A 72,089-nucleotide genomic window follows, 5' to 3' on the forward strand; every position below is an offset into this window, starting at 1 on the left:
CCAAGTCACATTGTGGCCACCAGGTCCACGCTTTTACCCTACAATAACACAACTATGTCACATTGTGGCCACCACCTCTACACTGTTACCCTACAATAACACAACCAAGTCAAATTGTGGCCACCAGGTCCACACTGTTACCGTACAATAACACAACTATGTCACATTGTGGCCACCACCTCTACACTGTTACCCTACAATAACACAACCAAGTCACATTGTGGCCACCAGGTCCACACTGTTACCCTACAATAACACACACCTGTAGCGGAGGAATGCACAGTGGAAGTCTTTATTGAAAAAAATTGACTAAAAGGAAACACACCAAACTAAACGAACTGAAAGGGTCCTAGAAAACTATGTGCAAGTAAAATTAAACTGGTTGGCTTTAGGTAGTATTTCAACCTTAGGCCAAAACTAAATTATGGTAAATATTATTTACATTGAAAATCAACTAAATGAACTGAAGGGACCCAGAAAACTGAACTAGAAATGTCTTCACAAAATGCAGTAAATTTCAGGCCTGTTTGAAATATGCTCAACTAATGTTTAATTGTCTTAATACTAAATTTCTAAATGCTGAATGTCTAACAATTGGGCTCAAGAAACTAAGACAATCACGATACTGTCAACACAAGTTTTCACCTTGAGATTTTAAGACCCAACTAACTCAACTGACCACATGTGTTTGTCCCCTGTCCTATCCCATGTGGATCCCGTGCATTTTTTATATGCATGCCTTTTGGTGCGCTTTGGGTGTCACGCTATGATATGTACATGAACAGTTTCAAACATGGATGCATTTTGGCTTAATCCCTTCTGAACATATCCCCCTCCATGATAACATACTGTTTATCATGAGACAACATTTTTAACTAACAAAACTATTTACATTTCAGATTATTTACAACCTGAGAATGTTCCTGAAATTCTGTCATGATTCTTTATTCACCATTCCATTCTAATGGACAGATTTTGGTGATTGGTCTGGTGAATTTCTTCCTTCCCACCTGGACATCCACCACCCTGACATGACCATCTGCACCAGGATGAGTTCCAACAATCCTTCCAAGTGGCCAACATCCTCGCTGAGTTTCAGGCGACACTACAATTACAACATCACCAACTTGATAATCTCTGCTGGACTCGCACCATTTTCGGCGAGATTTAATGTTGGCAACCACTCACGCATCCATCTTCTCAAAAGTGTCTGAGAAGTTCTTGAATGCGGCGCCAACGCTTCCTTTGGGTTGTATGGAGAACAATCAATGTCAGGAGCCAAACTTCCTCCAAGCAATCCATGAAGGAAATGACTTGGCGGAGGGGAACATTGTCATCTGGATGAGAGCTCTGATAAGTCAGAGGTCTTGAATTGAGAAGATCCTCCGCACCAATAAATGCAGTCATAAGCTCCTCATCTGAAAGGTCTCCTTTTGCTAAAATTCCACATATGGCTCGCTTTGCTTGATTTGATAAGGGATTCAGTACACTCCACCAAAATGAGGAGCTGAAGGTGGATTGAATTTCCAATTGATACCTCTGTTAGCCAAGGAACCCTTCACCTTATCAGAGTCCAGATTGCTTTGAACCAATGCTTTTAGTTCTTTGCAGCTTTAACAAAGTTGGTGCCATTGTCTGAAAGTACCTCTTTAGGTATTCCTCGTCGACTTGTCATCTCGAAAAGAATGCGTTAAGAAAAGAATCTGCATCCAAGCCAAAAGCAATTTCTAGGTGGACTGCCCTTGTTGTGAGGCAAGTAAATAAACATAAATATCTTTTTGTACGACGCTTGCCTCTCCCTTGAATGGTAATGAAGGGACCAGCAAAGTCTACAGCTACTTGTTCAAAAGCTTTGGACGATCTTACTCGAACCTTGGGAAGATTTGCCATTATCTGAGTAGACGGCTTGGTGTACCTCCGCTTACACCAGGCACATTCACGCTCCCACTCGCGGATCTCCTCACGAAAGCAGAGATTACCCAAAATCTAGCTGCCAAAGTTGCCAAAGTGCCATTGGTGCCCAAATGACAATTCTTTTCATGGTGGTGTTTGACAATCAACTTTGTTGTCCAGTGTCTCCTTGGAAGGATGATGGGACATCGTGCTTCATAAGGCATATCATCAGAAAACTGCAGTCTCCCACTTGATCTAATCAGACCATTTTCATCAAGAAATGGTTTGAGACTGATTAACTTGCTTTTGCTGATACAGACCTTCCCTTTGACAAAGCTGCATACTCATCAGGAAATGATTGTTTCTGACAATCTAACAAAATCAGAGTCTCTGCATCCTGTAATTCCTCAACATCTAATTCTCCAAATGTTCTTTTGGAGCTGGTCAAACGAACATTGTTGAGGAATCTACATGTCCAAGCCATTATGCGCAAAGTCTCTTCCAGTCTGAAAAATTGGAAGAGTCTAATCTCCAATTTGATCTGTCAATCTCTGTCAAAAGCGTAAACAGAGACAGGCAAACTGGGTAGTTTGCATTCAGAAGTTTCAGTGTTGTGAAACCTTTCTGGTTGTTCAGGCCATTCATCTTCACAATGGCTAATGAAATCTGGTCCATTTTGCCAAGTTTTGCTGTTCAAAAATTGAAGTATTGAACCTCTAGAGATAACATCTGCTGGGTTGATACTTGTTGGAATATATTTCCACTGGGAAGGCATTGTGTTCTCATGAATAAAACCAACCCGATTAGCAACAAATTGCTTAAAGCATCTGCTTTGGTTTCTTATCCAACTCAGGACGTTCTGGCTATCTGACCAGAAGGCCATAGATGAAAGCTCACATTTCAAAGCATCAGCCACTGCCAAAGCCAACTTAACTCCAAGAACAGCTGCTAGTAGTTCCATTCGTGGTATGCTAAGAGCTTTTAAAGGTGCTACTCGACCTTTGAAGCAACAAGATGACCACAAATGTTTTTATGCTTGTATCAACACTATACACCACAGCCATATGCTTTCTCTGAGGCATCGACAAAACATGAAATTTTACATCATCAATGTTGTTTCTTGTCAAGATGCACCTTTTGAATGATAAAGATGTCAAGTCTTTCATTTCATCGCATTCACTGACAACATCTGCTGTCAATGTCTTGGTCAAGGCTTTGATCCCAATCAACACCCAGTAGCCACATATCTTGCAACAGCATTTTTGCTCGACAGTAAAAGGAGCAAGAAGGCCTAAAGGGTCAAACAGCCGAGCTGTCTCTCTAAGGAAACTTCTCTTTGTAAAAGATTGCACTTCTGTAGTGCTACTTTGAGCAAATCTGAAAAGATCCCGCTCAGGATCCCAAATAAGACCCAGTGTCTTGAGTTGAGGCAGCTTGGACATGCAAATATTGACTTCTTTGAGTCTATCTTCAATAGGAATGTTTTCCATGACAATCAAGGAATTGATACCCATTTTCTTTGCGTGCATGCCTGCCAAATTCCAAAGTTCCATGAGTTCGTGATACAGTTTGACCGCTTTGCTATCTGTCCCAACTGAATCCAAACTATCATCCATGTAATGCTTGAGGCATTAACAGTCTCTGTTGCAAGAGGAAACTCAGTTACATGATGTTTTGCATGTCTCTGTGTTACATACTGAGCTAGGAATGGTGAACAGTTCATTCGAAAATGACCCTAGAAAACTCGTTATACCTCGGGTGGTCTACTTTAATCTTTTAGCCAAAGAAACCTACAGAATTTTCGATCTTCTTCCGAAATTTCAATCTGCAAATACATTTTCGGCAATGTCGCAGACAATTGCTACTGCATGTCTACTAAATCTAAGCAAAATGGCTAACAAATCGTTTTGTAGTTTTGGCCCAGCTGTGTATAACATCATTCAATGAGACACCTTTCTCTTTTGCAGAAGCATCAAAGACTATTCTAACTTTTGTTGTATCCCTATCAAGCTTTACAACAGGGAAATGAGGTAAATACCATTGTGTTTCAGCTTTCTCTTTTTCAGACACCTTCCTGATGTACCCTTTAGCTTCATACTGCTCTATCACATCTGAATAAGCCTCTGCAATAGCCTCATCTTTACTCAATTTCTTCTCAGTGTGAATCAAGCGGTTCTGTGCCATGTTAAAATTGTTATGAAGAGTGTGAACATTGTCACGCCATGGTATACTCACCTGATACAGGCCATTGCTGTAACAAAGACTGTTTTCTACAGATTTTACAACCTTTTCATCCTCAATGCTGATATTTTTACCTGGATGTGGAAGTGAGTCAACCTCCCAAAATGTATGCATAAGTTCTTCTAAAGAACTCTCTTGTTTATCTTCATTTCTTTGGACAAAGAAGGAGTTCGATGTTGATCCAGCTAACTGATTTATGCTGCCAATGCAACACCAACCCAGTGGCGATGTCTGGCTATAGGGTTCACCTGGACGCCCGCTGACGCTTTTTGGAACAATGCAGGACTGCATAATCAACGCTTCTATCAAAATATCTACCTTTGGACGTGAAGGGAGTTTTGGAAATGGTATGTCGCTCAAGTGAGGGTAATGTGTTTTGTACTGCTGCCAATCAATCACTTCTAATGAACCAGTGACCTTGGAAGCTGTCAAGCCTGTCATCATCATGTCAACAGAGCCATCAACACTCTCCAAACCAAACTCAACTAAACAACTATCAAAGGTTTGTTTCCGGTTGTTTAACACATTAACACATACCTTTTCCTGAGTTCCATGAAGACCTAATTCTGCAGCTATGTCATCGTTGATGTATGTCTGCGTGCATTCTTGCATCATCTAACAATGCATTTACAGTTATTCTTCTGTTACCATTCTTCAGTACAACTGGAATTGTTCTCAATGCACAGAAATGCCGATTTACATTGCTGGTTGACATGGTGACAGTATCCTGTTTTTGATCACTCTCCTTTTTAAGCAAAGTACTGTCGTTGTTTTCCAATATTTGATCAGATGACTTTCTATTGAAAGCATGCAACAAATGATGATGGTTAGCTTTACATCCATCAATACCACAAGTCTCATTCATACTGCATGCTTTCCCTACATGATTTGGCCCCAAACAACTCGAAAACAGAGTCTTAGTTGTTTGGCCTTAGCCCAACGACTGGCAACATCTAAATTTTTTAATTTCATACAGTTTTGTGCAGTATGATTTGTGCCCTGGCATATGTGACAACGAAAGGTGACAACATTTGGATCAGCACCAAAGAATGAATCAGATTTTGACCAACCCTTATTCTCAGATCGTGACTTGTCAGATAATCCATGTTTTGTTTCACTGGCAATTGTGAAAAACTCAAATTCCTGCAACACCCATTCCCTGAGGGTTTCAACAGACTCTTGTCTTTGTTGTTCAAAATGAACCGTTGGTACTGCACTCCAGCATCGACTCAGTCATCTTTTGCTTTAAAATTACATACAAACAGCCGTCACTGAGTTCCTCCACCTTGTCATTTTCCCTAAGGTTAACAACCACAACATCTAACATGTCTGCAAATCTCTCAAAGTCTTTAATCTTACCTGGACGTATTGGTCTGAAATTTGCAATTTCCTCCAGCTGCAAAGATATCTGCCTACGCTATTCCCCATACTTTCTGTCAAGTTTTTCCAGGGCAATATTATAAGCAGAAGAACTATGACCTAATTTTGAGATGAGTTGTGCTGCTTCACCTGACAAATACTGTTTTAATTGGAGGAGTTTGTACTCATTTGTGACAGGTGCACTGTCTACACATGCTATAAATGCAGCACGCCAACTGTCATACATCTGAACCTTACCTGAGAAAGTCGGGATAGAAACCCGCTTTAATTGACGCCATAAGTCCTGCCCAATCTGTGGACTCTTGTTGCCAATACCTACTTCTTGGTCTAATTGAACAGGAGCAGAGGTATTCTCGTGAGTTACATTTGTATGTTTTACATTTGCAGTATCTACATTGTTTAATACAGACTGACTGCCTTGCTTCACTTGCTTTGAAACTGCTTTATCCTTGAACAAGTTTGCAACACCTGAATAGCCACTTTGTGACGACGCAGTAGAACTAAAAGTGTTGTTTAAAACACTTAGCGCTTTAGTGACCACTTCATCAATCGTCTCAATTGTGTCTATTTCTTTGTTTGTTTTCTTACAGTTTTCAAGATCTCCAGCTGAGTGGTAGACAAGTGCTAGGTCACAGATAATTTTTACGACTTTACTTTGTAATGAACAAACCTGATCTATTGCTCCTCTAATAGTCTTGCGACTGGGATACTCTTGTTCCAACAAATCTGACAGTTTGTTTGTTGCCTTCGTTAAAGCCGCTTTTAGCAGCCCTCTTTTCTTTTTAAGGTCGGCTATCTTTGAATCAGATTCAAGTTTACTAACTGGCACTTCTTCTTTGACTAAAGACATTGCTATATTGTTTCACAACCTAATGTACAATGTGATCTAAACACCTAAATATATGGGCTAAAATGAGTTTCAAACCACGCTCTGCTACCAAAATGTAAGCGGAGGAATGCACAGTGGAAGTCTTTATTGAAAAATTGACTAAAAGGAAACACACCAAACTAAACGAACTGAAAGGGTCCTAGAAAACTATGTGCAAGTAAAATTAAACTGGTTGGCTTTAGGTAGTATTTCAACCTTAGGCCAAAACTAAATTATGGTAAATATTATTTACATTGAAAATCAACTAAATGAACTGAAGGGACCCAGAAAACTGAACTAGAAATGTCTTCACAAAATGCAGTAAATTTCAGGCCTGTTTGAAATATGCTCAACTAATGTTTAATTGTCTTAATACTAAATTTCTAAATGCTGAATGTCTAACAATTGGGCTCAAGAAACTAAGACAATCACGATACTGTCAACACAAGTTTTCACCTTGAGATTTTAAGACCCAACTAACTAACTGACCACATGTGTTTGTCCCCTGTCCTATCCCATGTGGATCCCGTGCATTTTTTTATATGCATGCCTTTTGGTGCGTTTAGGTGTCACGTTATGATATGTACATGAACAGTTTCAAACATGGATGCATTTTGGCGAATCCCTTCTGAACACACCCATGTCACATTGTGGCCACAAGATCTACACCGTTACCCTACAATAACACACACCAAGTCATGTTGTGGCCACCAGATCTACACTGTTACCCTACAATAACACACACCCTAGTAACATTGTGGCCACCAGATCTACACCGTTACCCTACAATAACACACACCAAGTCATGTTGTGGCCACCAGATCTACACTGTTACCCTACAATAACACACACCCTAGTAACATTGTGGCCACCAGATCTACACCGTTACCCTACAATAACACACACCAAGTCATGTTGTGGCCACCAGATCTACACTGTTACCCTACAATAACACACACCCTAGTAACATTGTGGCCACCAGATCTACACTGTTACCCTACAATAACACACACCCTAGTAACATTGTGGCCACCAGATCTACACTGTTACCCTACAATAACACACACCCTAGTAACATTGTGGCCACCAGATCTACACTGTTACCCTACAATAACACACACCCTAGTAACATTGTGGCCACCAGATCTACACTGTTACCCTACAATAACACAGCTATGTCACATTGTGGCCACCAGATCTACACTGTTACCCTACAATAACACACACCCATGTCACATTGTGGCCACCAGATCTACACTGTTACCCTACAATAACACACAACCAAGTCATGTTGTGGCCACCAGATCTTCACTGTTACCCTACAATAACACACACCCATGTCACATTGTGGCCACCAGATCTACACTGTTACCCTACAATAACACAACTATGTCACATTGTGGCCACCAGATCTACACTGTTACCCTACAATAACACAACCAAGTCATGTTGTGGCCACCAGGTCTACACTGTTACCCTACAATAACACACACCCATGTCACATTGTGGCCACCAGATCTACACTGTTACCCTACAATAACACAACCAAGTCATGTTGTGGCAACCAGGTCCACACTGTTACCCTACAATAACACAACTATGTCACATTGTGGCCACCAGATCTACACTGTTACCCTACAATAACACAACCAAAGTCATGTTGTGGCCACCAGATCCACACTGTTACCCTACAATAACACAACTATGTCACATTGTGGCCACCAGACCTACACTGTTACCCTACAATAACACAACCAAGTCATGTTCTGGCCACCAGATCCACACTGTTACCCTACAATAACACAACTATGTCACATTGTGGCCACCAGATCTACACTGTTACCCTTACAATAACACAACCAAGTCACATTGTGGCCACCAGGTTCACACTGTTACCCTACAATAACACAACTATGTCACATTGTGGCCACCAGATCTACACTGTTACCCTACAATAACACAACCAAGTCATGTTGTGGCCACCAGGTCCACACTGTTACCCTACAATAACACAACCAAGTCACATTGTGGCCACCAGATCTACACTGTTACCCTACAATAACACACACCCATGTCACATTGTGGCCACCAGATCTACACTGTTACCCTACAATAACACAACCAAGTGATGTTGTGGCCACCAGGCCTACACTGTTACCCTACAATAACACAGCTATGTCACATTGTGGCCACCAGATCTACACTGTTACCCTACAATAACACAACCAAGTCACATTGTGGCCACCAGATCTACACTGTTACCCTACAATAACACACAACCAAGTCATGTTGTGGCCACCAGATCTACACTGTTACCCTACAATAACACACACCCTAGTAACATTGTGGCCACCAGATCTACACTGTTACCCTACAATAACACACACCCATGTCACATTGTGGCCACCAGATCTACACTGTTACCCTACAATAACACAACCAAGTCATGTTGTGGTAACCAGGTCCACACTGTTACCCTACAATAACACAACTATGTCACATTGTGGCCACCAGATCTACACTGTTACCCTACAATAACACACAACCAAGTCACATTGTGGCCACCAGATCTACACTGTTACCCTACAATAACACACACCCATGTCACATTGTGGCCACCAGATCTACACTGTTACCCTACAATAACACACAACCAAGTCATGTTGTGGCCACCAGATCTTCACTGTTACCCTACAATAACACACACCCATGTCACATTGTGGCCACCAGATCTACACTGTTACCCTACAATAACACAACTATGTCACATTGTGGCCACCAGATCTACACTGTTACCCTACAATAACACAACCAAGTCATGTTGTGGCCACCAGGTCTACACTGTTACCCTACAATAACACACACCCATGTCACATTGTGGCCACCAGATCTACACTGTTACCCTACAATAACACAACCAAGTCATGTTGTGGCAACCAGGTCCACACTGTTACCCTACAATAACACAACTATGTCACATTGTGGCCACCAGATCTACACTGTTACCCTACAATAACACAACCAAGTCATGTTGTGGCCACCAGATCCACACTGTTACCCTACAATAACACAACTATGTCACATTGTGGCCACCAGACCTACACTGTTACCCTACAATAACACAACCAAGTCATGTTGTGGCCACCAGATCCACACTGTTACCCTACAATAACACAACTATGTCACATTGTGGCCACCAGATCTACACTGTTACCCTTACAATAACACAACCAAGTCACATTGTGGCCACCAGGTTCACACTGTTACCCTACAATAACACAACTATGTCACATTGTGGCCACCAGATCTACACTGTTGCCCTACAATAACACAACCAAGTCATGTTGTGGCCACCAGGTCCACACTGTTACCCTACAATAACACAACCAAGTCACATTGTGGCCACCAGATCTACACTGTTACCCTACAATAACACAACCAAGTCATGTTGTGGCCACCAGATCTACACTGTTACCCTACAATAACACACACCCATGTCACATTGTGGCTACCAGATCTACATTGTTACCCTACAATAACACACACCCATGTCACATTGTGGCAACCAGATCTACACTGATAACCCTACTATAACACAACCAAGCCACATTGTGGCCACCAGGTCCACACTGTTACCCTACAATAACACACACCCATGTCACATTGTGGCCACCAGATCTACACTGTTACCCTACAATAACACAACCAAGTGATGTTGTGGCCACCAGGCCTACACTGTTACCCTACAATAACACAGCTATGTCACATTGTGGCCACCAGATCTACACTGTTACCCTACAATAACACAACCAAGTCACATTGTGGCCACCAGATCTACACTGTTACCCTACAATAACACACAACCAAGTCATGTTGTGGCCACCAGATCTACACTGTTACCCTACAATAACACATACCCATGTCACATTGTGGCCACCAGATCTACACTGTTACCCTACAATAACACAACTATGTCACATTGTGGCCACAAGATCTACACCGTTACCCTACAATAGCACAACCAAGTCATGTTGTGGCCACCAGATCTACACTGTTACCCTACAATAACACACACCCTAGTAACATTGTGGCCACCAGATCAACACTGTTACCCTACAATAACACACACCCATGTCACATTGTGGTAACCAGATCCACTATGGGTACACTACAATAACACAACTATGTCACATTGTGGCCACCAGATCTACACTGTTACCCTACAATAACACACACCCATGTCACATTGTGGCCACCAGATCTACACTGTTACCCTACAATAACACACAACCAAGTCATGTTGTGGCCACCAGATCTTCACTGTTACCCTACAATAACACACACTCATGTCACATTGTGGCCACCAGATCTACACTGTTACCCTACAATAACACAACTATGTCACATTGTGGCCACCAGATCTACACTGTTACCCTACAATAACACAACCAAGTCATGTTGTGGCCACCAGGTCTACACTGTTACCCTACAATAACACACACCCATCCATGTCACATTGTGGCCACCAGATCTACACTGTTACCCTACAATAACACACACCCATGTCACATCACATTGGCCACCAGATCTACACTGTTACCCTACAATAACACAACTATGTCACATTGTGGCCACCAGATCTACACTGATAACCCTACTATAACACAACCAAGCCACATTGTGGCCACCAGGTCCACACTGTTACCCTACAATAACACACACCCATGTCACATTGTGGCCACCAGATCTACACTGTTACCCTACAATAACACAACCAAGTGATATTGTGGCCACCAGGCCTACACTGTTACCCTACAATAACACAGCTATGTCACATTGTGGCCACCAGATCTACACTGTTACCCTACAATAACACAACCAAGTCACATTGTGGCCACCAGGTCCACACTGTTACCCTACAATAACACACACCCATGTCACATTGTGGCCACCAGATCTACACTGTTACCCTACAATAACACAACTATGTCACATTGTGGCCACCAGATCTACACTGATAACCCTACTATAACACAACCAAGCCACATTGTGGCCACCAGGTCCACACTGTTACCCTACAATAACACACACCCATGTCACATTGTGGCCACCAGATCTACACTGTTACCCTACAATAACACAACCAAGTGATATTGTGGCCACCAGGCCTACACTGTTACCCTACAATAACACAGCTATCTCACATTGTGGCCACCAGATCTACACTGTTACCCTACAATAACACAACCAAGTCACATTGTGGCCACCAGGTCCACACTGTTACCCTACAATAACACACACCCATGTCACATTGTGGCCACCAGATCTACACTGTTACCCTACAATAACACAACTATGTCACATTGTGGCCACAAGATCTACACCGTTACTACCCTACAATAGCACAACCAAGTCATGTTGTGGCCACCAGATCTACACTGTTACCCTACAATAACACACACCCTAGTAACATTGTGGCCACCAGATCAACACTGTTACCCTACAATAACACACACCCATGTCACATTGTGGTAACCAGATCCACTATGGGTACACTACAATAACACAACTATGTCACATTGTGGCCACCACATCTACACTGTTACCCTACAATAACACACACCCATGTCACATTGTGGCCACCAGATCTACACTGTTACCCTACAATAACACACAACCAAGTCATGTTGTGGCCACCAGATCTTCACTGTTACCCTACAATAACACACACTCATGTCACATTGTGGCCACCAGATCTACACTGTTACCCTACAATAACACAACTATGTCACATTGTGGCCACCAGATCTACACTGTTACCCTACAATAACACAACCAAGTCATGTTGTGGCCACCAGGTCTACACTGTTACCCTACAATAACACACACCCATGTCACATTGTGGCCACCAGATCTACACTGTTACCCTACAATAACACACACCCATGTCACATTGTGGCCACCAGATCTACACTGTTACCCTACAATAACACAACTATGTCACATTGTGGCCACCAGATCTACACTGATAACCCTACTATAACACAACCAAGCCACATTGTGGCCACCAGGTCCACACTGTTACCCTACAATAACACACACCCATGTCACATTGTGGCCACCAGATCTACACTGTTACCCTACAATAACACAACCAAGTGATATTGTGGCCACCAGGCCTACACTGTTACCCTACAATAACACAGCTATGTCACATTGTGGCCACCAGATCTACACTGTTACCCTACAATAACACAACCCAAGTCACATTGTGGCCACCAGGTCCACACTGTTACCCTACAATAACACACACCCATGTCACATTGTGGCAACCAGATCTACACTGATAACCCTACTATAACACAACCAAGCCACATTGTGGCCACCAGGTCCACACTGTTACCCTACAATAACACACACCCATGTCACATTGTGGCCACCAGATCTACACTGTTACCCTACAATAACACAACCAAGTGATGTTGTAGCCACCAGGCCTACACTGTTACCCTACAATAACACAGCTATGTCACACTGTGGCCACCAGATCTACACTGTTACCCTACAATAACACACACCCATGTCACATTGTGGCCACCAGATCTACACTGTTACCCTACAATAACACACAACCAAGTCATGTTGTGGCCACCAGATCTACACTGTTACCCTACAATAACACATACCCATGTCACATTGTGGCCACAAGATCTACACTGTTACCCTACAATAGCACAACCAAGTCATGTTGTGGCCACCAGATCTACACTGTTACCCTACAATAACACACACCCTAGTAACATTGTGGCCACCAGATCTACACTGTTACCCTACAATAACACACACCCATGTCACATTGTGGTAACCAGATCCACTATGGGTACACTACAATAACACAACTATGTCACATTGTGGCCACCAGATCTACACTGTTACCCTACAATAACACACACCCATGTCATGTTGTGGCCACCAGATCTACACTGTTACCCTACAATAACACACAACCAAGTCATGTTGTGGCCACCAGATCTTCACTGTTACCCTACAATAACACACACCCATCTCACATTGTGGCCACCAGATCTACACTGTTACCCTACAATAACACAACTATGTCACATTGTGGCCACCAGATCTACACTGTTACCCTACAATAACACAACCAAGTCATGTTGTGGCCACCAGGTCTACACTGTTACCCTACAATAACACACACCCATGTCACATTGTGGCCACCAGATCTACACTGTTACCCTACAATAACACACACCCATGTCACATTGTGGCCACCAGATCTACACTGTTACCCTACAATAGCACAACTATGTCACATTGTGGCCACCAGATCTACACTGTTACCCTACAATAACACAACCAAGTCATGTTGTGGCCACCAGGTCTACACTGTTACCCTACAATAACACACACCCATGTCACATTGTGGCCACCAGATCTACACTGTTACCCTACAATAACACACACCCATGTCACATTGTGGCCACCAGATCTACACTGTTACCCTACAATAACACACACCCATGTCACATTGTGGCCACCAGATCTACACTGTTACCCTACAATAGCACAACTATGTCACATTGTGGCCACCAGATCTACACTGTTACCCTACAATAACACAACCAAGTCATGTTGTGGCCACCAGGTCTACACTGTTACCCTACAATAACACACACCCATGTCACATTGTGGCCACCAGATCTACACTGTTACCCTACAATAACACAACCAAGTCATGTTCTGGCAACCAGGTCCACACTGTTACCCTACAATAACACAACTATGTCACATTGTGGCCACCAGATCTACACTGTTACCCTACAATAACACACACCCATGTCACATTGTGGCCACCAGATCTACACTGTTACCCTACAATAACACAACCAAGTCATGTTGTGGCCACCAGGTCTACACTGTTACCCTACAATAGCACACACCCATCTCACATTGTGGTCACCAGATCTACACTGTTACCCTACAATAACACAACCAAGTCATGTTGTGGCCACCAGGTCTACACTGTTACCCTACAATAACACAAATATGTCACATTGTGGCCACCAGATATACACTGTTACCCTACAATAACTCAATTATGTCACATTGTGGCCACCAGATCTACACTGTTACCCTACAATAACACACACCCATGTCACATTGTGGCCACCCGATCTACACTGTTACCCTACAATAACACAACCAAGTCATGTTGTGGCCACCAGTTCCACACTGTTACCCTACAATAACACAACTATGTCACATTGTGGCCACCAGATCTACACTGTTACCCTACAATAACACAACCAAGTCATGTTGTGGCCACCAGATCCACACTGTTACCCTACAATAACACAACTATGTCACATTGTGGCCACCAGATCTACACTGTTACCCTACAATAACACACAGCCATGTCACATTGTGGCCACCAGATCTACACTGTTACCCTACAATAACACAACCAAGTCACATTGTGGCCACCAGATCTACACTGTTACCCTACAAAAACACACCCTAGTAACATTGTGGCCACCAGATCTACACTGTTACCCTACAATAACACACACCCATGTCACATTGTGGTAACCAGATCCACTATGGGTACACTACAATAACACAACTATGTCACATTGTGGCCACCAGATCTACACTGTTACCCTACAATAACACACACCCATGTCACATTGTGGCCACCAGATCTACACTGTTACCCTACAGTAACACACAACCAAGTCATGTTGTGGCCACCAGATCTACACTGTTACCCTACAATAACACAACCAAGTCACATTGTGGCCACCAGATCTACACTGTTACCCTACAATAACACACACCCATGTCACATTGTGGTAACCAGATACACTATGGGTACCCTACAATAACACACAACCAAGTCACATTGTGGCCACCATATCTACACTGTTACCCTACAATAACACAACCAAGTAAACAATACACCGTTGACCAAGTCACATGTTCACCTTGTAAACAATACACTGTCAATCAAGTCACATGTTCACCTTGTAAACAATGCACTGTCGATCAAGTCAGGGCAAACAATGATTCATCACAAACAAAAATCCAAACATACTTGGTGAAAGCTGGTGACACAAACCGAAAAAATTATTGGTCATAAAAAGTTTTATTATTCATTACAAATGTTTTGTTGTGATGTCCTTCTGTGCCTGCCTGTAACAGCTCAGCATTTATCAACATGAAATGTTGTGTGTGTAAACCTGCATATGACACATAACATATAATACAACACAGTTTGACAGTAGTGGTTGGTTGGTTGGTTCAAGAGGTTCCTGTGTGATAATAGCTCATATACATTACTCTGTGTTGTACTGTAAGACAACTTCGCAGCTACCCTTGTCCTAGCATCATGTTGCCACAACAGTGTGGCAGTAACTCACATACTACAGTGTGGGTTTGACAATGCGGCAATGCCTCACAATTACGACAATGCGGCAATGCCTCACAATTACGACAATTTGGCAATGCCTCACATAGGTATGAAGGGCTTCCTGGTCTTCATGTAGGCACGACTATGAAGGGTTGATAGGGCATCAGTTTGCTCTTGTCGTGACACGCCTGAAGCCACTGTGGCTTCACAAAGACCAGGTTTGGGTTGTCACTGAGGGCCTGAAACAGAGAGAACACCTGTCACTGAAGGCCTGAAACAGAGAGAATGCCTTTGGCTGAGGGCCTGAAACAGAGAGAACACCTGCCACTGAGGGACTGAAACAGAGAGAACACCTGCCACTGAGGGACTGAAACAGAGAGAACACATGTCACTGAGGGACTGAACAGAGAGAACACCTGTCACTGAGGGACTGAAACAGAGAGAACACATGTCACTGAGGGCCTGAAACAGAGAGAAAAAAATGTCACTGAGGGACTGAAACAGAGAGAACACATGTCACTGAGGGCCTGAAACAGAGAGAACACTTGTCACTGAGGGACTGAAACTGAGAGAACACATGTCACTGAGGGATTGAAACAGAGAGAACACATGTCACTGAGGGACTGAAACAGAGAGAACACATGTCACTGGGGAACTAAAACAGAGAGAACACCTGTCACTGAGGGCCTGAAACAGAGAGAACACCTGTCACTGAGGGCCTGAAACAGAGAGAACACATGTCACTGAGGGACTGAAACAGAGAGAACACATGTCACTGGGGAACTAAAACAGAGAGAACACCTGTCACTGAGGGCCTGAAACAGAGAGAACACATGTCACTGAGGGCCTGAAACAGAACACTTGTATCAAATACCCACCAATTAGTTGTAATAAATGCTGATAGTGCAATACATAGTGTGACCATCCTGACTCCTCACCTCATCAAAGTTGTCATCCCACGTGGATGCGGTGACCACATACTTCACCGTGTCTGACATGTATTCCTCCAGACATCTGCAAACAAGGTTAGCTTAGGGTTAGAACAAGGATGTATGTAAACAAGGAGTACAAATAAGGTCATACTCGGTAAAACTGACTGCTGAAGTACAAGGCGACATGACTGACTATGCAAAACTGACTTTCAATATCCTGCTCCCCATCCTATGTCCCTTCCGCTCCCCATCCTATGCCCATCCCGCTCCCTATCCTATGCCCATCCCGCTCCCTATCCTATGCCTATCCCGCTCCCCATACTATGTCCCTCTCCCTATCCTATGTCCATCCCGCTCCCCATCCTATGCCCATCCCGCTCCCTATCCTATGCCCATCCCGCCCCCCATCCTATGTCCATCCTGCATTCTATACTGTGTGCACCTTCCGCTTCCCCATCCTGTGTCCCTTTCTGCTCCCCATCCTATGCCCCTCCCGGCCCCCACCCTATGCCCCTTCCGCCTCCCCATCCTAGGTCTGTCCCTGCCGCCCCCATCCTATGCCGATCCCACTCCCCATCCTATGCCCCTTCCGCTTCCTAAACCTATGCCCATCCCGCCTCCCCATCCTATGCCCATCCCGCTCCCTATCCTATGCCCATCCTGCTCCCTATCCTATGCCCATCCCGCTCCCCATCCTATGCCCATCCCGCTCCCTATCCTATGTCCATCCCGCTCCCCATACTATGTCCCTCCCGCTCGCCATCCTGTACACCTTCCGCTCCCCATCCTCTGTCCCTGCTGCTCCCCATCCTGTGCCCCTCCCGCTTCCCACCCTATGCCCCTTATGCTCCCCATCTTATGTCCTGCCCCTGCCGCCCCCATCCTATGCCAATTCCACTCCCCATCCTATGCCCCTTCCGCACCCCATCCAATGCCTATACCCTCCTCCCTCTCCCCATCCTATGCCCCATCCATGTTCAGATTTCGCTTCCCCCATCCTATGCCCGCCCCCGGCTTCCCCACGCTTATGTCCCTCCTCCCGGGCCCCCATCCTCCTATGCCACTTCTGTCACCATCCTATGTCCCTACAACTCCCCATCCCACTCACCCACCCTATGCCCATCTTGTTCCCTCTTCCTATGCCAATCCCGCTTCCCCATCCTATGCCCCCTTCCGCCCTCTAAACTTATACCTCCTCCCCGCTTCCCCCATCCTATGCCCCTTCTGCTCCCCATCCTATGCCCATCCCGGGCCCTCATCCTATGCCCTTTTTCTGCTCCCATCCTATGCCCCATCCACACCTAATCGATATGCCACTCCAACGCCTCTTTGTATGTCCCTCCCACTCCCCTGGAACCTATGCCCCACCCACTCTCTATCCTATGACGCCCCACTCTCCCATCCTATGCCCCCTCCTGTTCCCCCATTCTATACCCTCCCCATCCCCATCCTATGCTGATTCCCGGCTTCCCCATCCTATGCCCTTCTGCTGCTCCCCATCCTATGCCCCATCCACACCTCATCATGATGCCACCCAACGCCTTTTGTATGTCCCTCTCCCACTCAACCTATGCCCCCCACCCACTCCCCATCCTATGCCCTCCCTGCTCTCCATCCTAAGCCCTCCCTCCTGCTCCCCATCCTATACCCGTCCCCGGATCCCCATCCTATGCCCCTCCTGCTCCCCATTCTATACCCCTCCCGCTCCCCATCCTATGCCCCCTCCTGCTCCCACTTCTATACCCCTGCTCCCCATTCTATACCCCCTCCCACTCCTCATCCTATGCCCTCTCTCACTCTCCATCCTATGCCCCACCCACCCCTCATCCTATGACGCTCTAATTCCCCCATCCTATGCCCCTCCCAATCCCCATCCTATGCTGATTCCGCCCCCATCCTATGCCCCTTCCTCTACCCATCCTATGCCCCTTCTGCTCCCCATCCTATGACCCATCCACACCTCATCGTATGCCACTCCAATGCCCTTTGTATGTCCCTCCCACTCCCGAACCTATGCCCCACCAACTCCCCATCCTATGCCCCTCCTGCTCCCCATTCTATACCCCTCCTGCTCCCCATTCTATACCCCTCCCACTCCTCATCCTATGCCCCTCCCACTCCTCATCCTATGCCCCTGTCACTCTCCATCCTATGCCCCACCAACCCCCATCCTCACCCATCGTATGCAGCAATGTATCGGACGAGGAGCCGTCTCTCAGGGCCAGGGATCTCTCCATACAGGAAGAAGTGTTTGTCAGCGAAAAAGTCTGGTAGGTCAGGCAGTCCTGAGTCAGCACTGTCATCGTCTCTAGTACTGGCTGGGGGAGTGTCATCGTCTTCATCAGTGGAGCCACAGTACGGGTCAACATCTTTTTTCCCAGGTGACTTGGCAGTGGCAGCTTCATGCTTGGCTACCTTCTCCTTGGCCCTGCAACACAGACATACTCTAACTCAGACAACACTGTCTGTACACACACCATACATTCAGACATGACTATCTGTACACACCACACATTCAGACATGACTATCTGTACACACCACACATTCAGACATGACTATCTGTACACACACCAAACATTCAGACAAGACTATCTGTACACACCACTCATTCAGACAAGACTATCTGTACACACCACACATTCAGACGTAACTGTCTGTACACACACCACACATTCAGACATGACTCTGTACACACACCACACATGACTGTCTGTACACAAACCACACATTCAGACATGACTGTCTGTACACACACCAAACATGACTGTCTGTACACACACCACACATGACTGTATGTACACACACCACACATGACTGTACACAAACCACACATTCAGACATGACTGTCTGTACACAAACCACACATGACTGTCTGTACACACACCACACATGACTGTCTGTACACACACCACACATGACTGTCTGTACACACACCACACATTCAGACAAGACTGTCTGTACACACACCACACATGACTGTCTGTACACAAACCACACATGACTGTCTCTACACACACCACACATGACTGTCTGCACACACACCACACATGACTGTCTGTACACACACCACACATGACTGTCTGTACACACACCACACATTCAGACATGACTGTCTGTACACACACCACACATTTACCCATGACTGTCTGTACACACACCACACATGACTGTCAGTACACACACCACATGACTCTCTGTACACACACCACACATTCACATATGACTGTCTGTACACACCACACATGACTGTCTGTACACACACCACACATTCAGACATGACTGTCTGTACACACACCACACATGACTGTCTGTACACACACCACACATGACTGTCTGCACACACACCACACATGACTGTCTGTACACACACCACACATTCAGACAAAACTGTCTGTACACACACCACACATGACTGTACACAAACCACACATTCACACATGACTGTCTGTACACACACCACACATGACTGTCTGTACACACACCACACATTCAGACATGACTGTCTGTACACACACCACAGATGACTGTCTGTACACACACCACACATGACTCTGTACACACACCACACATTCAGACATGACTGTCTGTACACACACCACACACGACTGTCTGTACACACCACACATTCAGACATGACTGTCTGTACACACACCACACATTCAGACATGACTGTCTGTACACACACCACACATTCAGACTCCAGGTTCTAACAAATTCAGACTCTACCGTATGACATACCTCCTTATTTCATCGTCTGTGTCCTCACCCGAGTCTGTGTCTCCTCCGTAAAGGTCATCTGCAAATATATCAACATTGTTTCATAATGTCGGTACTTACACACTCCTACGTCTCTATGCTGAACACAAACACATACCTACATAGAACACAGACACATACCTACGTCTCTACACTGAACATAGACACATACCTACGTCTCTACACTGAACACATACATACCTACGTCTCTACACTGAACATAGACACATACCTACGTCTCTACACTCAACACATACATACCTACGTCTCTACACTGAACACATACATACCTCATCCCTACACTCAACACATACATACTTCCTCTCTACACTGAACATAGACACATACCTACGTCTCTACACTGAACACATACATACCTACGTCTCTACACTCAACACATACATACCTACGTCTCTACACTGAACACATACATACCTACGTCTCTACGCTCAACACAGACATACCTACGTCTCTACACTGAACATAGACACATACCTACGTCTCTACACTGAACACATACCTACCTACGTCTCAACACAGACACATACATACCTACGTCTCTACACTGAACATAGACACATACCTACGTCTCTACACTCAACACATACATACCTATGTCTCTACACTCAACACATACATACCTACGTCTCTACACTGAACATAGACACATACCTACGTCTCTACACTCAACTCAATACATACCTACGTCTCTACACTGAACACATACATACCTCATCTCTACACTGGACACATACATACCTACGTCTCTACACTCAACACATACATACCTACGTCTCTACACTCAACACATACCTACCTACGTCTCTACACTGAACATAGACACATACCTACGTCTCTACACTCAACTCCATACATAACTACGTCTCTACACTCAACACATACATACCTCATCTCTACACTGGACATATACATACCTACGTCTCTACACTCAACACATACATACCTCATCTCTACACTCAACACATACATACCTACGTCTCTAGACACATACCTACGTCTCTACACTCAACACACACATACCTACGTCTCTACACTCAACACAGACATACCTACATCTCAACACAACACAGACATACCTACGTCTCAACACAGACACATACATACCTACGTCTCTACACTCAACACAGACATACCTACGTCTCAACACAGACAGACATACCTACGTCTCTACACTCAACACAGACACATACATACTGATAATAAGGAAAAGCCAAATGTCATGTTAATCTCAAACTTTATTCAGCTGTCTCAAAAAAGGTCTTACACTGACAAGCTCCGCTATCTAACTGACCCCCGCGGGCAGTCACATGTCCCCTCGTCGACGGTTTCCCCACGAGAAGCACGTGGTTTTCGCGGAGCAAGGTGTGTTTTTCAACACGTTACACCCGTAAACGCATCTGGCGCGTTTTGGCGCGCAAACCCTCCTGAACATACCCCCCTCTTTGGCAGGACACTGACAACAACTAAAAATAAGCAACGTGTGATGAAAACATGTAAACATTCGGCTTACACTTACCAATTGTCGAAATAAACACTATATCGATTATAACATTCCACAAGAATTGTCCTTGTTATGTCTCTTGAAATCACATTCCTGCAGGAATTCATACAATACAATTCAAACAGTTCAATAGCAATATCTTCTTCAGTAATAGTCCACACTGAAATGTTCAAAGTTCACTGATACCTGAAACAAATTCACATCCTTCGCCGAATACTCAGTTCAGAACATACATGAAACAAAAGAATCACAACTCACTCTTCCCGCAGAATCCTTCCGTGGAAAACACCGGAAATAATAGCAACAATTCACTCACTACTCCTTCCCCGCAGAATATTCCAATGGGCACATCTTGTTCACCGGTCTGGTGAGAATACTCTGTCCTACTTGTACGTCCACCACTCTGACGTGTCTGTCACTTCCGGGATGAATCTTGACGATTGTTCCTAGGGGCCAATGTCCTCTTGCTGTATCAGAAGATATCAACATCACGCGTCGCCGCCGACACGTAGATCCTTGCACTGGGTGGTCCACTTCTTTCTTGTATTGAGGCTGGGCAACCACTCACGCATCCATCGCCTCCAGAAATGACGTACTAGCTCCTGAAGTCTTCTCCATCTCTTCCTTGGGTGATAATCCGTCTCGCCTGTCGACTCTGGTGCAAACATCCCTCCTTTCTGTCCATGGAGGAAATGATTCGTGTGAGGGGTTGACATCGAGAGGATGAGCACTTTGATACGCTTAGTGGACGCGAAGTTTATCAGTGCTTCTGCACCTGTGAAAACGGTGCCAAGTTCCTCATCTGTAACATCACTGGTGCTTAAAATAGCAAATATGGCACGCTTAGCTGACTTGATCATAGTTTCAACACTCCACCAAAGTGTGGCGATAAGGTGGATTAAAGTGCCATTTGATTCCCTTTGTTGGCCAAAGACCAAGTGGTGGTTCCTTTATCCAATGCTTCAAACAGTTGCTTCAGTTCCCTGACAGCTCCGACAAAGTTCGGCCCCATTGTCAGAAATGACGCCAGATGGTAGCCCTCTTCTGTTCACCATCCTAAAGAATGCATTCAGAAATGCATCTGTATCCATACTGTTTGCCATTTCTAGATGGACAGCTCTTGTTGATAAACAAGTAAAAGACACAGGTACCGCTTTGTTACGTGTTTTTCCTCTGCCATGGACGGTGAGGAACGGACCTGCAAAATTAACTGCTATTTTGCTGAAGGCACGGCGATACTTGAAGCCTGAACTTGGGCAAAGGCTTCATAACTTGTTGAATTGGTTTTGCTTTCATTATATGACAGCGGGAGCACTCTTTCCCATTCACGTGATAACTTCTCTAGCAGAGACTATCCAGTATTTTGAAGACAATGCTGCCAAAGTCTGATTTGTCCCTGATACATGATGGCCAGCCTCATGATACGATTTCACAATAAGTTTTGTTATCCAACTTCTCCGAGGTAGAATAATCGAAAATCGTGGCGCATAAGGCAAACATTCTGCATCTGTCAACCGACCACTTAACCTCATCACTCCATGTTCATCTAACTGTGGGTGTAGTGGTGAGATCTTTGAAGAACCTAGTATAGGTTTCTTGGACATCAGGGACGAATATTCTTTTGAAAATTCTTCACTTTGGGTTTGAACAATGATTCTGTTTGCAGCATCTTCCAGCTCTTCCAGAGATAATTCTCCTGAGACTCTACTATCAACTGGCGCACAACAGTTAGTTATGAACCTGAAACCCAGGCATTCACACGAGTAAGTCTTTTCCAGTTGGAAAATCTTGCAGGATCAAGCCTCCAGTTTGGATCAGGATCCACAACTGCAACCATGGTAACTGCCTGTGTTTTCCTTTCTCTGTCATCAATATCAGATACCAAGCTTTTGTCTGTTGGCCATTCAGTTTCACCTTTCGTTAGAAAAGTAGGCCCCTGACCACCACAACTGACTGTTTTTTAACTGTAAAGCTGTGGCACCTCTTGTTAAGAGATCTGCAGGATTGTCGATGGAGGGAACATATCTCCATTGTGATGGATTTGTGGCACAATGTATCTCTCCGACTCTGTTTGCCACAAAAGGTTTGAATGTTCTGCTGTTGTTTCTAAGCCAACACAAAACATTCACGCTTATCTGACCAAAATGTTACTGTTGCAATATCTACTTTTAGAACACTGCATATTTCTGAAACCAGTCTAACACCAACAATTGCAGCCATCAATTCAAGACGAGGTATGCTTATAGACTGCAGTGGAGCTACTCGACTCTTTGCAGATACCAGCCTACTTGAAGTTTTGTCGTTCAGGTAAGTATGAACAGCATAAACAGCAGCCAGATGCATCCTGGGAAGCATCCACAAAACAGTGTAGATGCATTGTTTCTACACAACTGCTCAGACGGAGACATCTTGGTATTTCAAGGGTTTGTATTTCTGTCCACTGTTCTAACCATTGTCTTATTTTGTTTTGCAGATACTGTGGGAGACATTCGTCCCAATCCTGTCCAGTCAACCATATTTCCTGAAGGAGGATCTTAGCATTTATAATAAAGGGGCTTATAAGACCAAGGGGATCGAAAAGTCTCGAAACATGACTCAGGAAATCCCTCTTTGATTTTGCTTCCTGTGGATTGATTAGTGTACTGAACGTGAACATATCACTCTCAGCGACCCACATTAATCCAAGTGTTTTTACCGATGGTAAATGCCCTTTGCTGAGATCGATTTCTGCAATTCTGTCTTCCACAGGAATGTTATCAAGAATTCTCAACGAGTTTGACAGCCATTTTCTCAAGATGCATAGCAGCACCTGACCACAGTTCATTCAACTGCTTGTACAGCTCTAAGCCCTCATCCTCATTCTCAACCGAGTCCATACTGTCGTCCATATATGTGGATTCTAAGACAGTCTCAGCAGCTCGAGGAAGATCTGCCTGATGCAGTTTAGCATGCTGTTGGGATACAAATTGGGCTAAGAAGGGAGAGGAAGTATTGCCAAATACTACTCGATTAAACTGATACACTTCTGGAGTAATGGTTGAATTCATAGACCTCCATAAGAACCTATGAAAGGGTCTATCGCTTGGAGCAAGTTCTATCTGCAGAAACATCTCTGCTATATCGCAGATAATTCCAACTGGATACCTGCGGAACCTCAACAACACATCAAAAAGCTCACTGTGAAGCTTGGGACCAGGATCAATCGTATCATTCAGTGAAATATTCTTGTATCTCGCTGATGCATCAAACACTATCCTGACTTTTGTTGTAGCCTTATCAGGGCTATTACAATTGGAAAGGGTGGCAAATACCATTGGCATTCATCTGGTTCATTCTGTGATACTTTGGAAATATACCCCTTTTTCTCATATTCAGAGATTACATTGTCATATGCCTGTGCAACGTGGTTGTCTTTCTTCAACCTCTTTTCAGTGCTAATGAGTCTTCGGAGGGCCATGTCATAATTATTTGGAAGACGTGGAACCTCTTGTTTCCACAGTATTCCTACCTGATAACGGCCTTTCTCAAATACAAGTGATTCATGTGCTTTTTCTAGCAATTGTTTCTCATTGGTGCTCAGCGTCTGTCGAGGACTATTTACCTCCTCAACCTCCCAAAAGTTCCTCACCAATGAAGATAACTCGGCATCAGGACCATGTGTATAATATGCATATGAGCAATGAGTCTGTGAAGCTAACTGTCCTATATTGCCAATACAAGTCCACCCCAGAGGTGTCCTTTCTGGCTGCATAGGATCACCTAGCTGACCTGTGATGTCTTCATACGACTGATGAAGCTGTAGGTAATCAATTCCTATTAAGAGATCTACTTTGGGATTCCGTCCAATAACTGGGAAACTGATGTTCTGCAAATGATACCACTTATCCTTATGCTTTTCCCAGTCAATCACCTGCATATCACCTGTTACACGTGTCGTCGTAAGTGCTGACATGTCAAGACTGATGTCGCCACTTACACTTTCAATTTGAAAACTGACTGACTTTGACTGAAATGTTTCTGTATTGCCATTCAATACATTTACAGAAACTGTTTGCGTTGGTCCCTGGAGTCCCAATTCTGAAGCTACATCGTCATTCAGATAGGACCTACTACTAGCATCATCTAGTAACGCATTCACACAAATCCTTCTTTTACCATTTGTGAGAATAACTGGCACAGTTCTGAGAGCTACCGATGGCTTCTTAGGCTCTGGTTTTGGAAATGTAGTGTGGGCTCTTTCAGAACAACTATCATTCTGAGTCTGAGGCCTCACCTTAGATTCCTTATCTACTTCTACAATATAGTGACCGTCTGAAATTCTTATGTCTGGCTTCGACAAAAGAGCTGTATTTGTTGTCGGCGTTTTGTTTGAATTTGCTGAATCATGCAAAAGTCTGTTGTGTGTTTTAATACAACCACCGATACCACACTGTGTGATTATCTTACACTTGGAACCAATGTGAGTGTAGCCAAGACACCGAAAACAGGCACTATGCTTTTTGGCAGTGTCCCATCTATCACAGACACTCATGTTCTTGAATTCACGACACCTCCATAACTCATGGTTATCCCCACAGACTTTACATGAAGTATTTCTTTGAGAAGGGGTGCTTTGATGCAACTGGTTAGTGACAAATGTACAGGAACTTTTACCTTTGTAATCTGATGCTTTACCTTTTGTGCTAGTCCATGTACAGTTTCAGAAGCTATGGTCTGATACTCAGACTCTTGTAGTATCCATTCTCTCAGAGATTCTACACTTTCCTGGCGCTCACCATCGTGAAGCCATCTTTGATATTATGCGATATCATTGTTTCGGTCATTTTCTTTAGCAGAATGTTGTATAGCAATCCATTGCCCAATTCCTCAAACCTATCAGCCTCTCTTAGGTTAGCAACTGCTATATCTAACACGCCTGCAAATTTCTCAAGGTCCTTAGCACAGCCTTGACCGAATAGGTTTGAAATTACTCAGTGTTTCTAACTGTAAGGAAACCTGCCGTTTTTCCTCCATACTTTCGTTCCAAGCGTTCTAATGCCATGTCATACATACAGAGCTATGCCCTAACCCTTCAATTACTTTCAAAGCACTGCCTGATAAGTATTGCCGTAACTGCAGAAGTTTATACTCCGCGGTAGCTGGTGAACGATCGACACGTCGTAACAAATGCAGCTTTCCAGCTTTCATACATTTTGACGTCACCAGAGAACAGCGGAATTGATACCCGTTTAAGCTGCTTCCACATATCATTTCCTATAGCTCTACTAGGTGACTGTGGAATAAAACAACTTTGCACTTCACTACAAGTTGGTTGTCCAGGCAATTTGTTTGGCTGGTGTTCATGAGTGGACTCTACAGAAACATTACTCTTGACATCGTCTTTCGTCCTGTCATTAAACAACCTGTCAATTGTGTACATTGACCGCGATTTGGCATCTGACCTTTGATCTAGGTACATCTGTGCTGTGTTTATAGCTTCAGCAGTTTCAGTTTCAATACAACTTATTTCATTTTCAATTTGTTCTACTTTCTTAGCCTGTTTATTTCTAACATAAGCCCGTGAAAGCTTTACCATGACATCTATTGCCTTGTTCTGAAGAGAATTTATTTTGTCTATGCCTTCCCGAACCGTTCTCCGAGATGGTAAATCCTCAGTTTCTATCAAATTATTTAACTTATTCTTAGCTTTTGTAAATGCTGACTTAGCATTTGCTTTCTGTTGCTTAAGTGTCAAAATGTTCTCTATCAAAGACCATTCTTTGTCTACAACATTTGACTTCTGTTCAGAGACCTCAGTCCCTTTTAAACTATCACTTGGTTTTTCAGTCATACTGTTTGAAATGCTAACAGACACAATGTTACATACCTACGTCTCTACACTCTACACATGCATACCTACGTCTCTACACTCAACACATACATACCTACCTCTCTACGCTCAACACAGACATACCTACGTCTCTACACTCAACACATACATACCTACGCCTCTAACACATACATACCTAGACTCTACCCAACACAGATATACCTACACTCAACACATACATACCTACGTCTCTACACTGAACATAGACATACCTACGTCTCTACACTCAACACATACATACCTACGTCTCTATACTCAACACATACATACCTACGTCTCTACACATGCATACCTACGTCTCTACACTCAACACATACATACCTACGTCTCTACACTCAACACAGACATACCTACGTCTCTACGCTCAACACATACATACCTACGTCTCTATACTCAACACATACATACCTACGTCTCTACACTCAACACATACATACCTACATCTCAACACAGACACATACATACCCCACGCCTCTACACTCAACACATACATACCTACATCTCATAAATACACACACTCACACATACATACCTACATCTCAACACAGACACATACCTACGACCATCTTGCTTGAGTTTTTCTTGAGAGGAGGGTTTGGTGTCGTTATCTTCTTGCTGGCACTGACTGAAACACGGATATCAAGTCTTCTTCACCTTCAGGCCTACCAAAGAAAACTTTCCCACTGTGCAGAAAAACACTGAAAAGTCCACATTAATCGTGGAAATAGCAACATAAACATAATACCTCGCTACTGAAACAGTAAAAACGGCAACTTTAAATTGCTAAAACTGGATAAAAAAAGAAGAGCCTGCAACTTTGATTTCGCGAAGGCACACAAGGAGGACATTTTCCAGCTTGGATAAAAGATACATTCCCTTTTTAAAGTATTTGTGTTGTGTTATTTGGCATTTATTATCATGATACTTGTGTGCACACTTGTTTAGTTTACTTTCCATTCGTATGAAATGATCGACAGCAATTATTTCGACATATTCAATACTTTTTATTTCCATGTACAGTAAAGGTCAAAGTTCACTGTCATGAAAATGTTGCAGTTTCATAGTCTTTCGTTGCCGTTTTAACTGTTTCAGTAGCGAGGTTATATGTTTATGTTGCTATTTCCATGATTAATGTGGACTTCTCTGCGTTTTTCTGCACAGTGGGAAAGTTTTCTTCGGTTGGCCTGACCTTGTGAAGCCAAGTTGAGAGGTGGTAGAGTCTACTCGACTGACACCCCCACCACTGTTATCCCCTCAACAGCACCTAACTCTCACCTTGTGAGGTGGTAGAGTCCACTCGACTGACACCCCCACCACTGTTATCCCCTTAACAGCACCTAACTCTCACCTTGTGAGGCGGTAGAGTCCACTGGACTGACACCCCCACCACTGGTATACCACTCGACTGACACCCCCACCACTGGTACACCCTCAACAGCACCTAGCTCTCACCTTGTGAGACCGGCTTGTGCGTCGGTAGGGCACTGGTCTCCTCCTCGTCAGAACTCTCGTCTGGGGTACCCGCATCTCCAACTCTGTATCTGTAAAACACAATACAACACTGCAACCTTCGCCAACACAGTGGGCAGGGTTTTCTCCAACATGTGGAAATGTATATTTCCCCTGACACATGCTGTATTTCCCCTGACACATTTTGTATTTCCACTAACACGTTTTGTATTTCCCTGACATGCCATATCCCCAGACACATGCCATATCCCCTGACACATGCCGTATCCCCTGACACATGCCGTATCCCTGACACATGCTGTATCCCCTGACACATGCCATATCCCCTGACACATGTCGTATCCCCTGTAACATGCCGTATCCCCTGACACATGCTGTATCCCCTGACACATGCCACATTCCCTGACACATGCCGCATCCCGACAAATGCTGTATCCCCTGACACATGCCATATCCCCTGACACATGTCTTATCCCCTGACACATGCTGTATCCCCTGACACATGCCACATTCCCAGACACATGTCACATCCCCTGACAAATGCTGTGACACATGCCATATCCCCTGACACATGCCATATCCCCTGACACATGCCGTATCCCCTGACACATGCCGTATCCCTGACACATGCTGTATCCCCTGACACATGCCATATATCCCAACACATGTACACATGCCATATCCCCTGACATCCCAACACATGCCGTATCCCCTGACAAATGCTGTATCCCCTGACACATGCCATATCCCCTGTCACATGTCATATCCCCTGACACATGCTGTATCCCCTGTCACATGCTGTATTTCATCCCCTGGCACATGACACATGCTGTATCCCCTGACACATGCAGTATCCCCTGACACATGCTGTATTATCCTGACACATGCTGTATCCCCTGACACATGCTGTATTTCTGACATACTGCATTCCTCTCCCCTGACACATGCTGTATTTCCCTGACACATGCTGTATTTCCTGACACATGCTGTACTTCCCTGACACATGCTGTATTCCCTGACACATGCTGTACTTCCCTGACAAATGATGTATCCTGACACATGCTGCTATTTCCCCTGTATTCCCTGACATACTGTATTTGACCTCACACATGCTACACCTGATGCTGTACACACTCTTCCCATACTGACACATGCTGTATTTCCCTGAGAAATATCGTATTACCTGACACATGATGTATTCCCTGACTCATGGTGTCTGGACTTACTTCCTCCATGGCAGGAGCTTCTTCTGCTTGTAGCTGTCCACAATCCACTGCTTGGTGACAATCCGGCCACGCCCCTCCACTTGCTGGTACTTGGGGGTGTTGTCAAACGCACATCTATGTGAAAGACATAGTTAGAAATGGAGAGACAAGACAAAACAGCTGGGAGAGACATGTACACAGCTGGGAGAGACATGGGGAGACATATATATACAGCTGGGAGGGACATGGAGAGACATGTGTAAACAGCTAGGAGAGACATGCAGAGACATGTACACAGCTGGGAGAGACATGGAGAGACATATGTATACACGTGGGAGAGACATGGAGAGACATATCTAAAGAGCTAGGAGAGACATGGAGAGACATATATACAGCTGGGAGAGACATGGAGAGACATATATATACAGCTGGGAGGGACATGGAGAGACATGTGTAAACAGCTAGGAGAGACATGCAGAGACATGTACACAGCTGGGAGAGACATGGAGAGACATATGTATACACGTGGGAGAGACATGGAGAGACATATCTAAAGAGCTAGGAGAGACATGGAGAGACATATATACAGCTGGGAGAGACATGGAGAGACATATATATACAGCTGGGAGGGACATGGAGAGACGTGTAAACAGCTAGGAGAGACATGCAGAGACATGTACACAGCTGGGAGAGACATGGAGAAACTACATAGCTGCATGCGACTCACATTAGGTGTGTACAGCCCCGCCCCCAGTCTGGACGATACTTGGCCCCCATCTCCAGAGCCTTGTCTCTCAGTTCTGTGCGGTAGGGGTTCTGGTAGCCACTCATTACAAACACAACCTTGTCCATCAACTTGTGGAACGCCTTGGCCGGTGATGTCTTTGGAGGCTCCGCTAGAAAAACAAGATGACGTGTACGACTCTACACAAACACAACCTTGTCCATCAACTTGTGGAACGCCTTGGCCGGTGATGTATTTGTAGGCTCCGCTAGAAAAACAAAATGACGTGTACGACTCTACACAAACACAACCTTGTCCATCAACTTGTGGAACGCCTTGGCGGTCATGTCTTGTATTTGGAGGCTATGCTTGACAAACAAAATGGCGCCTAATCATGTCTTTGGAGGCTCCGCTAGACTCTACACAAAAACACAACCTTGTCCATCAACTTGTGGAACGCCTTGGCGGTCATGTCTTTGGAGGCTATGCTTGACAAACAAAATGTCCATCGTGGCCGGTCATGTCGACTCTACACAAACACATTCGCTCACATACGCCCACCATAACCTACACACATCCCACCTAATCAGATACACCAATCGTTTGGTTTTGTGTATCGTGGCCGGACATGACAATTAGTTGCACAAATTCTCTTGAAGGGTGGGGCATTTCACACTAACATTTAGTTCTCTTGAGGGGTGGAAGATGTTACACATGCATTTAGTTTTCTTGAGGGGTGGGGCATGTCACACCTACATTTAGTTAAGGGGTGGGGCATGTCACATACATTTAGTTCTCTTGAGGGGTGGGGCATGTCACACATACATTTAGTTCTCTTGAGGGGTGGGGCATGTCACACATACATTTAGTTCTCTTGAGGGGTGGGGGATGTCACACCTACATTTAGTTCTCTTGAGGGGAGGGGTATGTCACACCTACATTTAGTTCTCTTGAGGGGAGGGGTGGAGAATGTCACACCTACATTTAGTTCTCTTGAGGGGTGGGGCATGTCACACCTACATTTAGTTCTCTTCTCTTGAGGGGTGGGGCATGTCACATACATTTAGTTCTCTTTTGAGGGGTGGGGCATGTCACACCTACATTTAGTTCTCTTGAGGGGAGGGGCATGTCACACATACATTTAGGGGTTGTCACACCTTGAGTTCTCTTGGGGTGGGGCATGTCACATACATTTAGTTCTCTTGAGGGGAGGGGCATGTCACACATACACATTTTGAGTTCTCTTGAGGGGTGGGGCATGTCACACATACATTTAGTTCTCTTGAGGGGAGGGGCATGTCACACCTACATTTAGTTCTCTTGAGGGGTGGGGCATGTCACACCTACATTTAGTTCTCTTGAGGGGTGGGGCATGTCACACACCTACATTTAGTTCTCTTGAGGGGTGGGGAATGTCACACACCTACATTTAGTTCTCTTGAGGGGTGGGGTGTGTCACACCTACATTTAGTTCTCTTTGAGGGGTGGGGCATGTCACATACATTTAGTTCTCTTGAGGGGTGGGGCATGTCACACCTACATTTAGTTCTCTTGAGGGTGGGGTGTGTCACACATACATTTAGTTCTCTTGAGGGGTGGGGCATGTCACACCTACATTTAGTTCTCTTGAGGGGAGGGGTGTCACATACACACATACATTTAGTTCTCTTGAGGGGTGGGGTGGGGGCATGTCACATACATTTAGTTCTCTTGAGGGGAGGGCATGTCACACCTACATTTAGTTCTCTTGAGGGGAGGGGCATGTCACACCTACATTTAGTTCTCTTGAGGGGTGGGGCATGTCACACCTACATTTAGTTCTCTTGAGGGGTGGGGCATGTCACACCTACATTTAGTTCTCTTGAGGGGAGGGGTGGATGTCACACCTACATTTAGTTCTCTTGAGGGGTGGGGTATGTCACACCTACATTTTAGTTCTCTTGAGGGGTGGGGCATGTCACACACATTTAGTTCTCTTGAGGGGTGGGGCATGTCACACCTACATTTAGTTCTCTCTTGAGGGGGCATGTCAGGGGCATGTCACACATACATTTAGTTCTCTTGAGGGGTGGGGCATGTCACATACATTTAGTTCTCTTGAGGGGAGGGGGTGTCACACATACATTTAGTTCTCTTGAGGGGTGGGGCATGTCACATACATTTAGTTCTCTCTTGAGGGGTGGGGCATGTCACATACATTTAGTTCTCTTGAGGGGTGGGGTATGTCACACCTACATTTAGTTCTCTTGAGGGGAGGGGTATGTCACACCTACATTTAGTTCTCTTGAGGGGTGGGGAATGTCACACCTACATTTAGTTCTCTTGAGGGGTGGGGCATGTCACACCTACATTTAGTTCTCTTGAGGGGAGGGGCATGTCACACCTACATTTAGTTCTCTTTGAGGGGTGGGGCATGTCACATACATTTAGTTCTCTTGAGGGGTGGGGCATGTCACACATACATTTAGTTCTCTTGAGGGGTGGGGTATGTCACACCATACATTTAGTTCTCTTGAGGGGTGGGGCATGTCACACCTACATTTAGTTCTCTTGAGGGGTGGGGCATGTCACACCTACATTTAGTTCTCTTGAGGGGGGGGGGGAGGTGTCACACCTACATTTAGTTCTCTTGAGGGGGGGGGTGATGTCACACCTACATTTAGTTCTCTTGAGGGGTGGGGCATGTCACACCTACATTTAGTTCTCTTGAGGGGTGGGGCATGTCACACCTACATTTAGTTCTCTTGAGGGGTGGGGCATGAATGTCACACATACATTTAGTTCTCTTGAGGGGAGGGGCATGTCACACATACATTTAGTTCTCTTGAGGGGTGGGGCATGTCACACATACATTTAGTTCTCTTGAGGGGTGGGGCATGTCACACCTACATTTAGTTCTCTTGAGGGGTGGGGCATGTCACATACATTTAGTTCTCTTGAGGGGTGGGGCATGTCACACCTACATTTAGTTCTCTTGAGGGGTGGGGCATGTCACACATACATTTAGTTCTCTTGAGGGGTGGGGCATGTCACACATACATTTAGTTCTCTTGAGGGGTGGGGCATGTCACATACATTTAGTTCTCTTGAGGGGTGGGGCATGTCACACCTACATTTAGTTCTCTTGAGGGGTGGGGCATGTCACATACATTTAGTTCTCTTGAGGGGTGGGGCATGTCACACCTACATTTAGTTCTCTTGAGGGGAGGGGTATGTCACACATACATTTAGTTCTCTTGAGGGGGGGGGGGCATGTCACACATACATTTAGTTCTCTTGAGGGGGGTGGGGTATGTCACACCTACATTTAGTTCTCTTGAGGGGTGGGGGCATGTCACACACACCTACATTTAGTTCTCTTGAGGGTGGGGGAATGTCACACATACATTTAGTTCTCTTGAGGGGGGGGGCATGTCACACATACATTTAGTTCTCTTGAGGGGAGGGGTATGTCACACCTACATTTAGTTCTCTTGAGGGAGTGGGGCATGTCACACCTACATTTAGTTCTCTTGAGGGGGGTGTCACACCTACATTTAGGGGGGATGTCACACCTACATTTAGTTCTCTTGAGGGGTGGGGGCATGTCACACCTACATTTAGTTCTCTTGAGGGGGGGTGGGCATGTCACACCTACATTTAGTTCTCTTGAGGGGGGGGGGGTATGTCACACCTACATTTAGTTCTCTTGGAGGGTGGGGGGGAGGGGTGTCACACCTACATTTAGTTCTCTTGAGGGGTGGGAGAATGTCACACATACATTTAGTTCTCTTGAGGGGTGGGGTATGTCACACCTACATTTAGTTCTCATGAGGGGGGGTATGTCACACCTACATTTAGTTCTCTTGAGGGGGGGTGGGGTATGTCAGGGGTGGGGCACCTACATTTAGTTCTCTTGAGGGGTGGGGTATGTCACACCTACATTTAGTCCTACATTTAGTTCTCTTGAGGGGTGGGGTATGTCACACCTACATTTAGTTCTCTTGAGGGGTGGGGTATGTCACACCTACATTTAGTTCTCTTGAGGGGTGGGGTATGTCACACCTACATTTAGTTCTCTTGAGGGGTGGGGTATGTCACACCTACATTTAGTTCTCTTGAGGGGTGGGGTATGTCACACCTACATTTAGTTCTCTTGAGGGGTGGGGTATGTCACACCTACATTTAGTTCTCATGAGGGGAGGGGTGGAGAATGTCACACCTACATTTAGTTCTCTTGAGGGGTGGGGTATGTCACACCTACATTTAGTTCTCTTGAGGGGAGGGGTATGTCACACCTACATTTAGTTCTCTTGAGGGGTGGGGTATGTCACACCTACATTTAGTTCTCTTGTGGGGTGGAGAATGTCACACCTACATTTAGTTCTCTTGAGGGGTGGGGTGTGTCACACCTACATTTAGTTCTCATGAGGGGAGGGGTATGTCACACATACATTTAGTTCTCATGAGGGGAGGGGTATGTCACACATACATTTAGTTCTCATGAGGGGAGGGGTATGTCACACATACATTTAGTTCTCATGAGGGGAGGGGTATGTCACACATACATTTAGTTCTCATGAGGGGAGGGGGGTGTCACACCTACATTTAGTTCTCTTGAGGGGTGGGGCTGCTTCATCTCGTGAGGAGGAGGAAATTGTGGAGGTGAGACTGCTGGACTGTTTCCTGAGTGGCGTCTTCACTGGCATCACGGGCACTTCCTCATCACTGCTGACATCATGCTTCCGCTTTGCCTGGGAACAAACATTGATACCTACTAATAAGCAAGGTTTGAGAATGAACAACTGATGTTGGAAACCTAGTGGATAGTGGAGCACAGGAGGAAGGTATTACCGGACTAGGCTTAGCTTGTGGTGGGGTGTCTGTTTTCTTCTCTTCTCTCTTGCCCTCACTACTCGATGACCTTGACCCTTCCGCCATCTTAGATGCGACTCTCACTGCTGCAGCACCTGGAGAGAGTTTGTGAATAAATGTCTGTACACTATGTACCTATAACGTAGATACCATTTTTAGGGGTATGTATTCACCTTTATTACCCACGAGGTCAACGTATGGGTAGTTGCATACTAATCTCGTACGTCACACGAGTGTCGTATCGCGTTGACCTGTGTCGTAACGACTTGACCTGAAATTCTAACGATTTGATTGGATAACCGATGACCTCTCAATTAGGTCACATTCTGACGTAACTATTTTTTCATTCATAACAAACACGTGAATTCATTCATTCTACAACTTAAATGCATTGTGGGAATGTAAACATTGCGAACGTTGCCGTGTCGCTGTTTAATTGTGAGTCGAACTGAGACATTATATCCATCGAAAAACATAAACGCAATGTTTCCACCAGTGATGCTAGCGAGAATGAAGCAGCTGCAAACCAAGAAACGAGGTGCTACGGAGTAGTTTACTGTAGGAGGCTGTACGAGGCGATGACAACTGACATGCATCGTGACGTCGGCTACCAACGCAGTGACGTCATTACAGTGTGACGTCATGCAAATATTGCACTACAGTACAAAACTCTTCCGCAACCTCTTTATGAAACCGGTTTCGGTTTGAAACCAAAAACATAACAAAAATACGCTATTTTGTCAATTTAATGCATGTAAGACGTGGGTAATAAATAAAATACCACACTCGGTCTCATTACATACGAATTATACGAAGCTCGTGACTTTCCTATGTTATCTGACCTCGTTTCGTATAATTCGTAGGTAATGAGACCTCGTGTAGTATTCTCTATACATGTCCACTAGCTTTTCACACCAAGTCTAAAAGTTGTTCACTCTATGTACCAGGTGTTCACTCTATGTACTAGGTGTTCACTCTATGTACCTGGTGTTCACTTTAAGCACCAGGTGTGCACTCTATGTACTAGGTGTTCATTCTATGTACAGGTTTTCACTTTAAGCACCAGGTGTTCACACTTTGTACCAGGTGTTCATTCTATGTGCCAGGCATTCACTCTATGTACCTGGTGTTCACTCTATGTACCAGGTGTTCACTTTATGTACCAGGCGTTCACTCTATGTATCTTGTGTTCACTCTATGTGCCAGGTGTTCACTTCATATACCAGGTGTTCACTCTATGTACCAGGTGTTCACTCTATGTACCAGGTGTTCACTCTATTTACCTGATGTTCACTCTATGTACCTGATGTTCACTCTGTGTACCTGGTGTTCACTCCATGTACCAGGTCTTCACTCTATGTACCAGGTGTTCACTCTATGTACGAAGTGTTTACTCTATGTACCTCACGTTCACTCTAAGCACCAGGTGTTCACTATATGTACTAGGTGTTCACTCTATGTACTAGGTGTTCACTCTATGTACTAGGTGTTCACTCTATGTATCAGGTGTTCACTCTATGTACCTGGTGTTCACTCTATGTACCAGGTGTTCACTCTATGTACGAAGTGTTTACTCTATGTACCTCACGTTCACTCTAAGCACCAGGTGTTCACTATATGTACTAGGTGTTCACTCTATGTATCAGGTGTTCACTCTATGTACCTGGTGTTCACTCTTTGTACCAGGTGTTCACTCTATGTACCAAGTGTTCACTCTATGTACCTGGTGTTCACTCTATGTTCACTCTATGTACCAGGTGTTCACTCTATGTACCAGGTGTTCACTCTATGTACCTGGTGTTCACTCTATGTACCAAGTGTTCACTCTATGTACCAAGTGTTTACTCTATGTACCTCACGTTCACTCTAAGCACCAGGTGTTCACTATATGTACCAGGTGTTTACTATATGTACCAGGTGTTCACTCTATGTACCTGGTGTTCCATCTATGTGCCAGGTGTTCACTCTATGTACCAAGTGTTCACTCTATGTACGAAGTGTTTACTCTATGTGCCTCACATTCACTCTAAGCACCAGGTGTTCACTATATGTACCAGGTGTTCACTATATGTACCAGGTGTTCACTCTATGTACCTGGTGTTCCATCTATGTGCCAGGTGTTCACTCTATGTACCAGGTGTTCACTTTATGTACCTGGTGTTCTTAATATATCTCAGAGGTATTCACTCTATGTACCCAGGCATTCACTCTATGTGCCAGGTGTTCACTATGTACCAGGTGTTCACTCTAAGCACCAGGTGTTCACTCTATGTACTTGGTGTTCACTATGTTCCAGGAGTTCAGTTTATGTACCAGGTGTTCACTCTATGTACTTGGTGTTTATTCCATGTAACAAGTATTCCCTCTTTGCACATGTATTATCCAACCTTTAAGGGGAGGTGGCTCCAATGTTTCATTCCTCTTGGCAAACAGAGCTCCCACTTTGATATCGTCACTCTCAGGAGTCTTCAGCTTGAAGGCACCCAGCGTCTTTTGTGTGGGAGTTTTCTGTCAAGTACAAGAGTGTTGGGTATTGGACTGTAGCATGCTGAGGGGTTGGGGGGTAATGGTGCAAAAATGGCCAGATTTACAAAGTACCAAACCCTTAAAAGTCATTTTCAGTAGTTCTGCTTTGCATAGACAACAGCTGATGATTTCACAGAAATTACAACAGAAATTACAACAGAAGTATACATCACAGACCTGACTTCTATACATCAGACCTGACTTCTATACATCACAGACCTGACTTCTATACATCACAGACCTGACTTCTATACATCACAGACCTGACTTCTATACATCAGACCTGACTTCTATACATCACAGACCTGACTTCTATACATCACAGACCTGACTTCTATACATCACAGACCTGACTTCTATACATCAGACCTGACTTCTATACATCACAGACCTGACTTCTATACATCACAGACCTGACTTCTATACATCACAGACCTGACTTCTATACATCAGACCTGACTTCTATACATCACAGACCTGACTTCTATACATGGCAGTACACATGAACAGACTTCATTAGTTTCATATCATTCAACATTTGGATTCTTATTCCATTGTCAAGCACGCAGTTTGACATTTGCTGACTGCCTTTGTAGCAGTGTTGGTGTACACCAAGCATATCTCATCCCATCTGCCTGCAATGACCTGATAAAACTACACTGACTCCAGCTATAATTACTAATCAATCTCATCAACTCTGTACAGTTCTCACATGTAGCTGACTCCCTCCTGTTGTTATGGCATTAACCAATATCTCCTCATCCTCGATAATTTCCAGGGTATACGTTACGATCACTATACCCAGGATGCATCCACGGCTTGGCCCGATACATTCGTGACCAACTTGTGGTATTTCGGGACAAGCCGAATAGCGACTTGTGCCCCTCCGGAAGGATTTCATATTGGCGCATGAACATCAGAACTACTTTAAACAGGAATGATAACTCTATTCTTGATGTCTTTCAGTGGCATTTAGAAGTTATACATTGATGTCCAAGATATTTTTATGGATTAAACTTCTTTTTTAATTTCTCTCATTCCAGGTCCCTTCCAGGAAGGGACCTGGAATGGTCTCGAAACGTTGTGAGAGAAATTAAAAAAGAAGTTTAATCCATAAAAATATCTTGAACTCTATTCTTGTTCGATTCCAATGGTACTTTATATCACCGAGGGCAATCGTACATTGTATTGCTGTTTATGTTTTTAAACTATTAAACCTTTTTGATACAACTAAAAGAAGGAGGAAAACTTATTTGTTACAGACTTATTCTGACTTAATTATTACCAGATGTTCACCTTATATTTCCAATTATATTTCAGAGAAGGGTTTGATTATCACAAATGGGATTTGTTTTATTAAATATGTAAATAAAATTTGTAAAAGCTACATTAAATGCCAAAGCAGAAACTCAAAAATGACTTTAAAATATTTCTCAAACTGAACATTCGTGTAACTTTGCTGTCATACATACACCAGGTGGAATTTTAAATGAATTCACTGAAAAATATATGAATGACCAAAAACAAAGTCAGACTAAAATATTCCCAGAGATGTGAAATATATGCCCAATGTTAAAGATTAAAGTTGATTAGTTACATGCAGATATATGTCTAATATTATTGTTTTGAAACTCGTAGCGATTTATAATTACATTTCCTAAATTTGTTGGAAGCGTGTGTAGAATCTCCATAGCAAGCATGCAAGATCGTCATAAATAATACCCTCAGTGGACCCATGAGAGTCGTTATGTCAACAAACGCCACGTGCGTGTATTTGAATCTCTCACCGTCAGTCGCATGATTCTTATCAAAAACTTCATTATAGGCAGCAAAATCCTGTTAGCTAAGTTCTTTGTACTTTCAATATGGCGATATATATTTTTCATGATTTCTTAAACAATGACATAATGCCATAAACGATTTAAGTACTCAGGATTATTTTTATCAAAGCACCACAGTCATTTACGTGCGTTCTGATTGGTTTGTTGTATTTTCGCCCATAACAAGCATCAAATGGGGGACAAGTCTTCTAGGAGGTTATGGAAAGAGGCCAGTGGTGACGAATGGGCCCGATAATTATATTACCTCCCTTTGCTGACTTTTTATCCAATCAGGTGTCTACGCTGGGAAGTTGAGCGAACCAATCACAACTCACTTTCGCTTCTTAAATTATCTAACTGTTAAACTTGGCAACACAATTGAAAGAGAGGTAGAAGGAGTGCTTTCATATATTTTTCAGAGTTTCAAATCTGTCAATTTGTCTGTATGATTTCCCAAAAAATCTGAGTGGCGCTGCAAACAAACCTTCGCTACTGCGACCGCAATCTTCATTGACACTGGCAAGCTCGGATGTAACAGCGGCTAAGCTGATTGGCTACTGTGAAATGCGTCGCCAGCAAAGGGAGGTAATATAATTATCGGGCCAAGCCGTGGTTGCATCCAGGGTATAGTGGAGAGTGATCATAACATATACCCTGGAGATTATCGAGGATGATATCTCCCTTTCTGTGCTCTGTTTTATACACATGAGGAAAACACATTTTCCCTATCTCCGTATGTAGAGTGACATTACCACAAGGGGCATTAATGCCTTCAGGCCTAAGTGTGTGTATGTGCCTCACTAGCAAATACACCCACTTGGTAAATGGAGGTATGTGGCAGTATAACCGATGTTGGTCTACAGTCACTGTCAGTGGCAGAATACATTCAACTGACCATCTCAACAGCAGGCAACAGCAACACGTGGGACTTTCCAGGTGGAATTAGAGTTATCTGCCCCTCGTTGTATACACGTACAAAGCTCATTGAAATATCAGAGTTTCCAGAAGACTGGCTATATACAAGAGACTCGATTCAAGGCCTTTCTCAGCATGGCTAAATCTACATGTCAAGTACAGACCAGTTACCAGTCACAGGGGACATAGAAGAGTGGAATAAACAAACGTACATACCTCTGCTTCCCTCCCCGCGCCTGGAGCATGAAGCTTGATGAAGGACAACCCATAGGCAGCAGTCTGAATATAAAATAGGGCAGTACACACTGGAGGTGGATAACCTGATAACATCCTACATAACAGAAAGGTCCAGTACACACTGGAGGTGGATAACTTGATAACATCCTACATCACAGAATGGTCCAGTACACACTGCAGGTGGATAACCTGATAACATCCTACATGACAGAATGGTCCAGTACACACTGGAGGTGGATAACTTGATAACATCCTATACCACAGAATGGTCCAGTACACACTGCAGGTGGATAACTTGATAACATCCTACATAACAGAAAGGTCCAGTACACACTGGAGGTGGATAACCTGATAACATCCTACATCACAGAATGGTCCAGTACACACTGGAGGTGGATAACTTGATAACATCCTATATCACAGAATGGTCCAGTACACACTGGAGGTGGATAACCTGATAACATCCTACATCACAGAATGGTTCAGTACACACTGGAGGTGGATAACCTGATAACATCCTACATCACAGAATGGTCCAGTACACACTGGAGGTGGATAACCTGATAACATCCTACATCACAGAATGGTCCAGTACACACTGGAGGTGGATAACTTGATAACATCCTACATCACAGAATGGTTCAGTACACACTGGAGGTGGATAACCTGATAACATCCTACATGACAGAATGGTCCACATCCTACACACTGGAGGTGGATAACCTGATAACATCCTACATGACAGAATGGTCCAGTACACACTGGAGGTGGATAACCTGATAACATCCTACATGACAGAATGGTCCAGTACACACTGGAGGTGGATAACTTGATAACATCCTATCCCACAGAATGGTCCAGTACACACTGGAGGTGGATAACCTGATAACATCCTATATCACAGAATGGTCCAGTATACACTAGTGGTGGATAACCTGATAACATCCTACATCACAGAATTGTTCAGTATACACTGGAGGTGGATAACCTGATAACATCCTATATCACAGAATGGTTCAGCATACACTGGAGGTGGATAACCTGATAACATCCTATATCACAGAATGGTCCAGTACACACTGGAGGTGGATAACCTGATAACATCCTACATGACAGAATGGTCCAGTACACACTGGAGGTGGATAACTTGATAACATCCTATCATCACAGAATGGTCCAGCACACACTGGAGGTGGATAACCTGATAACATCCTATATCACAGAATGGTCCAGTATACACTGGAGTGGTGGATAACCTGATAACATCCTACATCACAGAATGGTTCAGGATACACTGTGGTGGATGACCTGATAACATCCTACATCACAGAATGGTTCAGTACACACTGGAGGTGGATAACCTGATAACATCCTACATCACAGAATGGTTCAGTATACACAAGTGGTGGATGACCTGATAACATCCTACATCACAGAATGGTTCAGTATACACTGGAGGTGGATAACCTGATAACATCCTACATCACAGAATGGTCCAGTACACACTGGAGGTGGATAACTTGATAACATCCTACATCACAGAATGGTCCAGTACACACTGGAGGTGGATTACCTGATAACATCCTACATCACAGAATGGTTCAGTACACACTGGAGGTGGATAACCTGATAACATCCTACATCACAGAATGGCCCAGTACACACTGGAGGTGGATAACCTGATAACATCCTACATCACAGAATGGTCCAGTACACACTGGAGGTGGATAACTTGATAACATCCTACATCACAGAATGGTTCAGTACACACTGGAGGTGGAAACCTTGATAACATCCTACATCACAGAATGGTCCACTACACACTGGAGGTGGATAACCTGATAACATCCTATATCACAGAATGGTCCAGTACACACTGGAGGTGGATAACCTGATAACATCCTACATGACAGAATGGTCCAGTACACACTGGAGGTGGATAACTTGATAACATCCTATCCCACAGAATGGTCCAGCACACACTGGAGGTGGATAACCTGATAACATCCTATATCACAGAATGGTCCAGTATACACTAGTGGTGGATAACCTGATAACATCCTACATCACAGAATGGTTCAGTACACACTGGAGGTGGATAACCTGATAACATCCTATATCACAGAATGGTTCAGCACACACTGGAGGTGGATAACCTGATAACATCCTATATCACAAAATGGTCCAGTACACACTGGAGGTGGATAACTTGATAACATCCTACATCACAGAATGGTTAAGCATACACTGGAGGTGGATAACCTGATAACATCCTACATCACAGAATGGTTCAGCAGTACACACTGGAGGTGGATAACTTGATAACATCCTACATCACAGAATGGTTAAGCATACACTGGAGGTGGATAACCTGATAACATCCTACATCACAGAATGGTTCAGCATACACTGGAGGTGGATAACTTGATAACATGCTATATCACAGAATGGTTCAGTACACTGGAGGTGGATAACCTGATAACATCCTACATCACAGAATGGTTCAGGATACACAAGAGGTGGATGACCTGATAACATCCTACATCACAGAATGGTTCAGCATACACTGGAGGTGGATAACCTGATAACATCCTACATCACAGAATGGTTCAGGATACACAAGTGGTGGATAACCTGATAACATCCTACATCACAGAATGGTTCAGGATACACAAGTGGTGGATGACCTGATAACATCCTACATCACAGAATGGTTCAGGATACACAAGTGGTGGATAACCTGATAACATCCTACATCACAGAATGGTTCAGGATACACAAGTGGTGGATGACCTGATAACATCCTACATCACAGAATGGTTCAGGATACACAAGTGGTGGATAACCTGATAACATCCTACATCACAGAATGGTTCAGGATACACAAGTGGTGGATAACTTGATAACATGCTATATCACAGAATGGTTCATTACACACTGGAGGTGGATAACCTGATAACATCCTACCTTACAGAAAGGCTGGGTACAGACTATCTTCACTCGATCCCATTTCTTGTCTGTCACAGCTCTGGACAGTTTATCCACTCCGAACATACGAACACTGTTCCTGTTGGTGCCGTTTCGGCTCTCCAAGGGAGTCATGAATGACGATGCCACCAAGATCACCTGGAAACACACATGACAGCTATATTGCATCACGAGACAGGTGACAGAAGCTGAGGGTGAACTACCTGATATACTACCTGGTAGTTGGTGTATATAGGACTGGGTGATGATGTACAGGGGGATATAGGATATACTACCTGGTAGTTGGTGTACAGGGTGATATAGGATATACTACCTGGTAGTTGGTGTACAGGGTGATATAGGACGCACTACCAGGTAGATGGTGTACAGGGTGATATAGGATATACTACCTGGTAGTTGGTGTACAGGGTGATATAGGATATACTACCTGGTAGTTGGTGTACAGGGTGATGTAGGATATACTACCTGGTAGTTGGTGTACAGGGTGATATAGGACACACTACCTGGTAGTTGGTGTACAGGGTGATATAGGACACACTACCAGGTAGTTGGTGTACAGGGTGATATAGGACACACTACCTGGTAGTTGGTGTACAGGGTGATATAGGATATACTACCTGGTAGTTGGTGTACAGGGTCATATAGGATATACTACCTGGTAGTTGGTGTACAGGGTGATATAGGACACACTACCTGGTAGTTGGTGTACAGGGTGATATAGGATATACTACCTGGTAGTTGGTGTACAGGGTGATATAGGACACACTACCTGGTAGTCGGTGTCAGCTGCAGCAGTTGACCTCCCCACCAACACCTCCACGAAGCCGGAGCCCTCATTGCCGATGTCAATACTGCTGATCTGGGAAGCACGCTCCAACTGTGGATCAAGGAAAATTTTATTACTCACAGACACCTACTGGCTATGGGATACAGTCAGGGGTATTGGTTATACTCACAGACACCTACTGGCTATGGGATACAGTCAGGGGTATTGGTTATACTCAATGACACCTACTGGCTATGGGATACAGTCAGGGGTATTGGTTATACTCACAGACACCTACTGGCTATGGGATACAGTCAGGGTATTGGTTATACAGTACTCACAGACACCTACTGGCTGGCTATGGGATACAGTCAGGGGTATTGGTTATACTCACAGACACCTACTGGCTATGGGATACAGTCAGGGTATTGGTTATACTCACACCTACTGGCTGGGATGGGATACAGTCACCTACTGGCTATGGTATTGGTTATACTCACAGACACCTACTGGCTATGGGATACAGTCAGGGTATTGGTTGGTTATACTCAGGGGTATTGGTTATACTCACAGACACCTACTGGCTATGGGATACAGTCAGGGTATTGGTTATACTCACAGACACCTACTGGCTATGGGATACAGTCAGGGGTATTGGTTATACTCACAGACACCTACTGGCTATGGGATACAGTCAGGGGTATTGGTTATACTCACAGACACCTACTGGCTATGGGATACAGTCAGGGTATTGGTTATACTCACAGACACCTACTGGCTATGGGATACAGTCAGGGTATTGGTTATACTCACAGACACCTACTGGCTATGGGATACAGTCAGGGGTATTGGTTATACTCACAGACACCTACTGGCTATGGGATACAGTCAGGGGTATTGGTTATACTCACAGACACCTACTGGCTATGGGATACAGTCAGGGGTATTGGTTACACTCACAGACACCTACTGGCTATGGGATACAGTCAGGGGTATTGGTTACACTCAATGACACTTACTGGCTATGGGATACAGTCAGGGGTATTGGTTATACTCACAGACACCTACTGGGTATGGGATACAGTCAGGGGTATTGGTCAGGCAGACACATGGTATATATTAGGGTATAAACTGATACAGGCAGACACATGGTATATATTGGGGTATAAACTGATACAGGCAGACACATGGTATATATTGGGGTATAAACTGATACAGGCAGACACATGGTATATACTGGGGTATAAACTGATACAGGCAGACACATGGTATATATTGGGGTATAAACTGATACAGGCAGACACGCTGGGTATATATTGGGGTATAAACTGATACAGGCAGACACGGCTATGGTATATATTGGGGTATAAACTGATACAGGCAGACACGTGGTATATATTGGGGTATAAACTGATACAGGCAGACACGTGGTATATATTGGGGTATAAACTGATACAGGCAGACACGTGGTATATATTGGGGTATAAACTGATACAGGCAGACACGTGGTATATATTGGGGTATAAACTGATACAGGCAGACATGTGGTATATATTGGGGTATAAACTGATACAGGCAGACACGGGTATATATTGGGGTATAAACTGATACAGGCAGACACGTGGTATATATTAGGGGTATAAACTGATACAGGCAGACAGGCAGTGGTATATATTGGGGTATAAACTGATACAGGCAGACATGTGGTATATATTGGGGTATAAACTGATACAGGCAGACACGTGGGTATATATTGGGGTATAAACTGATACAGGCAGACATGTGGTATATATTGGGGTATAAACTGATACAGGCAGACACGTGGTATATATTGGGGTATAAACTGATACAGGCAGACATGTGGTATATATTGGGGTATAAACTGATACAGGCAGACACGTGGTATATATTGGGGTATAAACTGATACAGGCAGACACGTGGTATATATTGGGGTATAAACTGATACAGGCAGACACGGGTATATATTGGGGTATAAACTGATACAGGCAGACACGTGGGTATATATTGGGGTATAAACTGATACAGGCAGACATGTGGTATATATTGGGGTATAAACTGATACAGGCAGACACGTGGTATATATTGGGGTATAAACTGATACAGGCAGACACGTGGTATATATTGGGGTATAAACTGATACAGGCAGACATGTGGTATATATTGGGGTATAAACTGATACAGGCAGACACGTGGTATATATTGGGGTATAAACTGATACAGGCAGACACGTGGTATATATTGGGGTATAAACTGATACAGGCAGACATGTGGTATATATTGGGGTATAAACTGATACAGGCAGACACGTGGTATATATTGGGGTATAAACTGATACAGGCAGACACAGTGGTATATATTGGGGTATAAACTGATACAGGCAGACAGACACCGGTATATATTGGGGTATAAACTGATACAGGCAGACATGTGGTATATATTGGGGTATAAACCGATACTGGCAGGCAGACATGTGGTATATATTGGGGTATAAACTGATACAGGCAGACACGTGGTATATATTGGGGTATAAACTGATACAGGCAGACATGTGGTATATATTGGGGTATAAACTGATACAGGCAGACATGTGGTATATATTGGGGTATAAACTGATACAGGCAGACACGTGGTATATATTGGGGTATAAACTGATACAGGCAGACCATGTGGTATATATTGGGGTATAAACTGATACAGGCAGACACGTGGTATATATTGGGGTATAAACTGATACAGGCAGACACGTGGTATATATTGGGGTATAAACTGATACAGGCAGACATGTGGTATATATTGGGGTATAAACTGATACAGGCAGACACGGGTATATATTGGGGTATAAACTGATACAGGCAGACACGTGGTATATATTGGGGTATAAACTGATACAGGCAGACACGTGGTATATATTGGGGTATAAACTGATACAGGCAGACCGATGGGTATATATTGGGGTATAAACTGATACAGGCAGACACATGGTATATATTGGGGTATAAACTGATACAGGCAGACACGTGGTATATATTGGGGTATAAACTGATACAGGCAGACACGTGGTATATATTGGGGTATAAACTGATACAGGCAGACACGTGGTATATATTGGGGTATAAACTGATACAGGCAGACACGTGGTATATATTGGGGTATAAACTGATACAGGCAGACATGTGGTATATATTGGGGTATAAACTGATACAGGCAGACACATGGTATATATTGGGGTATAAACTGATACAGGCAGACACGTGGTATATATTGGGGTATAAACTGATACAGGCAGACACGTGGTATATATTGGGGTATAAACTGATACAGGGTTCAGGGCTATACCTGCAATACCAGCACAGCAGACTTCTCTCCCGGGGCAGCACACTTCCATTTGAACGTCCCCTCAGGTTTCAGCAGGTTCTCAGCAGGGTGGTTCTGTTGGGAAAGTAGGGAGTCCACATGAGACAGACAACAGGTTAGAGCCAGGACACAGAGCAAAACATATTGAACATCATGCAATACATTTGCCACACCAGACCACTAACTGACCATCAACAATGTGGAATATAGTAGCTTTATACAACCAAACATGGATGACAAGGGACAATAATCATTGTTGAATATAGTTGCCTAAAAACTGAAGGGTTGTCGTGTTGAAGATATGAACGGAACTTCATTGTTGCATGATACATATAAGCACTTGCTCTACTAACGGTGAAATTGTATATATATATTTACCTGTGATGATTTTTACATTATAGCTGTGGTAAAATGAGGCTGATTAAATTCATGGCTCCAGATAAATCAAATATGTGTTTTTAATACTAGAAGTTCACCAACATGACAGCATCACATGACATGATTAAATAATAATAAACATCAAGGTACAAATCACAGTTATGTGATCCAAATCAGTCTGCGTATTTGACGCATAAATTATCTCAAATACACAGTGAATTTAGAAGCTTGCGTCATTGTTGATTCAATGCTACTGGGCCCTTAGTTCAGATAATCTAAACTTTGGTTTCTGTGTGATGACTGTTCTTTTTGGCAACAAATATTAGTAATATACTTTAGTTTAAGTTTGAGTACATATTTTAATTTGGTGTTGTTTAAAACTACTTAGTTTAATGTCTGCCAGTTAACTACTCAGTGCTGACCTGTCTTACCTTGTTTTTTGTCATTATGAAACAATCACAGTAAACTTGATGTCTTGATGAAAGTTCCAAACTGAAGTTGACTCCCAAAAACATGTCCATGACTCCCTCTCAAGACATGAGTGAGTCATGATGACTCCTAAATTTTATGTCTGGGGAAAACATTGATCCAAATCTTCAAACCATCCACCAATCAGAAATCCGAAAATGCTTGCGCTGCTGGGATACTTAAAAATAATCACACAAGAACCATCAGGGATATTTCCAATTACAGCAACTGATGGGCACCCACTGTTCTTTCTGTCTCATTGTTTAGGTTGAAGAAATGAATAATAAGGGCCCTTTGCTATTCATATATAAATATTATCTCAAAGTTCATGTACACTGTCCTTACAGAAAGTAAAATAAGACCCTTTGATGAAGTGGTCATTGTCAAAACAGGTACCCAAAGTAACCCCCAGTACCCTCAACTCAAAACCAAAATAGTCGTTTGCCTGATTACGAGTGGTCTTGTACATTGCGAAATACTTGTCACTCTGTGTGCTCGTTTCTTATACAACAGCATCACATTTCCGGTAGAAAAATCGATGGCATGCAGAAAAGAATCATTATCAGCCTAGGGTACATTTCAGTATGGCCTAAAAAAAAAAGCTTGTGGTTCCGACCCTAAATATTCCCGCTGAGCCTAACAATTTTACTCACCAAATATAAATTAAATTTATTTTCTGACACATGAGTAATGTAAAAATATTTTGCCCAAAAAAACCACCCTACCTACCTACCCTAGTTCTGAAATGTAGGAAATCGGAACCACAACATTTATTTTTGGGGGCCTATTCTGTTCTGTAGTACCCATGTCGACAACAACCCCTTTAACTTTACTTATCAGCATTCATGATACAATATTTGCAAATATTATTGTACTACGGTGTGGTGGCCTAAACAACCGAATGTATATTGTCTTATCACACCAGGTTTTCAACACAGATTTTGGGTACACATCCTCCCACCCTGGCCTAGATGTTCAGGCCTGGGTGGGACGATGTGTACTGGTGTACCCAAATGACCGGTATGGGTTTGTGGCTAATCTAACTTTTCTTGTGCCCGTCTTGACGTTTGAGTTTCGAGGCCATTCTGACACAAGGCAATTTTGACTGAAACTTTAGCTGAACGCGACTGTTGTGTACTGTGACCTGTTTGTAAACAAACTTCACGAGCAAACTTGTTTACCTTGTCTTCTGAACTAGAAGATACGACATGTTGGATCTTGATTTCCGGCATGATGTCAGTGCTCAGGTCTGTCCCGATCTGTTTTCAGCGGCACCTAAAAATCACAAACTCAACACATTTTTGCTATCACTCACTGAAACTCTCAAATCTCGCGGAAAAATAAACAAGATGGCTGCAACTCATCCGGGGAAACTACCGGTTCCCTTGCCCATTGGCTAAAAGTAGAATAAGTTTCCTGGGCACCAGAATAAATATCTTATACTACCATCGCCTTTGTCATCGTATGATTGGCCGGGGCCCCATATCATCTGTCATCTTTATTTCTTTCTGGAAGGGTTAAAAAAATATAATACATGGGCGGTTGTGGGTTAGTGGATTGCGTGGATTGCCTCCCTTGGTCAAGAATTATGCAAGTAGACTTGTTAAGCGACGTAGCGTAGAGCTTTTGTTTTTCGCAGTGCCCCAATTTTTATTTACTTATTTACATATCATTATTTTATTTATGTATTTAATAACTTTTTTTTCTTTTTCTTTTCTTTTGGTGTGTGTGTTGGTTGTTTAGAATTGGAATACAGGGTTTGTTGTTTGGGTTAGTTTTTTTTTGTCTTTTACATTTGTTTTCAATTGTCATTTAATAAACCTTCAGGACAAAAGGGGGCGGGTGCCCATCTGGGCCCGCCTATGAAACCACGTATTTTAGGCACAATTACAGATCAAACGTAATTATGAAAACGTATAACATAATGGCTAAATGGATGGTCATATTGGGTTGTACATAGTCAAAAGGGCCAAAGGACAAAAGGGCCAAAACTGAAAAAGTCAAAAGGGCCAAAGGAAAGTTAAATGGGCTATAGATTTAGTGAAAAGGGCCATAGATGAAATTCAGATAAGAACATACAAACTAATATACATTTTGTACGTTTTATTATATTTTATCAATATGTAGTAATAATATACAGTGTGATCATCATACATTCAGGTGTTGATATGTGATCAACTATTCACAAGTATAAGACAAAATGTTATGGATGTCAACTTCTTCTTTATTGTATACACAACGTTTCTGGGCTATTCCTTGCCCATTCGTCAGATGAATGCTAAATAGCAGATATACAGGGTATATATATAGTAATGTACATGAAGCCAGAGTGATTTTAAGCATGTATATGTATACAATAAATAGGGGATGATAAGATGAAAGAGACTAAAATATACAAAGGCAGATGTGGTGTTGTTACAGTGGATTAAGTGAGTAAACGATAGACTGACTGACTGACTGAGTTTGGGTTTACGCCGCTTTTAGCAATATTCCAGCAACATCATGGCGGGGGGACACCAGAAATGGGCTTCACACATTGTACCCATGTGGGGATTCGAACCCGGGGCTTCGGCGTGACGAGCCAACGCTTTAACCACTAGGCTGCCCCACCGCCCCAGTAAATGATAGAAGCCAATGAGGCTAATAGGTGTACAAAGGGTGGCTGATAGTCTAATGATATACAGAAGCTGGGATAAGATACGAAAGGCAGGGTTGATGCTGTTACAGTGGATTAAAGACTAAGAGGTGAATTGGTGAAGCCATGACCTAATTGATTACCCAGGCATTGGGTAGGTAAACCCCTTGATCCCTGTTTATCGGTGGCGCTAATCGTTTGATGCTGATAGACTCCGAAATCTTGCGTCGTCGCCAATCATTGATGTTCGATGCTAAGATGGTTCACAATGGGCTGACTTTAGATCCAATTTCTCTACCGAGGTTTTGTGCTCTTAGAGCCTGATGTCAGTGGGCGGGATGTTTCTCCAATAGCTGCTGCTATGTTGGAGAAACATCCCGCCCCATTGACATCAGGCTCAAAGAGCACACAACCTCGGTAGAGAATAAAAGCATAAATTAGGCGTTGGGAACAAATTACAGAAATGGGTTAGTATCCTAATGTCAAATGCAACTTCTTGTATTGTACAAAATAGACATTTATCTACTTTCTTCCAAAACGAGAAAGCAGACAAGGAGACCCAATTTCACCGTATTTGTTTTTGTTCGTTGCAGAAATACTAGGGATTATGATTCGTAATAATGTCGAAATAAAAGGTGTCACCTTAAATGATATCGAATACATTATAGGTCAATATGCAGATGATACAGAATTATTTTTAGATGGATCAGAGACCTCTCTTAAGGAAGCAATAGATACTCTATCAAGCTTTTATAAAACTAAGGCAGTATGGCTTGGATCACTCGCTGGAAGTAAGATTAAACTAACCCTTGACCTTAATCTAGATTGGCATGTAGGAAACTTCGACGCATTGGGAATAACACTGAACGCTTCTTTGCAAAACCTGTGGGTCATCAACACTAGAAAAAGACTTGACAACATCAAAATAATTCTTTCAAAATGGCGTAAACGTAATTTGACTTTGATTGGCAAAATTACCGTAATTAAAACGTTGGCCTTATCAACCATAGATCATATATTTACCTCCCTCCAAACCCACCACCCGATTTTATCGCAGACATTGAACACTCTCTTTTTCAAGTTTATATGGAACGACAAAAAGGACAAAATAAAACGAAGCAATCTTATGCGGAAACACGAAAATGGAGGTCTAAGAATGATTGATATTAAAACATTCATTGAATCACTAAAAATTTCATGTCTAAAAGATACACTGCTAAACAGAAACGATATGACCTCTCCGGTTTTCGGTTAGACTATATCTTCCATTTCGGTGCAAATATCCCGTTTTACTTGAAACTTAAAAAACCCTTCTGGAATGATGTTCTGGAGTAAATATGTAAAGATCCATTCTGTTAATAGTGAGGATATCAACGACATTTTAATGCAACCACTGTGGTTAAACCACCACTTTCGTGACTCTAACTTTATTATAAAAAACTGGTTTAACAAAGATATAGTGTATGTAAAAGATCTCTGTGATGAAAACGGATTACATGTAATTCCATTCATAAAACTAAAAGCATCATTCAATATAAAGTGTACCATACTTGATTACAATCGCTTATTACTTAAAGGTCACATGCAACGTAAAACACAACTTTGCAGATTCTGATACCTTTCGGTATGGACTTACCGAAACAAATCGTCAAAAAATGCAAATTCAACTTATAAAGTTGAAAAATAACGCGATGAAAAGAAACGCGCGAAATCGGAGTTCAAACGTTTCACTAAATTTCCCCAGACTTTTCTGTGGAAAACGGGTTTCAACAGCTGGGCTGCGCTCATAGCATGTGCGCAGTGAAATAGGTTCGCGCAGCTTGGAAACGGGTTGTCCGGTGAATACTCGGTGAAGGCTTTGGTGTGAGCTATTTTTCTAATGTTTTGTTGATATCTCACAGGCGCGAGCTTTTTTATATGTTATGACAGTAAATTAACTGTTTATACAATTTCATTTGTCTATTTCACCACACGTTCTTCTTACCGAGTCACTTCTCAGTTCGATACTTAAAAGAATTATCATTATTCAGCGTTGACAGAATTTCTAACTGTGATATAGATATGTCGTTGTCACAGACAAAACTCAATGTCTTGTTTTATTGACACCTGTGTGTCTGCCTGCCTGTCTGCTAATGACAATATTCAATACACAGCTGCTATCACTGACCACATGCAATTTGAACTTAACACCAATCAGGCTATACACCATAAACAAAATGCTTTGATTTATGGCCCGAGTTCGGTCTCTGTCACACTATGTAATTACACAGACAGGCAGGGGTGATACTTGAACACATGACATGTTATGATGTCTGTTGATTGCAAAATGTTATACACAAAAAAATGAGCATGTATTTACAAAACCCAACATCTCTATATATACACACACAATGAGCTGTGAGGGCATCTGCAAATGAACCAGCCGTTACACTTGAGTGCACACCCACCCGCTCTGACTGGGTTCGGTATCCCGGCTGCTTCGTTTCTTGGGAAGTAAACCGAAGTACACAATATTGCACTTTTAATTTGCGATTGTACGCTTATAATTTTGTTTATATGTTTTTTCATAACCAGCAATGTATATTATATGTCATGAATAAGTGATAATTGTGTTTTAATTATGTTTGATTTTTTTGGTTGCATGTGACCTTTAACATCCCAAAGGTATGGAGAACAACACTGCAAATTGTTAAAATAGATTTTGTTCACATTAAAACTGTATGCCCTTGGAACAATATTAATAATCCCTGTAAAGGATCAAGACTTCCCTATCATAAACTAATCTCAGCTACCAGCTTCCCGAACGTTTGAAATAAATGAGAAAGAGAAGCTGATACATCCATTGACTGGATATAGAAAAGCCATAAGTGATACAAAACTACAAAAAAAAGAACTAGTAAAAATGAAAGTGGTTGACTCCGATTTGTGCGCTTTCTGTGGGACAGAAGGCGAAAATATCGACCATGTGTATATAAAATTGCCACATGTCAAATCCTTCTGGGACGATTTTAACAACTATGTTAATATAATATTCGGAAAACATATTGAAATAACAAACAATGACATTCTTTTTTCTTCATGTGTTGATATTTTATTAACTCATATGATCATTCTGGACAAACGACATATATTTGTTATGAACATCAAAGGGTTTAAACCATGTATTAATTCTTTTAAAGTTACCCTAAAAGACGTCTTCACAGTAGAAAAATACATTGCTATTAAAAATGATAGAATCAGTCTATTCAACAGAAAATGGAATGTACTACAAAACATGCCTTAACTATTTTGCCCATGTATTAGCGTTCACATCTATTGCCGTTTGTATATGTTTGATCAGCTGATACTACCAATGTCAACGTTTATCTTGATATCAGAGCCGATTCATCAGCTAGAGTTTTCTCTGTTCCGACTGATACTGTATCTTATTTTGAATGTACTTTAATTATGTAACTCACTGAGTGTAATAAAGAAAGGGTTTAAATAAAAAGATACTTTCCAAACTTCACGTAGTTTACTAGATGTATAATGTGATTGCGAGGACCGGTCACTACTGAGTTAGTGGAAGGGTGAGGAGAGGTTCGGAAACTGTAATTTACGACAATATTCGCCCGCGCTTGTCTAGACAGGAGCCCAGTCAATAGCCCAAGCTCCACATCAGCGCGCCATCTTCCTAATATGCTACAGTAAGAGCCCCGCCAACACAGTCGGCAAAATGTCTTGTACAACCCGCCAACGGACTATGCTGCAAGGAGCTTGAGACTTAAACATGGCGGACAACTGTGTGTTGTGGGTCGGCGGATTGCCCGACAAAGTTACGGAAGAATTGTTATATGAACTTTTTCTTCAGGTAATTCGAGTATAATGTGATAATTGTGAATGTCAGTAGTTTGTGTGAGGTCCGAAAGAGTTCCTTCCGTTCCCACAACCCTAAAGGCTGTAGGTGAAGCTGAAGGGGTCGTTGTCGACACAGGCACTAAACTGCTAAAGATACGTACCCCAGGTACCTTTCTGTATACAGATATGTACCCTAAACAAAGTCAAAATACAGAAACGTACCCGGTACCCTAAAAGGCGGACGAGTCCATATTCCGCAATCCAAACCCGAAACCGTATGTAGTTGTAATTCCTGTTCAACTGATTGCGAGTGGTATTCATATGCATCGCGAAATATCCGTTACTGTGTATTCTCATTACTTCAATAACGCAATCAAATGTATCTAATACAACAACATGACTGTTCTGATCAAGAATGGGAATGGAATCGTCCTAGGGTACGTTTCTTTATTCTCATTATGGCCAGGGTACGTTTCTGTAATCCAAAAGTGTTTGACTTTTGTGAAATGAAAAAAAAATGTTAGGTAAGTATGATCGGTGATCAGTAATGAAAAAAAACATCAATTATCAACATTCAACTACGCAGACCAGCAGAGAAGTAGCAGTAGAGAAGAAGGATAAGGTGGGTCACCGACAAAGTAATTAACAAAACACTTCAATGTACACACATTATTTCACAGTAAAAAAAACTCACCACTTCCTAATTAACATTCACAACAACTCAGTGCAACCTGTTTTCACTTATGGTATATAAACCTCAAGAAGGTAAAACGAAATCATTCAGCATCAAAATTATCAAAATTAATATGTTTACAAAATATTATTATTCAATTATATATACACGTCTACGAAATCACTGTCTACGTCCCAGTCTGGGCTACGAATCCACCGCGTCTACGAACTGGTTCAGCCTACGAAAACACCGTCTCCCACCCTTAACCTAACCCTAATCCTAACTTAAATTTTGGAGTTTTAGTCATTTTTGTGAGTTCTCTAGTAATTGTTGTGTTCAGTTTTGTTAATCATTTTAGCATATATTAATTTCTAAATATTATTTGGGATGGGGGGAACTCTTACCGCAAGGTCTTTACGTGAATATAGTTGGAGTTTCCAGATTCAGTTTGTCTGGTTGCAATCAGCTGGTGATGAATGAGATGCTACTAACGAGCATGATGTTAAACTTGACGTAGTCGCCCAGGGGCAGCTGATATGGTGCATATTAGTCCAGTCTGCTGGCAGTGGCTCTTGCTTCACATTACTGGGGTGCTTTTCTATACGTTTTTGTTAGTTGTGGTAGTGTTACGGTTAGCAGAGAGCAGCGATGCTACCTCTTGGCTATGTTATGGTAAGTTACCCCGACTTAAACCACAGCTCTTGGATCCCTTTTATAATGAAGCAACTCTCCACTTGGACTAACATCTAGTCTCTGAAATGAACATTTATTACAGAAAAACCTGTTGATACAGAATAATCATAACATATAATGAAAAGGAGCCCATAGACTTTCTTCATTTTCAGAAAATTGAAACTCTGCAAATCTAGACTTGCCACATATTACAGACTTGCATAGGCTTTTTTGGATATATTTGTTTCAGGGTTTGTATGCCAATTAAACACCACTTTAATATATGATATATTAGCTGCTACCCAAGACATACAGTCAGTTCTCGTTAATCCGACACTCGTTAATCCGACAATCACGTTAATCCGACAAATAATTAGGGAACCATTTAAAACAGTGATAATTACTCTCGTTAATCTGACATTCTCGCATTCCGACTCCGACACACCAATCTAGCAGCTTATTATTGGAAATACATTGTAAAAACATTCGTTAATCCGACAACACAGCCCGTCGGATGATCCGACCGTATACAAACAATCACACGTGAGTGGTAATTAGCGTGTGCCTTACTGGCTGCTTGACACCGGCGTCAGTGAACATCACACTTGTTAATTAGGAACGCAGGATAATTAATTGAGACGATTTAATCAAGAAATAACAGTAGGCGAGCTGTATCTGACATCCTGAAGCAGTCTGCTTAGTGGTTGAACGTCTCTACGACTGATTCCAATGCTTCAAGCTATCTGAGGCCAAAACATCGTTGAACACTTTGCAAACATTTCTGACACACCACTTAGACGTGTTTGATGTTAATGACAATCAAAGACTTTTTCAAGTTATAAATTATATATGTTATGATACACTCCTGATTGTACATTAGACGTCCACATGTTATTATGGAATTAGTTGTATGGAAACCGTAACATATTCAACATCCGGGTCATAATGGCAGCTGATATGCGGTAAAAACAAACGTGAGTTTTGTGCCAATGTGGTCATGAAATAGATATGAAACTTTTCGCTTATGTGATTATATATGTATGTTATGCCATCTATGAATGTTAATAAATGAAAACAAGTATGTATTGTTAGTATTTTTTATTTCTGTGAATATTTGTACATACGATGAAGATAACTAGATCTACCATTGATATTTTCAAGCAAATATTTTAATCCGACATTTTCGTTAATCCGACATTTTCGTGAATCCGACATATTTCTCTGCAACCACAAGTGTCGGATTAACGAGAGTTGACTGTACTGTGTGTTTCAGGCTGGCCCTTTGGACCGAGTCACCATCCCCAAGGACAAGGACGGACGCAACAAGAAGTTTGCCTTCATCAACTTCCGTCATGAGGAGTCGGTGGCATACACCATGCAGCTGTATGAGGGGATTCGGCTGTTTGGTCAATACTTGCGTCTACAGACAAGGTCGGGGTCGTCCCATCCCAGCAGTTCCTCCCCCCACACCAGCCCCTCCCCGTACAGCAGCCCCCAGTACAACCAAGAGCAGCGGGATGCATACCCACATGATACTAGCAGCCAGCACGGGAACCGGTCCAACTACCACCGTTCTTCTTCTGGACCTAATGCAGAACAACAAGAACCATTCCGCAGTCCACGGGACAGAGAACAGGGGTCACGGCTGAACGAGCCTCCGTCCCGGTACCAGCGGTCAAATACATGGCACGGTGGTGTGGACAAGAATCACGATGACCGTGGAGACCGACATCCTCGACACTCGCCACAGTACCGCCCAGAATCACCTCAAGTCTACCAGGCTGGTAGTCCTCAGTATCGCAGTGACAACCCTGACACCATCGACGCGCGCCGGCAGCGCCTACTGCAGCAGCAGAATCTCAGTTTGGGTGTTCATAGACAAGATGGCCGCCAACATCGAGACTATGACCGGATGCAGCCGTACCAGAGACCTCACAGCACCAGAAGGCGATATTAATATGTTGGGAAATGCCATGGTTTGTGGAGACAGTATCTTGATTCCTGCAACTGCCCTCATCAATGTTTCTACGTGTTGTTTTATGTAGTAAATAGATGAACACAGGTACTGTGAGAAGGTATCAGTTACCATGGAGACATAATTGTGTGTAGGAGTAATGACCCTGAAACATCCAGTACAATGTTTCAGTAATGTATTGCAAACACTGTATAGATGTACTGAGCTCAGAGTCCCTCTCGGTGACTTCATTTGCATACTTATTGAATGGTGATACAAGGTATATATCCCAGCGGTGTATACACAGCGGCTGTCCCGCTGCAACATTGGCGGAGTTAGATGTCATATCCAATGAAATGAAATAAATGCTGGGTGTGATTGAAACCAGCATGAATCTATTTCTTTAATATTTTTGCAACTCTTTAGCTAATAAACTGGAAACTTTTTTATTAGTTGTCATTGGTGTCCCATTAATTCTATGAATTATTGTTCTTTCAGTTTAATTAATACAACATTAAACTCATCAAAAGTAACAGCTGATGATGAAAGAAGCTTGCGTGACTTGAGTGGCAGAAGGAATGGTCATCCAGAGTTGAAATCTTCAAGCTGGTGCCCATTAATAGTATATATGAACACAGTGTCTGCCCATAGAGAGGACGGTTCAGTGGCTGTCTGCATCATACCTGAAGACATGGTACTTGTAATAATGTCAGGTGTGTCATACAGGTGTGTCATACAGGTGTGTCATCAGGTGAATGTCATCAGGTGAATATGGAAGTGTTGTCTTGACATTTTACACCCTTGTTTTTAATTGTAGAAAATTGTAGTAAATCGTATCTACTTGTTTCTTACTTGTTTGTTTGCTGGTTTTGACTCTGATGCCTTTGTGTGCCTCCCTGTTCCCGATGTGTGGTTCACTGTTCCTGATGTGTGGTTCACTGTTCCCGATGTGTGGTTCACTGTTCCCGATGTGTGGTTCACTGTTTCTCATGTCTGTTCAAATGAATCAATGACACATGAAACATTTGGAGTGCAGTTACAGAAGACACAAACCTGTCCAATCTGAGGGAATCAAATATCTTTGAATTACTCCTGAATAACACTTGTACATTCAACATTCTGAAATAGGCAACACAATCTGTGTGTTTAACTGTACAGAAAATATCAACACAGACACTTGTAGTTCATTGGATATACTAAATTAAATACAGCTGTTGGTAACCAAATAAGGCTGTAGGTCACTGACAACATAAAGCTTTAAGTCACCTGACAACATACAGCTGTAGGTCACCTGTACTCACCTGACAACATACAGCTGTAGGTCACCTGTACTCACCTGACAACATACAGCTGTAGGTCACCAGTACTCACCTGATAACAGACAGAAGTAACTTACTTTTACTCACCTGACAACAGACAGCTGTTGGTCACCTGTACACACCTGACAGCATACAGCTGTAGGTCACCTGTACTCACCTGACAACATACAGCTGTAGGTCACCTTTTACTCACCTGACAACATACAGCTCTAGGTCACCTGTACTCACCTGACAACATACAGCTCTAGGTCACCTGTACTCACCTGACAACAGACAAGTAACTTACCTGTTCTGACCAGATATTTACTAGCTTACTTATATAGCCAGGCAACTCAAACAATAAATGACCAAGATCATATTGAATATAGCTATGTCCATCTAATGAAGATATGCTCATAGTCCAACATGAACACATAAACAAAGATATTCATCCATTGTAATTGGAAGCCCGCTATTCCCCGACCGAATTGGGGACGGGCGTTTGGTTTCAGGAAAACCAGATTTCACACATTCCAGTCAGGTGGAGAATCGAGCTGGCACCTGAACCGCTTGGCTTTCCCCGCCTCTTTAGACTGAAGTGTATTCATTGATGAGTTGGGTCAGGTCTCAGCAGTATCACAGCCTTAGATACCAGAAAGACATCACACATTGTACCCATGTGGGGAATTGAACGCGGGTCTTCGGCATGACGACCAAATAAATGCTTTAGCCACTAGACTGCACCTAGACCTGAGAAGATCCGCATTTGAAGTGATCTTCAGCAACCGGGCCATGCCTGTCGGCAGATGCAACTAACGGAATCGGGTGGCCGGGCTCGCTAACTGGGTTGGGACATCTCAGTCGCGTAGCCTGGTCGGTGCTCATGCTGTTGATCACTGGATTGTCTGGTCTAGACTCGATTATTTTCAGACTGCCACCATAGAGCTGGAATATTGGTGAGTGCAGTGTTAAACAATAAACAAACAAAACAAAATCGGATACGTAGAAGATGTTCAGTTGTTGCACTGATAAGTGGGGAGAGAACCTTCTATTGGGTTCCAGTCATTATGGATAGGCAGTGAAGAGTCTTTACAACAGGTGTTATGTGCTGGACGTTGGAGAGGAAGGCGTTGCATGACGTCACATTGCGACGTGACAATGAAAGACGACAGAACAGCCATTTCTCAATCATTAATTTACTTGCAGCATTAGGATTAAACAGATCAAGTTGTACGGCGTATTTTGTGTTAGTACATACACTACTACAGTAAGTAGGCTAGGAAGTCCTCGTTGGAACAAGAAACATGAAACACACAGAGTGAGTTGAGGGGGATATCAGGAGAACACACAGAGTGAGTTGAGGGGGATATCAGGAGAACACACAGAGTGAGTTGAGGGGGATATCAGGAGAACACAGAGTGAGTTGAGGGGGATATCAGGAGAACACACAGAGTGAGTTGAGGGGGATATCAGGAGAACACACAGAGTGAGTTGAGGGGGATATCAGGAGAACACACAGAGTGAGTTGAGGGGGATATCAGGAGAACACAGAGTGAGTTGAGGGGGATATCAGGAGAACACAGAGTGAGTTGAGGGGGATATCAGGAGAACACACAGAGTGAGTTGAGGGGATATCAGGAGAACACACAGAGTGAGTTGAGGGGGATATCAGGAGAACACACTGAGTGAGTTGAGGGATATCAGGAGAACACACAGAGTGAGTTGAGGGGATATCAGGAGAACACAGAGTGAGTTGAGGGGATATCAGGAGAACACACAGAGTGAGTTGAGGGGATATCAGGAGAACACACAGAGTGAGTTGAGGGGGATATCAGGAGAACACACAGAGTGAGTTGAGGGGATATCAGGAGAACACACAGAGTGAGTTGAGGGGATATCAGGAGAACACACAGTGAGTTGAGGGGGATATCAGGAAAACACAGAGTGAGTTGAGGGGATATCAGGAGAACACACAGTGAGTTGAGGGGATATCAGGAAAACACAGAGTGAGTTGAGGGGATATCAGGAGAACACAGAGTGAGTTGAGGGGATATCAGGAGAACACACTGAGTGAGTTGAGGGGGATATCAGGAGAACACAGTGAGTTGAGGGGGGATATCAGGAGAACACAGTGAGTTGAGGGGATATCAGGAGAACACACAGTGAGTTGAGGGGGATATCAGGAGAACACACAGTGAGTTGAGGGGGATATCAGGAGAACACACAGAGTGAGTTGAGGGGGATATCAGGAGAACACACTGAGTGAGTTGAGGGGATATCAGGAGAACACACAGAGTGAGTTGAGGGGGACATCAGGCAGAACACAGAGTGAGCTGAGGGGGATATCAGGAGAACACACAGAGTGAGTTGAGGGGGATATCAGGGAGAACACACTGAGTGAGTTGAGGGGATATCAGGAGAACACACAGAGTGAGTTGAGGGGATATCAGGAGAACACAGAGTGAGTTGAGGGGGATATCAGGAGAACACACAGTGAGTTGAGGGGATATCAGGAGAACACACAGAGTGAGCTGAGGGGATATCAGGAGAACACACAGAGTGAGTTGAGGGGGATATCAGGAGAACACAGAGTGAGTTGAGGGGACATCAGGAGAGAACACAGAGTGAGTTGAGGGGACATCAGGAGAAACACAGAGTGAGTTGAGGGGATATCAGGAGAACACACAGAGTGAGCTGAGGGGATATCAGGAGAACACACTGAGTGAGTTGAGGGGATATCAGGAGAACACACAGAGTGAGTTGAGGGGGATATCAGGAGAACACACAGTGAGTTGAGGGGGATATCAGGAGAACACACAGAGTGAGTTGAGGGGGATATCAGGAGAACACAGAGTGAGTTGAGGGGGATATCAGGAGAACACACAGAGTGAGTTGAGGGGGATATCAGGAGAACACACAGAGTGAGTTGAGGGGGATATCAGGAGAACACACAGAGTGAGTTGAGGGGATATCAGGAGAACACAGAGTGAGTTGAGGGGGATATCAGGAGAACACAGAGTGAGTTGAGGGGGATATCAGGAGAACACACAGAGTGAGTTGAGGGGGATATCAGGAGAACACACAGAGTGAGTTGAGGGGGATATCAGGAGAACACACAGAGTGAGTTGAGGGGGATATCAGGAGAACACAGAGAGTGAGTTGAGGGGGATATCAGGAGAACACACAGTGAGTTGAGGGGGATATCAGGAGAACACACAGAGTGAGTTGAGGGGGATATCAGGAGAACACACAGAGTGAGTTGAGGGGGATATCAGGAGAACACACAGAGTGAGTTGAGGGGATATCAGGAGAACACAGAGAGTGAGTTGAGGGGGATATCAGGAGAACACACAGAGTGAGTTGAGGGGGATATCAGGAGAACACACAGTGAGTTGAGGGGGATATCAGGAGAACACAGTGAGTTGAGGGGGATATCAGGAGAACACACAGTGAGTTGAGGGGGATATCAGGAGAACACACAGTGAGTTGAGGGGATATCAGGAGAACACACAGAGTGAGTTGAGGGGGATATCAGGAGAACACACAGAGTGAGTTGAGGGGGATATCAGGAGAACACACAGAGTGAGTTGAGGGGGATATCAGGAGAACACAGAGTGAGTTGAGGGGGATATCAGGAGAACACACAGAGTGAGTTGAGGGGGATATCAGGAGAACACACTGAGTGAGTTGAGGGGGATATCAGGAGAACACACAGAGTGAGTTGAGGGGGATATCAGGAGAACACACAGAGTGAGTTGAGGGGATATCAGGAGAACACACAGTGAGTTGAGGGGATATCAGGAGAACACACAGAGTGAGTTGAGGGGGGATATCAGGAGAACACAGAGTGAGTTGAGGGGGGACATCAGGAGAACACAGAGTGAGTTGAGGGGATATCAGGAGAACACAGAGTGAGTTGAGGGACATCAGGAGACACAGAGTGAGGAGGGGGATATCAGGAGAACACACAGAGTGAGTTGAGGGGGATATCAGGAGAACACACTGAGTGAGTTGAGGGGGATATCAGGAGAACACACAGAGTGAGTTGAGGGGGATATCAGGAGAACACACAGTGAGTTGAGGGGGGATATCAGGAGAACACACAGAGTGAGTTGAGGGGGATATCAGGAGAACACAGAGTGAGTTGAGGGGGATATCAGGAGAACACACAGAGTGAGTTGAGGGGGATATCAGGAGAACACACAGAGTGAGTTGAGGGGGATATCAGGAGAACACACTGAGTGAGTTGAGGGGGATATCAGGAGAACACAGAGTGAGTTGAGGGGGATATCAGGAGAACACAGAGTGAGTTGAGGGGGATATCAGGAGAACACACAGAGTGAGTTGAGGGATATCAGGAGAACACACAGAGTGAGTTGAGGGGATATCAGGAGAACACACAGAGTGAGTTGAGGGGGATATCAGGAGAACACAGAGTGAGTTGAGGGGGATATCAGGAGAACACAGAGTGAGTTGAGGGGGATATCAGGAGAACACACAGAGTGAGTTGAGGGGGATATCAGGAGAACACACAGAGTGAGTTGAGGGGGATATCAGGAGAACACACAGTGAGTTGAGGGGGATATCAGGAGAACACACAGAGTGAGTTGAGGGGGATATCAGGAGAACACACAGAGTGAGTTGAGGGGGATATCAGGAGAACACACTGAGTGAGTTGAGGGGGATATCAGGAGAACACACTGAGTGAGTTGAGGGGGATATCAGGAGAACACACTGAGTGAGTTGAGGGGGATATCAGGAGAACACAGAGTGAGTTGAGGGGGATATCAGGAGAACACACAGTGAATTGAGGGGGATATCAGGAGAACACAGAGTGAGTTGAGGGGGATATCAGGAGAACACAGAGTGAGTTGAGGGGATATCAGGAGAACACACAGAGTGAGTTGAGGGGATATCAGGAGAACACACACTGAGTGAGTTGAGGGGGATATCAGGAGAACACACAGAGTGAGTTGAGGGGGATATCAGGAGAACACAGAGTGAGTTGAGGGGGATATCAGGAGAACACACAGAGTGAGTTGAGGGGGATATCAGGAGAACACACTGAGTGAGTTGAGGGGGATATCAGGAGAACACACAGAGTGAGTTGAGGGGATATCAGGAGAACACACAGAGTGAGTTGAGGGGATATCAGGAGAACACACAGTGAGTTGAGGGGATATCAGGAGAACACACTGAGTGAGTTGAGGGGGATATCAGGAGAACACACAGAGTGAGTTGAGGGGATATCAGGAGAACACACAGAGTGAGTTGAGGGGATATCAGGAGAACACAGAGTGAGTTGAGGGGATATCAGGAGAACACACTGAGTGAGTTGAGGGGATATCAGGAGAACACACAGAGTGAGTTGAGGGGATATCAGGAGAAACACAGTCTAGTGGAATTGAGGGTGGATATCAGGAGAACACACAGAGTGAGTTGAGGGGATATCAGGAGAACACAGAGTGAGTGGAGGGATATCAGGAGAACACACAGAGTGAGTTGAGGGATACCAGGAGACTGTTGATGAGTTGAGGGGATATCAGTCCAACACACAGAGTGAGTTCACACCTGCCGTCATATAGCTGGAATATTGTTGAGTGCGGCGTAAAACAACAATCAAACAAACAGCAGGAGATAAGGTAAGGAGCCAACACCAATCAGGGTGAGTTAACTACTGGTTTCCCTTGTTTTCTTGTCACTGTTGTAGTTTCACCTGTACTTATCTGCTTCCTAGTTTTCCTTTCACCTCCGACCGCGTCATACCAAAAGACGTTAAAATATGGTACTTAATTGTTGGTCCCTGCCTGGCGCTCGGCATTAATGGGTACAACAAGGACTGGTCGGCTCGGAGTCAGTATAATGTGTCTGAGTGGGGTATTCATGCTTCACTGCGGCATGGTATCTCAGTGGGCTAGCACTATAAAACCAGCTTAAGTCTGGGCTAGTACAAGCAGCCGCACATACACATTCACACGCATGCACGTCGGCATATGAGCGAAATATTCTCAAGCACGACGTAAAACCCAATTTCACCTCTCCTCTTAGGTCAAAGACAATTTCACCTGATGAAGACGTCAAATACTTCGACTGAACGTCGTGTTCCTCAAACTAAAGACGTTGAATCCATAAACATCACTTATTAATGTCCTTCAAAGACAATTTCACATATTAAAACATTCGTTCGTTCGTTCGTTCGTTCGTACGTACGTACGCACGCGCGCCGCCCCCCCCACACACACACACACATACACACATACATACATACATACATACATACATACATACATACATACATACATACATACATACATACATACATACATACATACATACATACATACATACATACATACATACATTAGACTGCCTCCGTGGTGTAGTGGTTAGAGCGTCCGCCCGGAGTGCGGAAGGTCGCGGGTTCGATCCCCGACCGCGTCATACCAAAAGACGTTTAAATATGGTACTTGTTGGTCCCTGCCTGGCGCTCGGCATTAATGGGTACAACAAGGACTGGTCGGCTTGGAGTCAGTATAATGTGTCTGAGTGGGGTATTCATGCTTCACTGCGGCATGGTATCTCAGTGGGCTAGCACTATTAAACCAGCTTCAGTCTGGGCTAGTACAAGCAGCCGCACATACACATACACACGCATGCACGTCGTCATATGAGCGAAATATTCTCAAGCACGACGTTAAACCCAATTCCACCACCACCACCATACATACATTAAGAATTATTAAGAGGTATGCAGACTGGAGTTTAAATTTGAGTTACTTCCCTTATTCCGCGAAACCTAACCATCCAATCAAAAACGTGAGAGACAAAGCGGCAGCATTAAATGATGGAAAAGTCCGCGAAATATAGGCGAGGTTGTAAATAATATTTCCAAGACTCGTCTTATATAACCATACTGATTTATATATCAGCGTGTACTTTTACACGTTGCATCTATGAGTCGTTTTGAAGTCTGACTTTTGGAAAGTTATATAGTTTCTGCAAGTTTGAGTAGAGGTGTGCCGGTGTGATCGGTCGTTCCGCCTCACTGGGTCTGGGTGAATGTGGACGTGAATCTGACGACCCCACCATCAACATGAACAACCGATATCCACTGAGAAACATCCCAGTCCGAGGCCAGGACTACATCAACCCAACACTTGCTCACGGTAGGACGGACATGTGTGGTTCTAACTGTGTACAACACAAAGTAATTGTGAGAAATCAAAATGTGAGGTAGAAGCCATTGAGCTTAATGTCTGTTATGTCGGGTTGTATTTCGGGGATGGCCGAAGTGGGAAGAGGTGTAGGCACATTTACTCCAGTTTCCACTGTCTCCTATACGAACAAATGATAAAGAGTTCCTCCCGTTCCCCCATCCCAAATATTTGTAAATTATATACTAAAATGATTAAGAAAACTTAACACAACAATTACTAGAGAACTCACAAAAATGACTGAAAGTACAAAATTTATGTTAGGGTTAGGTGTAGAGTGAGGTTTATGGTTGGGGGAATTGAAGGAACTCTTTCTCTTACCTATCAGATATTGATTCAGCATAATGCGAGTTAGGCTGACGTTTTGTTCCAGTATTCTGAATAACAATGTACTTGTTCTGATTTTGATTTTGACTTGTGTGTATGATATATGTTCCCTTGGGTGAGATTCTCTGAATTGATTTGTTCATTTGGGTGAGATTCTCTCTGGTACATGAACTTGTTCATTTAGATGAGATTGTTCATTTAGATGAGATTCTCTAAATGGACTTGTTCATTTTGGTGAGATTCTCCTGGTACATGAACTTGTTCATTTAGATGAGATTCTCTAAATGGACGTTAGACTTTGTCATGTAATTCACTTTCAATGAATTATTCAGTGATCTGATGTTGGCCATGTTTCAGTGATGGACCTGTTGAATACCTGGCTCCCTCCAACGCCTGTGACATCACCCGATGAGATGGTCATACAACAGAGGAGTCGACGCCGCCGCAGTCCACCCAAACATCAGTCCCCAGTCACGAGCCTCAGTACAGATTTCCAGTCGTTTGGTATGTAGATCTGTTGATACATCTTGGTGTTTGTTTCTTAATGTTACACACAGCAATATTCAAGCTATAAGCTATTGTTTGTATATATTCATATCGAGGACAGACAATCCTACATTCAGCATTGTGAGCAACAATCTGTGCAGTCGGCATAAGACGTACAGCTTTGTAGCTGACAGCCTACCATTTGGTTTATTCTAACAACCAGTGTCGTCCGTGACTTTGGTCCAGTTCCAACACAGGATCCATATGGTAGGACTTGTGAGTGCTTCATACAAATGATCAAAGATTCCAGATTCTGACACCTGCCATTCATGAAACGTTCACTTGCAGAGTCACCACCCAGGGACCACCTGATGACCACGCCCGATGTGGGAGACACGCCCCTCAGACATGCAGCAGTTGCTGGTATCAGGAAGAGACTGTTGATGAGCCCAGAGTCTGACGCCACAGCACTCACAAAGGTAAGTGTAGAGTTGTGTCCCCTGGATCAGCCAGGAAAACCTGCGTCACGTATACTGTTCACTCTCTCTTTATTTGTCGATTATTCCATTTTTGATCCCAGACTCTAGCCCCGCCCTACAAAAAGACAAGGAAACGTGAGAGTGCTCAGCGTGGGATGTCGGACGACCTCCGACAGGAGCTATCAGCCTTGAGTAACCAACAGCTGATAGAAGTCATTTCCAACATTGCAAAACGATATTCCCTGCAGAAGGTCAGTCACTGAGTTATCCCCTTTTGTTGAACCTGTGTTAATTACATCACATAGCAGTGTTATTTGTTTGTTTTATGGAAATGAATCCTAGTTAACTATTCAGTTTCAACTTGGGAACTAACATGTAACAATATAAAGTTCCAGACCATGGTGAACTTCCAGTCTATATATAGTACCCAGCACACCACTGCCCCCTGCTGAATCTCAACAGTGAAACTATGTCAATACTGTTTGATAATGAATAACATCCTATACTGATTTTGAAGGGGGTGATGACTTCCATTGATATACTGTATAGTCATATGTGCAAATCTTTACAAATTGTGTTTGAATATTACTGCATATGGATGCCATCTATCCCATGTAATCATGTTTTGAGTTGTCTCCCCTACATGTGTGCAGGAAGTGAGGTCAGCATTACCCGCCCCTGATGTGTCCCCGCTGGTGAGGAACCTGGAGTTCTTCTGTCGCAACATTCTTCGATCTCTGCCGACATCACGGCTGATGAAGGATGCTGGATGCTACCATCGAGTGCGCACCCACATCGACAACTTTAAGGTAGCAGAAGAGTCCCTGTTCTTACATAGTATACCAGGAGCAGATGTATAGGGCTACCATCGAGTGAAGGGTGCGCACCCACATCGACAACTTTAAGGTAGTGGCCCAGTCCCTGTTCTTACATAGTATACCAGGAGCAGATGTATAGGGCTACCATCGAGTGCGCACCCACATCGACAACTTTAAGGTAGCAGAAGACTCCAAACTTTAGTCTCAAAGTGGCCCAGTCCCTGTTCTTACATAGTATACCAGGAGCAGATGTATAGGACCAGCAGAAGTGAAGGGTGTGGGACCAGGAGAAGTGAAGGGTGTAGGACCAGCAGAAGTGAAGGGTGTAGGACCAGCAGAAGTGAAGGGTGTAGGACCAGCAGAAGTGAAGGGTGTAGGACCAGCAGAAGTGAGGGGTGTAGGACCAGCAGAAGTGAAAGGACCAGCAGGACCAGCCAGCAGAAGTGAAGGGTGTAGGACCAGCAGAGAGGTGTGGGACCAGCAGAAGTGAAGGGTGTAGGACCAGCAGAAGTGAAGGGTGTGGGACCAGCAGAAGTGAAGGGTGTAGGACCAGCAGAAGTGAAGGGTGTAGGACCAGCAGAAGTGAAGGGTGTAGGACCAGCAGAAGTGAAGGGTGTAGGACCAGCAGAAGTGAAGGGTGTAGGACCAGCAGAAGTGAAGGGTATGGGACCAGCAGAAGTGAAGGGTGTAGGACCAGCAGAAGTGAAGGGTGTAGGACCAGCAGAAGTGAAGGGTGTAGGACCAGCAGAAGTGAGGGGTGTAGGACCAGCAGAAGTGAAGGGTGTAGGACCAGCAGAAGTGAAGGGTGTAGGACCAGCAGAAGTGAAGGGTGTAGGACCAGCAGAAGTGAAGGGTGTAGGACCAGCAGAAGTGAAGGGTGTAGGACCAGGAGAAGTGAAGGGTGTAGGACCAGCAGAAGTGAAGGGTGTAGGACCAGCAGAAGTGAAGGGTGTAGGACCAGGCAGGGTGTGGACCAGGGTGTAGGACCAGCAGAAGTGAAGGGTGTAGGACCAGCAGAAGTGAAGGGTGTAGGACCAGCAGAAGTGAAGGGGTGTAGGACCAGCAGAAGTGAAGGGTGTAGGACCAGCAGAAGTGAAGGGGTGTGGGACCAGCAGAAGTGAGAAGTGTGGACCAGCAGAAGTGAAGGGTGTGAGGAGCAGAAGTGAAGGGTGTAGGACCAGCAGAAGGGTGAACCAGGGTGTGGGACCAGCAGAAGTGAAGGGTGTAGGACCAGCAGAAGTGAAGGGTGTGGACCAGCAGAAGTGAAGGGTGTGAGGGACCAGCAGAAAGTGAAGGGTGTAGGACCAGCAGAAGTGAAGGGTGTAGGACCAGCAGAAGTGAAGGTGAGGGTGTGTAGGACCAGCAGGACCAGTGAAGGGTGGACCAGCAGAAGTGAAGGGTGTGGGACCAGCAGAAGTGAAGGGTGTGGACCAGCAGAAGTGAAGGGTGTAGGACCAGCAGAAGTGAAGGACCAGTGAAGGACCAGCAGGAAGTGAAGGGTGTAGGACCAGCAGAAGTGAAGGGTGTAGGACCAGCAGAAGTGAAGGGTGTGGGACCAGCAGAAGTGAAGGGGTGTGGGACCAGCAGGTGTGAAGGACCAGCAGAAGTGAGGGGTGTAGGACCAGGAGAAGTGAAGGGTGTAGGACCAGCAGAAGTGAAGGGTGTAGGACCAGGAGAAGTGAAGGGTGTGGGACCAGCAGAAGTGAAGGGTGTAGGACCAGCAGAAGTGAAGGGTGTAGGACCAGCAGAAGTGAAGGGTGTAGGACCAGCAGAAGTGAAGGGTGTAGGACCAGCAGAAGTGAGGGGTGTGGGACCAGCAGAAGTGAGGGGTGTAGGACCAGCAGAAGTGAGGGTGTGGGACCAGCAGAAGTGAGGGGTGTAGGACCAGCAGAAGTGAAGGGTGTGGGACCAGCAGAAGAAGGAAGGGTGTAAGGACCAGGACCAGCAAGTGAAGGGTGGGACCAGCAGAAGTGAAGGGTGTAGGACCAGCAGAAGTGAAGGACCAGGGAAGTGAGTGGACCAGCAGAAGTGAAGGGTGTGGGACCAGCAGAAGTGAGGGGTGTGGGACCAGCAGAAG

The 72,089-nt window shown here is 43.9% G+C and overlaps 3 protein-coding genes across 4 annotated transcripts in view; 2 read left to right on the forward strand and 1 right to left on the reverse strand.

The window, feature by feature from the left end:
• Positions 1–15,532: 15,532 nt before the first annotated feature.
• Positions 15,533–51,164, reverse strand: LOC124267040 (DNA repair protein XRCC1-like). Of its 2 annotated transcripts, XM_046701867.1 has the most exons (17): positions 51,066–51,164; positions 50,801–50,894; positions 48,756–48,848; positions 45,401–45,508; positions 44,611–44,769; positions 41,623–41,685; positions 38,533–38,653; positions 36,125–36,240; positions 35,877–36,024; positions 31,295–31,463; positions 30,589–30,702; positions 29,345–29,433; positions 28,449–28,517; positions 20,484–20,541; positions 18,921–19,172; positions 16,751–16,826; positions 15,533–16,051 (listed from the first exon to the last, which is right to left on the reverse strand). In XM_046701867.1, the coding sequence occupies exons 2-17, from the start codon at positions 50,849–50,851 to the stop codon at positions 15,941–15,943; spliced, it is 1,797 nt and encodes a 598-aa protein (XP_046557823.1). In that variant the 5' UTR covers positions 50,852–50,894; positions 51,066–51,164; the 3' UTR covers positions 15,533–15,940. The 2 variants fall into 2 exon arrangements, with proteins under 2 accessions (XP_046557823.1, XP_046557822.1); XM_046701866.1 differs by lacking the exon at positions 51,066–51,164 and having other exon boundaries at positions 50,801–50,982.
• A 4,818-nt stretch (positions 51,165–55,982) lies between these two features.
• On the forward strand, positions 55,983–59,835 carry LOC124267041 (RNA-binding protein 7-like). The gene is made up of 2 exons (XM_046701868.1): positions 55,983–56,104; positions 58,710–59,835. The coding sequence occupies exons 1-2, from the start codon at positions 56,024–56,026 to the stop codon at positions 59,391–59,393; spliced, it is 765 nt and encodes a 254-aa protein (XP_046557824.1). The 5' UTR covers positions 55,983–56,023; the 3' UTR covers positions 59,394–59,835.
• Positions 59,836–67,515: 7,680 nt separating this feature from the next.
• The window catches only part of LOC124267042, a 7,652-nt gene continuing 3,078 nt past the window's right edge, over positions 67,516–72,089 (forward strand). Inside the window, exons 1-5 of the mRNA XM_046701869.1 lie at positions 67,516–67,854; positions 68,587–68,733; positions 69,064–69,194; positions 69,296–69,445; positions 69,848–70,003. Of these exons, the coding sequence (XP_046557825.1) occupies positions 67,782–67,854; positions 68,587–68,733; positions 69,064–69,194; positions 69,296–69,445; positions 69,848–70,003 (657 nt within the window). The 5' untranslated portion in view covers positions 67,516–67,781. The remainder of the gene's footprint in view (positions 67,855–68,586; positions 68,734–69,063; positions 69,195–69,295; positions 69,446–69,847; positions 70,004–72,089) is intronic.

The sequence above is a fragment of the Haliotis rubra genome, unplaced genomic scaffold (genome assembly GCF_003918875.1).
Source record: "Haliotis rubra isolate DU_JTF1 unplaced genomic scaffold, ASM391887v1 Scf1297, whole genome shotgun sequence".
Lineage (NCBI taxonomy): Eukaryota > Metazoa > Mollusca > Gastropoda > Lepetellida > Haliotidae > Haliotis > Haliotis rubra.

What these genes read in the sequence shown, in the direction of transcription:
- LOC124267040 (XM_046701867.1), bottom strand. Translation starts at nt 50,851, where the DNA reads ATGCCGGAAATCAAGATCCAACATGTCGTATCTTCTAGTTCAGAAGAC. An exon ending in GCGCGGGGAGGGAAGCAGAG is followed by an intron (nt 38,654 to 41,622) that starts GTATGTACGTTT and finishes TGTACTTGACAG; the next exon opens with AAAACTCCCACACAAAAGAC. An exon ending in GCACAAGCCGGTCTCACAAG is followed by an intron (nt 28,518 to 29,344) that starts GTGAGAGCTAGG and finishes TCCGTGTTTCAG; the next exon opens with TCAGTGCCAGCAAGAAGATA.
- LOC124267041 (XM_046701868.1), top strand. Translation starts at nt 56,024, where the DNA reads ATGGCGGACAACTGTGTGTTGTGGGTCGGCGGATTGCCCGACAAAGTT. An exon ending in TATATGAACTTTTTCTTCAG is followed by an intron (nt 56,105 to 58,709) that starts GTAATTCGAGTA and finishes TGTGTGTTTCAG; the next exon opens with GCTGGCCCTTTGGACCGAGT.